General features: G+C 34.9%; 4 protein-coding genes across 16 annotated transcripts in view; 3 read left to right on the top strand and 1 right to left on the bottom strand.

The window, feature by feature from the left end:
• Positions 1 to 20,278, top strand: part of LOC144965993 (peroxisomal carnitine O-octanoyltransferase-like) — a 47,554-nt gene extending 27,276 nt beyond the window's left edge. For 6 of the 7 annotated variants that reach the window (XM_078901965.1, XM_078901963.1, XM_078901966.1 and 3 more), the window contains 6 exons: positions 12,500 to 12,630; positions 13,561 to 13,684; positions 15,194 to 15,272; positions 15,581 to 15,674; positions 16,012 to 16,131; positions 18,811 to 19,208. In XM_078901965.1, coding sequence (XP_078758091.1) covers positions 12,500 to 12,630; positions 13,561 to 13,684; positions 15,194 to 15,272; positions 15,581 to 15,674; positions 16,012 to 16,131; positions 18,811 to 18,949 — 687 coding nt within the window. In that variant the 3' untranslated portion in view covers positions 18,950 to 19,208. Of the gene's footprint in view, positions 1 to 12,499; positions 12,631 to 13,560; positions 13,685 to 15,193; positions 15,273 to 15,580; positions 15,675 to 16,011; positions 16,132 to 18,810 lie in introns of all 7 variants that reach the window. The other variant, XM_078901964.1, reaches the window with a different exon arrangement.
• A 7,267-nt stretch (positions 20,279 to 27,545) lies between these two features.
• On the bottom strand, positions 27,546 to 39,624 carry LOC144965992 (dynactin subunit 3-like). 2 transcript variants are annotated; one of them, XM_078901960.1, is made up of 8 exons: positions 39,487 to 39,624; positions 34,966 to 34,986; positions 33,785 to 33,869; positions 32,107 to 32,193; positions 30,756 to 30,839; positions 30,425 to 30,483; positions 30,138 to 30,197; positions 27,546 to 28,848 (listed from the first exon to the last, which is right to left on the bottom strand). In XM_078901960.1, the coding sequence occupies exons 1-8, from the start codon at positions 39,583 to 39,585 to the stop codon at positions 28,774 to 28,776; spliced, it is 570 nt and encodes a 189-aa protein (XP_078758086.1). In that variant the 5' UTR covers positions 39,586 to 39,624; the 3' UTR covers positions 27,546 to 28,773. The 2 variants fall into 2 exon arrangements, with proteins under 2 accessions (XP_078758086.1, XP_078758087.1); XM_078901961.1 differs by lacking the exon at positions 34,966 to 34,986 and having other exon boundaries at positions 39,487 to 39,620.
• Positions 39,625 to 39,648: 24 nt separating this feature from the next.
• LOC144965991 (NAD-capped RNA hydrolase NUDT12-like) lies at positions 39,649 to 58,204 on the top strand. The gene is made up of 10 exons (XM_078901958.1): positions 39,649 to 40,020; positions 40,378 to 40,484; positions 45,280 to 45,382; positions 46,537 to 46,821; positions 47,633 to 47,783; positions 49,928 to 50,043; positions 50,497 to 50,585; positions 52,292 to 52,435; positions 53,470 to 53,621; positions 55,301 to 58,204. Exons 1-10 carry the CDS (start codon positions 39,884 to 39,886, stop codon positions 55,460 to 55,462), a joined length of 1,446 nt encoding a protein of 481 aa, XP_078758084.1. The 5' UTR covers positions 39,649 to 39,883; the 3' UTR covers positions 55,463 to 58,204.
• A 7,538-nt stretch (positions 58,205 to 65,742) lies between these two features.
• Positions 65,743 to 72,089, top strand: part of LOC144965989 (uncharacterized) — a 12,820-nt gene continuing 6,473 nt past the window's right edge. Inside the window, exon 1 of one of the 6 annotated variants that reach the window (XM_078901956.1) lies at positions 65,743 to 65,808. The gene's annotated coding sequence lies outside the window, so the exon portion shown is untranslated. Of the gene's footprint in view, positions 67,546 to 68,202; positions 71,300 to 72,089 lie in introns of those variants that run through there. The other 5 variants (XM_078901954.1, XM_078901955.1, XM_078901953.1 and 2 more) reach the window with 5 other exon arrangements.

The raw sequence follows: 72,089 nt of genomic DNA, 5'->3' as shown, positions 1-72,089 counted from the left end.
TGTAGATATTATATCTACACCATTAAGACGCCGGAGCTTTTAACTTTGATTGTATAATCTTCAAGGATCAAACCCAAGCCCGCTGTCAAAGGACTAAACAATAACCTCTTACCAATTGCCTGGAAGTGGAATTTTACGAGTCCGATCCTGTTATCAGAGGAATAGATCATCCAAGCCCATCAACTGCCTGGAAACGTAAACTTACGAACCTGACAAATTATCATAAGTTACGTAAAATATTCATATCTCTATTTGTAACTGCCACGATCACTGTTTATCTCTTTTAATTAAATTTCATCATTATTTTTATTTCATTGTAAACAAATCGTTAATTGTTTTTTCATTTATAGTAACTAGTAAATTCTGGGGCCTCATTCTACATATATCTTTATACATAGTCGAGTAGCTCTTTACTCACTTGAGACCATGACATTTTGGAGGGGACACATATAAAGAATTGAATTTATTTAGTTACATATATCTATTTCATCTAACTTTAAAGTTTAAATTGTAAAACTCTTAATTGCCCCACTTGATCATATTTTAATTGAACTCCCTATTTACAGGATTATTTTTTTTTTCTTTTTCATTTCTTCATTTAAATGGAATAGCAATTTATCCATTCATTCTTTCATTCAAATTGAATAGCATTTTATTGATTCATTCCTTCATTCATTTATTCATTTATAAATTATTCATTCATTCATTGTTCATTCATTTATTCATTCATTCATTCATTCATCCATTCATTCGTTTATTCACTCATTTATCCAATCATTCATACATTTATTCCTCCCTTCATTCTTTCATTCATACATTATCCATTCATTCATTCATCTATTCACTCAGTTTTTCATTCATTCATTCATTCCTTGTCCACTTTGTTATTATATCACTCATTTCATTTTGTTGTTTGCCTCATTCATGAATTGTTTTCAATCTGTTTACATTCCATAACGATTCATTCACCTATCATCCAATCACTCAGTGTTGTGAACACATTTTGTAACTATTGTAAATCTTACGATATTTTATTGTTTTGTATTTCAGACATCACTGTTAAACACTCTTCAATGCCTAATTACAATTGTTGAACAACCATTGAACAAGAGAGAGGTCCCAGCCACGAACTGAGTTGGTAAATATATCCTTCATTATTCTCTTTTACATGAGTTGGGCATCACATAGTAACTATAGACATCGTGATTTGTTTTGCATAGTGATTTGTTTTAAATGCATTTTTGGCATATTACTGTTACCGAAAACCACTTATATATTATGTTCTGAAAAGTGAGTCTTTAAAAACTAAATAATAATAAAAGGAGTCTACTAGCCGTCGTGTTATATTTAGTGATAGATAACTTGGGATTATTTTGGCATCCTATTATTGTTATCACACTCTAGTATATTAGCGTCATTGCGAATAATTGTACACAAACTAACGACGAGTCACACACATTGGTGATACATTTTTCGTAGTAACATAGTTTAGAGTACACGCGATTGACACATTGTTATGGACTCAAGTCATAACTCCGCATTGTATTGACACATTGCTTTATAAGATATAACGATAAAAGGCATCAAATTCAACATACATAATAAGTTGAAATAAGAGAGAGAGATTTCTAAAAATAGAACAGTTCATTCCAGTAAGTGTAAATAAATAAAACAGTCAGTAACAGTATCCTGTCAATATAATATATATAAAATATCGTAACTAATTTATTGCAACATGGAAGCATATAAAAGATACTTAAGTCTCGCAAAGGACTTAGAAATACCCCAGGAAAGAATATTTTCATGGTGCGAAGAGAAAGTAAAAGAAGAAAAAGAACATGAAGAAAGAATACGTAGAGAAGAACGAGAAGAAAGAGTCCAAGAACGGGAACTAAAAAGACAAATAGCTTTAGCAGAAGAAGAAACCAAAAGGACCCAAATGATGCTGGAAATTGAAAAAACAAAAACCGGTCATGAAAGAAAACATAATAATAGTGATGAATTTTTCGTGAAACTTCCACGCATGCCAACATACGATGAACGCTCAGACTGTCTAGAATCCTTCTTACACCGATTCGAAGTTCAGGCTAAAGGTTATCGTTGGCCAGAAAGCAAATGGGCCACAGCCTTGATTAACTGCTTATCCGGAGAACCGCTAAAAGTTTTCTATACCTTAACAACTGAAGATGCAGATGACTATGGTAAAATTAAAGACGCTCTACTAAAAAGATTTAGATTAACGGAAGATGGTTACCAGGAAAGGTTTCACACTGCAAAACCGGAAAGTGGAGAAGACTTTAATACATTCGTGAACCGAATTACCCAATTTCTAAATCGGTGGCTTGAGTTGGCAAACGTAAAACAAGACGACTTTGCAGGCCTTTACTATCTCACGCTGAAGAATCGAATCTATCAAGCTTGCAACCCAGATTTAGTCGCATTCTTTAAAGAGAGAAAGCCAGAAAACTTGGACAAATTAAAAATCTACGCAGAAAACTTTAACAGCGCATATCCATTGACACCCCTTAGCAGAACATTGAAGGAACCATACTACGCTGCCGCTGCTCAGAGTCCAGGTACACCTAAAGTTCAGTACTCAAATAGAACGAGCCGATCAATCACTCGGAACACGCAAGTGAAACAGGATGATCATAGTAACAAACCATGGAACAAACAGTTCAATAGAGACCATAGCCGATCCTATCAAAACAAAACAAGAAATAGCACTGACAATAATACTGAGTATAAGAAAACCAACAAACCTATAATTAAATGTCAATATTGTGGAATGAAAGGCCACACAGCAGACAAATGTTACAAAATCGTGGGATATCCAAAAGAAACTGCAAATGCATCACTCCAAACAAGTGTAAACAATCAGACACGAATAATGTCAGGAGAAAATATAAATGTGTATTGCGTGAAAGGTATGTCACTTTTAACACAAACTCACAAATCAGGATCGCTATTTTTTTGTGAAGGCAAAGCTAATGGAACTGATTGCAAAATATTGAGAGACACAGGATGCAGTACAGTAGGAATAAAAGCATCTTTGATCAATGACGAAGACAAAACTGGAAAAACGGTACAATGCATCACATTCAGTGGCACAGTCGAAACCTTTGAAACAGCTAACGTGTACATAGAAACCCCATACTATACAGGAATAGTGGAATGCTGTATACTTCCCAACCCCGTCGCTGATGTTATTGTTGGCAATATAAAAGGTCTTAAAGACAACCCAAAAGATGTAAAAGAATGGTCATTAACCCAAGAAACAGCTTGTCTAGCAGAAACAAGAAAGATGACTAAGACAACAGAGAAGCCAATGACTATTTCTCTTGAACCACAACAATTTGACAGGAACACGTTCATTGAAGAACAGAAAAAGGACCCGACTTTAACATCATATTTCAATATCGCAAACAAAGGGACGAAATCAAAAGTTGAATACATCATTGAAAAAGATATTCTGTTCAGGTTACATAGGAAAAGAAACAAAATAGCTAAACAACTGGTCACGCCGAGTATTTACAGAAACAAAATCCTTGGAATAGCGCACGATTCAATAACTTCTGGACATCTTGGGAGCTCTTCCACATTGAAGAGAATATCCGAGAATTTCACATGGCCTGGAATTACTAAAGACGTCCGAGAATATGTGAAATCTTGTGACACATGCCAAAGAAGAGTCGCAAAAGGCAGAATACCGAGATTGCCATTAGAGACAACCCCAGTTATTGAAAAAGTTTTTCAAAAAGTTGCAATTGACATTATAGGCCCTTTAACAAAATCAGATAGAAACCATACACACATTTTAACACTAGTCGATTACGCAACCAGGTGGCCAGAAGCGATAGCATTGAAATCAACTACATCGGATCACATAGCTGAAGCATTGATGACAATTTTTACTAGAATAGGCATACCAAATGAGATACTGTCGGACAATGGACCCCAATTCACATCACATATGATGCATGAAACCATGAAACTCATGGGAATCCAACACTCATTCACAACTCCCTACCACCCCCAAGCAAATGGTCTTTGTGAAAGATTTAATGGCACTCTAAAGAATATAATAATAATAATACATGACATTTATAACGCGCATTTTCATCACTGGGTGATGCTCAATGCGCGAAACAATAATACAGTGACATTATTATACAAATGAAACATTATACAAACTACATCAACATAATATTATCATTATACAACAATGTAATAACTAAACATAAAGTCATTAATACAAGATATGTTATAATACATCCACATGCTATGTCAAATACGGAAATAATATAAAATAATGATATAATAACATAAACTAAATTAACATTCATATTGGGGTCAAATTACAAAGATGCATTAATCAAGATGTGTTTTAACAAAGAGATGGTGTTTTAACTTTGATTTAAATATTGATAAGGACTGCGCTTCTCTTATTCTTTTAGGAAGAGAGTTCCAGATGGAAGGTCCGACGTGACTGAACGATCTGCCGCCGTAAAATTTATATTTATATTTATTTGTAACAATTAATTTTGTAGAATCTAGTGCAGAACGTAGACTCCTCGTTGGCTTATACGTTTCTAAAAATTCAGTAATATACAATGGTGCTTGATCATTAAGGCACTTATAGCACAATACTGCTAGTTTAAATTCGATTCTCACTTTAACTGGTAACCAATGCAGCTCATACAAAAGTGGCAACGAGTAGGATGTTATCTTCTTTCTTAAAATCAATTTAGCAGCCGCATTCTGGATACTTTGAAGGCGTGATATTTTATCGTTGCTTACATTCGAGATTAACGAATTACAGTAATCTATTTTAGATAGTATGAAAGATGTTATTAGTTTGCATGTTACTTCTCTTGTTAGGAAAGGTCTAACTGAAGCAATTCTTTTTAATCCTATTGTCAAACTTCTACATAGAGAATCAAACTGTGCCTGCATAGTCATATGTTGATCTAGCATTACCCCGAGGTTTTTCACACACGTTGAGAGGTTAATTGTGCACCCATTTATATTTAGAGTAAACTTCAGAAAATCATCTTTCAAAACACTTTTTCTACCACACACCATCACCTCTGTCTTTTCATTATTCAGCTTTAACTTGTTAATTTCCATCCAGCATTTAACATCTCTAATACAGTCTTCAACACGGGTAATCAATGATGGGATATTACTAGGGATATCGCTTACATAGATCTGAGTGTCATCAGCATAGAAATGATACATTAATTTATTTTTAACAAAAATATCCGAAAGAGGTTGAGTATAAAGAGTAAAAATAACAGGACCAAGGACAGACCCCTGCGGAACGCCGTAATTTAGAGGAAATGTTTCTGATACTGCGCCATCGATCAGAACCGACTGAGATCTTGATGTTAGGTATGATTTAAACCAACTAAGCGCAGTGTCTCTTATTCCAAAAGTAATTTCTAATCGTTTAATAAGTATCTCGTGATCAATGGTGTCAAATGCAGCCGAAAGGTCCAACATAGTCAATAAACAGACATGATTTTTGTCAATACTTTTAAGAATATCAGTGCATACTTTTAAAAGGGCAGTTTCAGTGCTATGATGTGATTTATAGGCAGATTGGAAATTTTCACTTAAATTATTTAGATGGATATGATACAAAAGTCTTTTTAACACAATGCGTTCAAGCACTTTGGATAGATATGGAAGGTTGGAGACAGGTCTGTAATTTTTCAGTTCGTTTACATTTAGATCGGACTTCTTTAATAGTGGTTTAACAATGGCACGTTTAAACGAGTCGGGGACACTACCTGAGACCAACGAATTATTTATAAGTTCAGTTATTGTTGGTAACAGTTCTTCAATACAAGCCTTAAGAATACTAGTTGGGATGGGGTCTACTAAGTCACAATATTTTGATGGGCTATCTAAAATGGCTGACTTCACTTCATCCTCAGTGGCTGGATCGAAAACATGTAGTGGCGTTCCATGGAATGGTCCAAAGCTCGGTGACGATGATGATGATGTATTGTCTAAGTTTTCCCTAATGGATTTTATCTTGCCGTGGAAATAGTTGGCAAAATTTTGAGCTAGTTCGGTGTTATTTCTAGACGCTGGAAGGGGTGTGGATTTCTTACTGCCAAGAAGGTCGTTTACGGTGAAAAACAGTTCTTTGCAAGATGTAATGCTTTGAAATTTTTCGTTGTAGTGGGCCTTTTTTGCGCATGTGATGGCGTTATAAAGAGCCGACTTAGCTGCTTTGTAGATATCCTTAAATACCGTTAGACCACTCTTTCGCCATTTCCTTTCAGCCTGTCTCTTTTTTCTCTTTAATTCCTTTATCTCGGAATTGAACCATCGCGAGTGTGGTCGATTCGATACGACCCGACGTTGTGGCGGTGCCTCACGGTCAATAATAGATCGCAATACTTTGTTGAAGTCGTTTATATTTTTAACCTCATTTATGACGTCACGAATGCTATCTTGTAAACCACTGATATCAATTTGTCTATAATTCCTTGTTGTTATGTTTCGTTTCGGGAGATCAACTTTCTTTAATGCGATATCCACAAATAAAACTTTGTGATCGGATATCGCTAGGTCAACAACTTCGGTCTTTCTTATTCTATTACTTGACACAGGGGAGATGACCCAATCAATGATGTTGCCGGCCTGGTGTGTTGTCTCGGTGATGTGCTGGTGTAAATCGTTGTCGTGTAGGATTTTCTTGATTTTGGAGACTGTCGGAGAAGTGGAATTAAAATGTATGTTGAAATCTCCAATAAAAATATATGGTGAACTTTTAAGGTTGAAGTCTAAGATATCATTTTGAAATTCAGCTACAAACTTAGTATTGGATGTATTCGGCGGTCGATAGATAGTAATGATGGAGAAAGTGGCAGAGTCGGATTGGAAGGAAAGGCATGCAGATTCGTAGTTTTCTCTTGTAAGAGGAGTGAAAGTGGTGTTGGTGATAGCAAGACTATAAATAAAGGCAATACCACCCCCTTTTCTCCCAGGTCGTGGTAGCGATTTCCAGGTATGCGTATTGGGACAGGCGGTGGTAATGTAGTGGTCATCCTGTTTATCCTGAAGCCAGGTTTCCGTAATGCACAATATATCAATATGACGATCTATAATTAGGTCATGGATCTCGTGACATTTGTTTTTTATGGATCTTGCGTTTATGTGGACGAGACAGAGGGGTGGCCTGTTGTTGATGATGGTTAAAAGATTGCGCGGTCTTTTTGACGCTTTTTTAAATTTCGCTGTATGTCTACGTGCGTTTGAGTAAACAGGAATGTTATAAGACGGGCTGAGTTCTTTTTTAGTGATTTCGGTTAGTGGTGGTGATGGTGATGATGATGATGGTAGCGACATAGGTGAGGGAATAGTGGTAAGAGGGCGGCTTGTTGAGTTGGTCCTGTTGGTACTGTTGGCGGTGATGGTGTGGATGGTAGTGGTGGTGGTGGTGGTGTGTGTGTCGATACATGGTGTGGATAGCGTTGGTGATGGTAGTGACGACGGGAGTGGTTGACTTGGTGAATGGGATTTCTTCTTCTTCTTACCTCCCCTGGTTCCCCTCTTGTATTTCTTCACAAAATTATCACAAGCACATTTTGGGTTTCTGATACCTAGCTTTGAAATGTGTGTGATTAGTGCATTAGAAATAGTCTTATGGTGCGATATTGTATCAATGCACAGTAACTGAGCTTTGGTGTATTTTATAAAACAGTTTGTATTCATAGGGTGTTGGAGAAATAGCGATCCGTGTAGTGGATGTGGTTTTTCTAGGCGAGGGTTGGTGAGTTGCTGTCAGTTTGAATGATATCACGCGGCGTCATTGTTATGGATACTCGTATGATGAGGTGGTTGGGGGAGGTGGGGGGTGTGCAAGTTTGGTTATCACAATAAATCTAGATACGTTTAAATAGCTAACACGATGTTATCCACAATGAAAAAGAATTTATATTATTATAACTTCCAAAATCAAGTCCAAAATTTCGTAGAAATATTTTCAATCAATGCAGCAACATATCACATAACTGTACACTAATTTATAGAACTGAAGTCACATTATAAACAACACAAAAAGAACAATTTTACAGAGCAGGAGTAAATGCAGCCTGTCGGCGCAGAACACACCAGATTAATATATGTTAAGAAAAGTGTCAGCAGAAAAACCAGATGATTGGGACAGATACTTACCAGCAATCCTATTTGCATATAGAGAAATACCCCAAGAATCTACAGGCTACTCCCCATTTGAGTTGATGTATGGACGATCACCTCGCGGCCCGATCAATGTAGTAGCCGATATTTGTAAAGGAAATGAGGAGGACAATAACGAAATTATGTTTGCTTACGAATATGTAAGAAACCTGAAAGACAGAATAGAGGATACATGTAAGCTAGCACAGGAATCCGTCACTAAAAAAGCAGAGAAATACAAGGAATACTCCGATAGAAAAAGCAAGTCAAGAAAATTTGAGATTGGTGACAAAGTACTAATACTCTTACCCGATGACTCGAGTAAACTTTTAGCTACATGGAAAGGACCATTCAATGTATTAGCAGTACGATCTGGTGTTAATTACGAGATTCAAATTAACAACACAACAAAGACATTCCATGCAAACATGCTAAAAAAATATTTCGATAGAGACAGATTATCACAACCAATATTTAACCATGTTGAAGCTGCAAATGTAGGATTAATCATCGAAACTCACAGCGATGATGTCGAACTACAACACACCCCACAACACGGTAACTCTAAAAATAGTACAATTAATGACGTCACAATCAATCCTCAACTAAACGAATGTCAGAAACGAGAAATCAGGTCATTATTAGAAAAGTACCAGTCAGTCTTTACAGACGCACCCGGACATACAACATTAGTGGAACACGACATAAAGTTAACCACATCTACCCCTATCAACGTGAAAAACTATCCTATTCCATTTCACGCACGAGAACAAGTTGAAAAGGAAGTTAAGGATATGCTAGATACAGGAATAGTTAGATATTCTTCAAGCCCATACTCATCACCAATAGTAGTAGTGAAAAAAAAAGACGGATCGATAAGGCTATGTATCGACTTTCGCAAATTAAATGAAGCAACAGTGTTTGATGCAGAACCAATACCAAATCAAGAGAATTTATTTGCTGCCTTATCTCAAGCAAAATACATGACAAAATGTGATCTTTCTAGAGGTTACTGGCAGATTCCACTGAAAGAATCATGTAAGAAATACACAGCATTTCAATCACCATTAGGATTGTTAGAATTTAACTATATGCCATTTGGATTATCGACAGCCGCATCGACATTCCAAAGAATGATGCGTATGTTATTAAAAGACATCCCGTCTACACTCTCATACTTCGACGACGCATGTATTTTCTCAAACTCATGGACTGATCACATGACAACCTTAGAATTAGTGCTTGAAGCATTAAAACGTAATTCTTTAACAACAAAACCGTCAAAAACAAGCATTGCATTTACGAAATTGATTTTCTAGGTCATACCGTTGGTCATGGGACACAGACACCCGAGACAGAAAAACAAACAAAAATCGCACAATTGCAACCACCTAAGACAAAAAAAGAAGTACGCAAAGTACTTGGGCTCCTAAATTTTTACAGGAAATACATTTACAACTTCGCGCACATCGCGACACCGCTAACAAATCTGACAAAGAATGGGTCACCGAACAAAATTGTTTGGACAGAAGCGTGTCAGAATAGCTTTAACCAATTAAAGGCATTACTCTGTTCAGAACCAATTCTTAAATTACCCGACATATCAAAAGAATTTGTTGTAAGAACTGACGCGTCTGATAAGGGCATCGCAGGTGTACTATTACAGGAGCATGAGGGAACTCTAATGCCTTGCTTATATGCAAGCAGAAAATTATTGGACAGAGAATCACGATACTCTGTAATAGAGCGTGAAGGCCTGGCCATCGTCTTTGCTTTAAAGACATTCAGCAGATATCTACTGCTAAAAGAGTTTGTGGTCGAAACGGACCATAAACCACTCACGTACATAAGAAATAACAAAATGAATAATAGTAGAGTACTAAGGTGGAGTCTATTTTTGCAAAATTACACTTTCAGTATCTCTCACATACCAGGCTGTGAAAATATTCACGCCGACCTACTTTCTCGATTAGTGTAATCACGTGAGAAGGGTATAACTTAACCTCCCATGCATACTGTTAGTTACCTCGCAAATTATGCCAAATCAGAACACACAAATTCGATAATTTTATTTGTAAACATGATGACCCAACTTAATGTAACATTGAGTATTGTTTGGATATATATACCATACCCATTCATGATTTGGGAAATCTTCTCTTTATCTATTATTGTTATGAATTTTCACTCATTTATGATTAATAATTGAAATGTCAATATTTCATTTACATTTTCATTCATTTCATTTAGTAAATTACCTTCATATCATCGACTTAAATCATGCTTCATTGCCATCATTATTGTTTATCACAATGATTTGTAATCACATTGCCATCATATTGTTTATCACAATGATTTGTAATCACATTGCCATCATGTTGTTCATCACAATGATTTGTAATCACAATCTTTCATTGTTATTGTCACCCATTCATATACCTACGTTAATATAAACATTTCCATGTCTAGTTAATAAATAATTTAATGGTAGCACAAATCATAACAATGGATTAATGTTAGAGTATCATGATAGTAAATTTACTTCCGTTTGTAAAATCTATCTTTCCCATAATGGTTAAAGAATATATTTTAAACGTGGGTGGGGGGTGTCACAGTAAAGGTTGTTCACAATTATCTTATTAAATTTTATTTTATTAAGAACTGAATTCATCTCACTCCAGTTATATTTCGGTAGGCTTAGATAAACTTTACCTTCTAATATTAGATCGTCTTTCCTTTTATAGCCTTCCCTCGAATTAATTTCTAATTAGTGAATACTTTTCATTCTACATTCTGTCATGTAGCCATTTATTATAAAAGCTGATAGGTCTAACATTCGACACTCACTTTCTCTCCACAATCTATGCCGGCCGGCCAGTCACTCTATTCCTATATATATATTGTAAGATTTTTATCTTTTGGGACTTTGTAGATATTATATCTACACCATTAAGACGCCGGAGCTTTTAACTTTGATTGTATAATCTTCAAGGATCAAACCCAAGCCCGCTGTCAAAGGACTAAACAATAACCTCTTACCAATTGCCTGGAAGTGGAATTTTACGAGTCCGATCCTGTTATCAGAGGAATAGATCATCCAAGCCCATCAACTGCCTGGAAACGTAAACTTACGAACCTGACAAATTATCATAAGTTACGTAAAATATTCATATCTCTATTTGTAACTGCCACGATCACTGTTTATCTCTTTTAATTAAATTTCATCATTATTTTTATTTCATTGTAAACAAATCGTTAATTGTTTTTTCATTTATAGTAACTAGTAAATTCTGGGGCCTCATTCTACATATATCTTTATACATAGTCGAGTAGCTCTTTACTCACTTGAGACCATGACAGGTTGCTCTTGGTTTCTCTTTCTGAAGTCTCATTTAACTAATCTTCTTATCTTTAACTTTAGATCTAAATTTTTTGCCTATCATCTATTTAATGGTAAAACTATAATCAAAGTAATAATTTTTTAAAAACACCAATAAATTGGACATGAGGCCTCATCTATAAATTAATCTGTTTATTTGGAACTGCATTAGAAATTTATATTCAGTACTAGAATCAATTGAATAACTCCAATTTAAAATTTGAAACCTAATATCAGTTACCATGACAGCGTGGCTCAGCGGTATGGTCTTTGGTTCATACCTGAAAGGTACTGAGTTTGATCAACTGTCGTTGCACTGTGTGGCCTTGAGCAAGTCACCTCGCCCTAGCTCAATTTGCAGCGCTACACTGTGGCTGACGCCTGGGTTATTCCAGTCTTCCCTCGCAATAAACCCTAGAGACAAATTTCCCCTTTGGGATGAATGAAGGGAATTTTATTAATTTTAATTTAATTTAATTTATATTTATTTATTCGAAATATTTTATCATTGAAAATAAACTATAGATTGAAAAATGTCACCTTCACAAGTCAACAATACTTTGTTCTTTTCTGTCCCCTCATTCACTATATTGTGCAACTATGTGGTCTAGTGGTATGAAACTCACCTTTGGATCGGAAGGTCCTGGGTTTGAGTCCCACTCTGAGTGGCACATAGTTGAGTCCTTGGAAAAGGCTCTTTACTCATATTCTCTCACCATGTAAAATGAGTACCTGACTGTTAACAGGGTTGTTTCTGTCTGAAAAAAATAATGTAATATCGCCTAACAGGCATCATGTCTTGTCTTACATGTTGCTGTTGTCTAGCACCCCTTGTAAAGTGCTTTGAGCATGTTTTGTGGATATTGCATGATATAAAAGCTCAAGTTTTTTAATTCTTTAGTTTTATTGATATAATATTCACAGCAAAGGTGTGCGCATTGTGAAGTATTCAAATACAGAGGCTATGGAAAATCTTACTGCAAACAAATGAAACTTCACCCCGATGCTTACTGTCAATTGGCTATCCATTTAGCATACAACACTATGCATGGGAGGTGAGTCAAATGACAATTGAGAAAGATGTAGGTATTGGTATTGAGTGGAGTTTTAATCACCCAAATGATCCTGCAGGCTTAATGCCCATCTCGCCTAACACTTCTATTTCACATGATATAACTCTAATTACCAGCTTAAACGAGAGGCTTAGCCTTAATGCCCAATCAAAGTGATATTTACGTCTGTCATGCATGTCTATCAAAGAAGAGATGACTTAGATCATCATGGATATTATAAGACGGCTTTGCTCAAATTCAACCCATCCATTTAATAATGTCACATGACAGTGAATGATAGTATAACAAAAATTGCAAAAATGCCTTGGGTCGGGTCTGTAAGTAAAGTCCATTGATGGCTATTATAAGAGTGTTATTGGAAAAAGATTTCTCACCAGGTGACTTGTACTGTCTGAAATAGACATTTGATTTCAGGTGGCCTGCTTGCGAGATACAATTTTTGGAATGCACTCAATGTAAAACCGTTGATAACTGTGATATGTTTAATTTTTATTTTTGATTTGTGATAAAGCACATATAAGTTAAGGCTCTATTCACCTAATTAGATGCCCATTTTGCCCAAATCCTTGTTTTTATACTTTCTAACCAATATGCATTCGAGTCTTCACCACTGCTCTAAAAAAAATCAGTCTGCATTAAAAAGTTTTTCATAAGTTGCTTTAATGTAAGGCTAGATGCATAGATAAGTTTTTATAATAGCATAGCCAGAATGAATATAAATTCATAATTCTCTCTCCTCACCAGGACAAGCATTTTTGGAATGAGATTTGTATAATTTTCATATATTGATAGTTTTTGCAATATCACTTGTTTTACAGTCTAAGTTATTTGTTATTTTTTTAGGACTTAATCCTGACAATTTTATGAATTTGATCTTTTAAAAAAATCATATCTATACTTTATTTACAAAAGAATGGCACCTGCTTATGAAACGGCACCAATCAAGCAGTTTTATCATGGGAGAACTGAAACTCTTAGATCGTGTACTATGGAGGCCAAGGAGTGGTGTCAAAGTATGGGAGACAAATCATGTTCAGTAAGTTGCTCGTTTTGTTTGTATTTTTAAAACGTATTTAAATTTAATACTCTCATATCCTGAAATCAAGGCTCATACTGTATGGCTCTTATTTTTATGGCACAGTCTCCTTGAATTTTATCAAATAAAGTTTTATCCAATTACTTTTTTTCTTTTATATAAATTACTTTTTAAAATAATAATCTATTAGAGCTACAAAGCTAATTGAGCTGGTTTATCACCGTTTTTGGAGTTGCAATTGGTTGCCACCATTTGAATTGATGTAGCATATATTCCTTGTCCTCGCCGGACTCTGTAAAAACGAGGAATAACAGGACGAGGAATGTGTACTGCACTGTAATTGTTTGGTTCACACATTATGTCAAACATTTTTCAAGCTTCCTTTATTGGTAGCAAGTACTTGCAGGAAACAACAAGCAACTGTTAGTGTTTGTTTTCATGGTTCAGAAAATGAGATATTGTGGGTGGGATCCTTTGTCCTCCCATGGTGGGCAGGAGGTTACATATCTTGTATCCCGTTATATCTGTTCTCTGAATTGATTTGTCTTTGTCTTGGAATGAGATTTCATGGTTTTGTCCTGGTCTTCAGCTGAGGGGTAAACAGTCAATGTCAAGTATTAATTTTGGGAGATGATATTTTTTCCTTGTAAAAGATCTCTCTGTTATGTATTCTGTTTTTGATATATTCTGTAAATATTTGGATATACTCATCTTGGTGGGATCCTGTGCTTGTGTCTGGATGAAACTTTTAGGTGGTCTCAGACTAAGTAGCGGGTGGTTGGATGGGAGCATCACCCTTGAATCATATACCTATGATGTTCGCATGGGTGTACGATCCGATAGTGATGTCGTTTCTTCTTCTCTTTACTAGCCTATCCCGCTTCTTTGGTTTGTGATTGTATTTTTGACAGGGGATATTTTTTTTCCTGTAAATCCTCTGCCTGTTTGTTCTTGGTTATTTATAATTTAGCTTATGATATCTTTAGGTTATGCTTTTGATTGACATTTGTACTATTTTTGTTAGATTGCTTGTTTTTTTGTTTCAGCGGTCTCTCATATAACCTCAATTGTGTTGGAAGAGACCTAAAGCAACAAACAAAAAAAATCAGACTAAGTACACTGATTGTTGTGCTTTTGGAATCTACATTTGTTCCCTTTTTAAGCCATTCGTATTTGTCTTACTTTCAATTCCCATTTCCTTCCTGATATAATCTTAATGTGTTGCAAGCGCCATAATACCTTAGAAACAAACAAAACAAAGTGAGAAATTTCAGCTCTTTGAATATTTACTCATGAATGTGTAATGATCTCGTCATTGCCAAATATAAATCCGAATGGTTGCAAGCACCCTGCATAATTGGAAGACAAATGTGATATCAAGGATCTTAACATCAATTCTCTCAGACTCTCAGTCAAAACAGGGGCTTCTGAAATATTGTAAATCCTTACCTTAAGCTGGGAATGTTTTTATTCTATCCGCTCACAAAATTTTACACCCATTTCCTACAGAACACCAGGAGGTACGACTTGTTTGTTAAAGCTGTCACTAAGCATAATGCAAAGATGGCTGATGCTTCTGATTTGAAAGGTAGTTAATTTTTTTGTTCTTTGCATCTTCCTTGTAAGTAATAGAACATTTTACCTCACATCTTCATGAGAGTATTTTGAATGTTTCAGTACCCGTTATCCCTTTTGAGGTCAATGATATCTTACAAAAAGTATCAAGTGTTTTAATTTTTTTTCTTCTAATTCATGAAAGAAAGAAAACTATTTTAAAGACAATCCAAAAAACTACCTACCGAGACAGAGTCTATAAAATACCAAGTAAATAACAAACTGTATGTGTGTGAACAAGAATAGTGGGAACTGATTTCTGTTATTTAATCTTTGTTTCAGCCTGTGATCGCCACCTGATGGGTTTGTACTTAATTGCCAAAGAAGAGAATATGCCAGTGCCCATGTTGTTCCAGGATCCATCTTTCGTAAAGAGGTAAGACAATTTATTGCACTCAGGGTATCTTGTGTGTGTAGCATTCATTTCTTATAATGGTTTCGTTTAGTTTTTACGCTATTGCAGTTATAATTTTTTAAAAATTTGTTTGTTTATTATTTATTATTAGGAAAATCAAACATTCAATTTGCATTTTTATTTTTATCATCATCTATGTGGCAACTTATTTATAATTTTGAAGTGAAACTAGAAAAGAAGGAAGTAATTATTATGATGGGGCTATAAAAATGAGAATATCAATACCAATATAAACTTAATTATATATGAAAATGATGTGAAAAATCAATGAAATTATAACTTCACCATTTTTTAACAGTGGAGGTGGTGGAAATTTCCTACTGTCTACAAGCACGATTGGGTATTCAACAATTGTAGGCGGTGTGCTCCCTATGTGTGAAAACTGTTATGGTTGCTTCTATCGCATAAATGAAAACATGTAAGTTATTTGCATTATATCTGTCTTCTTATTTTTGTGAATAAATTACAAGCCCTGATGTTATTTGTGATTCGTTTTGCTTCTATTTTGAAAATATACTTTGTCATGTGCTGAATGAAAGAGAGTTTCCCATAGACTTGACTGATGTACATTCAGTGTTCATAGTCATATATTATTAAATACTTCCAATGGTTGCTTTCAATTGCTAAAAATGCTTTCTTTCCTTATCTTGGAATGAAACTATCTGGTTTTGCTGAGGCCCTGTTGGGGATTTTTTTACTGAAAGGAAAAAAGGGCGTGACCAGATGTATATATCATTACTTTTTATGTAATAGTTTAAGCAACTAGTGTCTAGGTGGGTCATAGAAGAAACTTTTGCTCTTGGATCAATTTCTTTTTTTTTTATGATGTTACAAGCATAAGCAAAACTTTAAAATGAAAGGAAACGAGTCATATTCTTCTTTATACATTACAAATCACATAGATGTCTTGTTTTGTTTTTAATATAAGCTCTATTACAATATGTATGTTTATAACTGCCTGTAGCACAACATTTAGGGGCGATTTGTTTGTAGCCGCATTTAAATTTAAGGCAGGGGTAAATTCTAGCTGTCTCTTCAGTCCTTTTGTGTCTGTTTTGCCATACAATGACAACATGCCTTTTAAACATTTTTTCAAGGAAACTTTTGCTATTTTTCTGACTTGACCTACTTTGACATAACTCTCTTTGCTCCTTGTGGAATACAGGGCCTCTACGAGTGTCCACCATCTGCTTCTGTCCTTAGTAGACAACCAGGTGAGGCCTGCTATCTTCAGTAAGTGCCTCCACTGTTTCAGACGCCCAACCTTTCGTGCCCCTTGGAGGTTCCTATTGAGGGACTGGTGGGTGATTTTGTTCCCTGGTCTTCTCAGATGTGACTGACCCATTTCCATTTCTTCCTCATTTGGGTACTGATGGGTTCTTGGTTTGACATTTCCATGATTCTGTGTTTGAAATATGATCTTGCCATCTGATTTTCAAAATTGTGTGGAGGCATCTGTATATGAAGATCTAAATTTTGTGAGTAAGTAGGTTTCCGATCCATACAGATGAACAGGTTTCATATTGCAACCCAAATATTCTAAGTTTAGTTGCATTAGTAGAGATAGCTGTTGCTTTCCAATTAGGCGACAAGGCGGCAAAAGGCTTTCCATATTCTGGCTTTGATATTTTATGTAGTTGGTTGACAATTTCAGTTCTTTTAGGCCTCAGGTGGTATTTTATCTCTTCCACATTTAAGTTGCTTTATTTCTCTTCTTGTTTTCATTTTGGTAATATCTCCTGTGCTAATATGTCAAGCATGTTTCCTTGATTTTTGTTGGGAAAGTTTTGAGGTGTGGCTCTATTTAAGATTTCTTGGAAGTGCTCTTTCCATCTTTCAAATTTGCTTTCAGTAGAAGTTAAGTTTACCTGACTTGTCTCTAATAGGCTTGTTTGGGAAGTTGCTTTTGCCATTAAGCAGTCTTGTTGTGTACAGTGATTTTAGGTCTCCTTTTTGAGCTGCTTCATCCACCTGTTCAGCAATTTCATTTATTTTATGTGAACTTTTATGAGCTCTCAGTAATTTTTGACTTCTTTGGCAATATTATTATATTCCACCTTCGCTACTTGCTTTTGATTCCTTGCTTGGATAATTGCGTTTCCTTGTTTTTTGTTCCCCTACTTTTTCCCGAGCTTCTTCTTTTATCCATGGTTTTTATTAACTGATGGCTTTTCAAGAACACCTTTACATGAACTAACAAGAACATTAAAAAAATTATCCATGAGTTCTCAACATTTTCAGATATCATATAATCGTCTGTCTGAAGAATGCTATATAATAATGTTTTGTAAGAATATTATAAAGGTTTCTCTTGTCTCTTCTGATTGAAACATTCTGATGTCAAACTTCATTCTTGTATTTCTTTCTGTTTTTCTTGATGTGAATCTCAATGTAAGTTCAGCGGTTACTAAATGATGGTCAGATCCAACATCAGCTCCTCGTTTTGCTCTCACATCCTGTGAAGAATTTTTTCAGTGTTGTCTGATACCTACATGGTCTATCTGGTTTTCTGTCAGATGGGTGGGGGATACCCATGTAACTTTGTGGCAGTCTTTATGTGGGAAGAGCATTCCTCATATTTCTAGCTTGTTGAAGGACCATTTCTTTCTCCCTCCCATTGTTCATACTGCCAACTTTGGCATTTATGTCACCCATAAGAAACAGCATGACTCGTTTGGGCACTTTGTCAACAGTTGTCTGGAGATGGTTGTAGAATCTTTCTTTGTTATTTTCTGCAGCATTGTTCGTTTGGTGCATAGCATATGATGATATTAACTTTCTAGAATTTTGATTCAAACGATCTGATGAGGAAACATGAAAACAAACTGATTGATGAAAACCAGTATCAATCTAGCCTCATATCAACAATTTAATGTGATAGATATAACTGTCATTCTTACAACAATATGCTGCTTGCCTTAGCTTTGATTTGTGAAAATAGTATTCAGATTTTTGATTAATAGAACGTTAGTGTTCGCAGCTTATCCATGAACTAAGGCCATCATATGTGCAATGTAAGTGATGTAATTTCAACTTTTAAATGAATCCGTTTTTTAAAGGTTTTAACTGGAATTAAAATTTTATTAATTTTTTTCAGGTTGACATTTTTTATCTCTACATGGAATGCTGACAAAATGACGAGTAGTCAAGGATTTGCAAAGGCATTGGGGAAGAGTCTTGATAGAATGCAAGATGTGATAAACCAAGCAACTATTGCAGCCAAAGCAAGATTATAATCGTTAATGATATTGTACTTTGTTTTTATCATGACAAATAAACGGATTGGGGCAAGGATGCTATTTTAAGTTATAAACACTTTTAAAAATTAATTTGCAAATTTTTATGTTGTTTAAGAGAAGTATTCTTCCAAATTCATGGACATTGTAATCAATATCAACAAATGAGGATTGTTTTCTGGATTGTAACATCTCTAGTAATTAACATACTATATATCCACAACAGTATTACCTTATTGTGTTAAAAGTGAAAAAAAAAGTGGGTTTAGGAAGGGTCTCTATCAACCTTCGCACACCCTTTTATTACCCTGAATTAAATGTTTTGTCTTAGGGTTTATGTCTTTGGTCCGGAATTAGAGCATTTAGTTATACATAGGCCCTGCCTGTAGTCTTTCGTTGATAGGGTGACGGCTAGAAAATCGTCCATATAGTGTTTAATTATTGGCAATAATTAGTTACATTGGGATTCACATTAGGTGATCTCAGAACCAGTGGGAATTTATATTCATCAATATACTGAAAACTTCCATATTTTGATTTTGTACTGTTTAATACAATTAGCATTAGCATCAGTAACGACAACCTGCATTCAAAAATACAACTGACATAATGAGAAAATTACCTCAGTCCAGTTGACCTTGTGTCCAAGGCTCACTGTGTTATGCTTATTGTTGCCATTTTAGTGTATCTGTGTGACAGGGATCCTCTGCCTGTGGGTGGACACACAGTCTTTTTTTTTACTCTTGGGTTCTTCATCTGAAATCTGTTTGATCTCCCTCTTGTCTTATTTTATTTTTAGTGCTTATGAATGCAAATAAGCTTTATGTGCAGCTATGTGGTCTAATGGTATGACACTCGCCTTCAGATCAGACAATCCTGCATTCAAGTTCCGCTTTGATCGGTGCATAGTTCAGTCCTAGGAAAAGGTTCTCTATTTACATTCTCTCACCGTACCCCGGAATAAAATGAGTACCTGGCCATTAACAGCATTGTCTTTGTCCGAAGAAAAATTGTATTATAGCCTAACAGGCATCATGTTCTGTCCTATGTTTTAAGTGTTGCTGTTGGCTAGGAACCCCTAGTCAAGCACTTTGAGCACGTTAAGTGATCTTGCGCTACATAGAAATTTGATTTTTTTTTTTTTTCATTATGTCTATACACTTACCGTCAAATGGGGTAACTTTGCCTCTTATGTGTTTTGACCAAATGAAGTATTTTAAGTTTTGTTGCAGTTCTACAATAAGGCTTAGAATACTCTTCAAATCCACAGAGGCAAGGCATCAACCCACTTTTATGTGGAAAGTGTTATAGAAATGTATAATATTATTATTATTTATTATTATTATTTAATATTATTTGTAAAAACAATCTGTTGTCATTGCACAAGAGAACCTTTATACTTGGGGAAATAATTAAACCATCTTGATGACAAATTGCAGGCGTAGAGGGAGGTCGGAGGATAGTTTATTTCTCAACTCAAACGCCTTATCAGTGCAATCATCATTGAGATGGCGCCTTATTGTCTCTATTTTCAAATATCAATGTCACTTTAAAAGGCATCGATCAATATTGCTGACAAGAATTTGGAAAACTTGTGTTCATACTTTTAAAAAACCCAAAACGATTTGTAATAAGTATTTGATAAAATCAGTATTAATGACTGTAACCATATCTGGGTGGGGTTCCTGACCTTCCATAGTGGGCAGGGAGGCACTTACTGTGTCTTGTATCCCCCTATATCTGTTTTCCAACATGCTTTCTGTCTTTGTCTTGGAATGAGATTACTTGGTTTTTTCCTGGACCTGGCTTGATACCCTGCCTTGGAGGAAAACAGTCAAATGTATAGTTAGAGTTTCTTTATGGTGATTATACCTTTTTAAAATGAAGTAATGTGATTTATTTATTTTCAGTACATAATTAATTTATTGAATACCAAAGACTTTAAATTCTGGATGGGGTTCCTGACTTCCCATAGTGGACAGGGAGGTACTTCTGTGTCTTCTATCCCCCTATATCTGTTTTCCAACTTGCTGTCTTTGTCTTGGAATGAGATTACTTGGTTTTGTCCTGGCCCTGGCCGGATCCCCTTGCTAGAGGGAAACAGTCAAATGTATAGATTTGTGAGATGATATTTTTTTCCTTGTAAATCATCTCTCTGTTATGCACTGTATTATGTTTTGTTTATGTATTATATATGATCCGATAGTGATGTCGTTTCTTCTTCTCTTTACTAGCCTATCCTGCTTCTTTGGTTTGTGATTGTATTTTTGACAGGGGATATTTTTTTTTTCTGTAAATCTTCTGCCTGTTTGTTCTTGGTTATTTATAATTTAGCTTATGATATCTTTAGGTTATGATTTTGATTTACATTTGTACTATTTTTGTTAGATTGCTTGTTTTTTTGTTTCAGCGGTCTCTCATATAACCTCAATTGTGTTGGAAGAGACCTAAAGCAACAAACAAACAAAAAATATATGATTTGTAAACATTTGAGTGTATTCCTCTTAGTAGGGACCTGTGTTTGGGTCTGGATGAGACTTTTAGGTGATCTCAAACTAAGTACACTGATAGTGTGCTCTTGGAATTTACAGCTGTTCCCTATTTGAACCAATTCCCCTTTGTCTGCCTAATCTTGGATGCTTTAATTGTAATTCTAAAACTTTTTACTATCCCATGTTCTTCCTTTTTACTGGCGCTGATATAACCTTAATTTGTTTCAAGCGCTGTAAAACCCTTAAAAACAAACAAACAAACAAAAGACTTATAATTAAAGATTTTAAAAAAAATTGTTTTATTGGCTTAACCGATTTTGTTTTCATTTCCATATTGATACTTACGCAATCAATATTGATTATGTGGAATTTGGTTAAATAAAAATGATTGTTCAGTATTTTCCAAACTACTTCCTTTTGAGAATTATCAAGGAGTTAAAAAAATTCCAAAACTTCCAATTTTTATGCACAAACAAATATTAGAAAATAATACACCATAACTAAACAGTGCCACACATATTCCTTGTCCTTACTTGGAAAAAACCAAGGAACCCATGAAAACGAGGATTACATGAAATTTGTACAAAGAAAAAGTGATATTTGTAAATTTCAGATATTAAGATTAGTATAAGGAATCTGTGAAAAACGAGGACTGCCTGCACTGTACGTTGTAGTTGTAAAGAGCACTATTGATTAAATTGATTGAGGAATTGCTCACAAATGTGTTTGGTGGAACCAACTTTAATTAATTAACATTGATTGCTGTACGGTTTATATAATTGATAAATTGTATCTATGCAGAAAAGTTACACAGAGCATTTAGAGCATTTTAGAACCTATTAGCACTTAAACGATATGGTCCGATACGATAGTTTGGCAAAGACTAAATTTCTAGACTGAAACAAGAGGTCAAACTGCATACTGACTGATGGTTTCTTGGTCACACACATGCACACACACACACACACACACACACACACACAAAGGGGAGGAAGTGACAGTGACAGTCACAATTTACTGAAATGTGTTACTAGCATTTTCTATTTACTTCAATATTGCCTCCCTTCAAATACAGTATGCATGTATATACCGAGACTCGTCTACAACATGTTTTTTTTTTCTAGTCCCACTATCCTCGTATCTGAGCTCCAGTGTATTATATTTAATTGTAAATCATCTGTTGTATATTTGTCATTGTTTCTTTTAAACGTTTTTTAAGTATGTATCCCTTTTGGCGGACTGTGTGGGGTTCTTGACCTCCCATAGTGGGCAGGGAGGCACTTTCTGTATCATCTATCCCCTATATCTGTTTTCCAACATGCTTTTTGTCTTTGTCTTGGAATGATTTCTTGTTTTTTGTCCAGGCCCTGGCCGGATACCCTGCTGGGAGGGAAAAAGTCAAATGTATAGTTAGTTTTGGGAGATGATATTTTTTTTCCTTGTAAATCATCTCTCTGTTACGCACTGTATAAGTACTTTGATAGTGTCTGGGTGGGGATCCTGACCTCCCATAGCGGGCAGGGAGGTACACACTGTGTCTTCTATCCCCTTATATCTGTTTTCCAACATGCTTTCTGTCTTTGTCTTGGAATGAGATTACTTAGTTTTTTTCCTGGCCCTGGTCGGAGTCCTGGCTGGGAGGGAAACAGTCAAATGCATAGTTATTGTTTTGGGAGATGATATTTTTTTCCTTGTAAATCATCTCTCTGTTATGTATTAGTATATTTGTTTTTTTTAAAATGTATAATGTAAGCATTTGAGTGTGTTCCTCTTTGTTGGATTTTGTTCTTGTGTCCGGATGAGACTTATAGGTGATCTCAAACTAAGTACATTGGTGATATGCTCTTGGAATCTACATCTGATCCCTATTTGTTCCCAGTTCCCCTATGTCTTACTTTCTCTTGGATGCTTCAATTGTAATTCTAGAACGTTTTACTACTATCCCATTTTCTTCCTTTTTACCGGCGCTGATATAACCTAAATGTGTTGCAAGTGCCGTAAAACCCTTAATAACAATAACAAATATAACTTTGATAGTGTGCTCCCATTTGACTGGCGCTGATATGACCTTAAAGCGCTGTAAAACCCTTAAAAACAAACAAACCTTTTGGCGGAGTGGATGGGGCCTTTTGTCCTCCCAAAGTGGACGGGGAGGCACTTACTGTGTCTTCTATCCCCCTATATCTGTTTCCAACTTGCATTCTGTTTTTGTCTTGGAATGAGATAACTTGTTTTTTTCCTTGCTGTGATGGAATACTTGGCTGGGAAAGAAACAGTCAAATGTTTAGTTATGGTTTTTGAAGATGATATTTTGTTCCTTGTAAATCATCTCTGTTATGTGCTGTTATATTTCTAGTTTTGAATAGTATGATTTGTAAACATTTGAGTGTGTTCCTCTAATTGGGGACCTGTGTGTGTGTCTGACATGTTTCCTATTTGAACCATTCCCTTTACCTGTCTTCCTTTTCTGGTATGCTTTTAATTGTAAATCGTTAACTTTTTTACTATCCCATTTATGGCGATGAAATTATTTGTATCGCACGTGCCGTAAGATCCTTAAAAACAAATAAACCTTTTGGCAGAGACTCTATTGCAGTGTCAGTAAAGGACTTTTGGGTGGTTTCAGTTTCGATTTCTGTTGAACTTGTCTCCTTTTTCTTACTTTCCTCTAAGGTGCTTCATCTAAATCTTTCATCACTCTATTTTCTTTTTTTTAAAACTGGTGCTGAAATAAACCAATAGTGTCGTAAGCCCTATAACACTACTGGAAAGAAACGAGTTCTGTGTGTTTTTCATCATGTACTTATATTTCCCTAATATGCAAGTTTAATACTTTTGCATCATCATCACTGCCAGTACATTCCCACATTATTATATTTAATACTTAATTGCCCTAATCAAACGAAAACATTTACCTATATTTCATTTCCATTGAAATATAAACTTTTTTTTTCAATTTAATTTTTTTGTCAGAGTATTTCTGTGTGCCAATCATGGACAAGAGCTCGAGATGTATCATTTTTCTTAAGAGTCACATTCTAAATTATATTATAAAAATGTTTAGTTCTCTGTATCATATGTTGTATATGTATTACGCAGATCAAATGTAAACGAAATATTTATTGTATTGTACAATTTCAATTTCTAAAAGTGATTTCACTTACTTTTTATAGTTTGGGGTTTTATTTTTTTTTAATTTGAAAACAAAATTTGTTGACTGGTTTTAATACTTTATATATTGTAATTTTTATTCTCTTAATTCTGATCATTGTGATGTCTTAAATAAACTGATTTGAAAAAAATCCACTTTTAAGATTTTGAACTCACTTTATGACATGAGCTTTTACAACTTATATATTTATATTCCATGTTCATGGTAAATAATTGACTGCCATTGTTGGTTGGTAAAACCTATATTATTCCACCCCTCTCCCTAAATAGTAACGTGTAATGATATCAAATTTACAATAATAATTTGTGACATCAGATTATTAAACGTTAAATTTCACAAAAATTAGATTTTTTGAAAAAAGAAGTATCATTTAAATATTTTTGAAAACGTCTTTTACTGAGACTGAGAGATGACAGTCGGAATTGATTGAGGAGTAGAATAAAAGATTTCTTACATTCTTGTGTTTTGAAATTCAAACTTTGTTTCCAATGCGCACTCGCAAGCTCTTGCAACAGTTGGGAATATGTCTGGAATTTTAAAAAAGCAAGTGTAAGAATCGTTTATTCTCATATCTCTATATCTGTTGTCCACTCTGATCGCTTGTCTCTGTCCTGGAGTAAACTCTTTTAAGATTAAAGGAATTCTCCCAAGGGAGAGGGAATGAAAATGAAAATGTTGCTGCTTGAAGCTCGAAGTAAATAATAGCAATGGGGAAATGAAATGAATGCTTCAATCTCTGGGCGGGGTTCCTGACCTCCTTTAGTGGGCAGGGACGAACTGTGTCTACTATCCTCCTATTTCTGTTTTCCAACTTGCTTTCTGTCTTTGTCTTGGATGGAAATAACTTGGTTTTGTCCTGACCGTGGCCGGAGTCCTTGGCTGAGAGGGAAACAGTTGAATGTATAGTTAAATTTATGGGAGATGATACTTTTTTTTCTTGTAAATCATTTCTGTTATGTACTGTAAATTTTTTAATTTTATGAACATATGATTTGTAAACATTTGAGTGTGTTCCTCTTAGTGGGTTCAAGTGCTGGTGTCTGGATGAGATTTTTAGGTGATTCTCAAATGAGTACACTGATAGTTTGCTCTTGGAATCTACATCTGTTCCCTATTTGAACCAATTCCCCTTTGTCTTCCTTTTTCCTCAAGTCCGTTTTTACTATCCAATTTCCTACCTTTTTACTGGCGCTGATATGATCTAAATGTGTTGCAAGCGCCGTAAAACCCTTAAAAACAAAACAAAAAAATCAAAACCTTCAATTTATTAAATGAAGATAGATAGGGAGAGGGAATGTTGGTCATTTCCTCCATTGTCCGCCTGTTGATAAGAGGTGATATTTTCCCCTGTAAATCATCTCTGCTTTTGTAAGGTTCTTTCTACCACAAGTCATATTCCTCTTCACACCTCGCCACCATTCCCAATGACTTCCATAGTGGGCAGGGAGGTACCTTCTGTGTCTTCTATACCCCTATATCTGTTTTCCAACATGCTTTCTGTCTTTGTCTTGGAATGAGATTACTTGGTTTTGTCTTGGCCCTGGCCGGAGTCCTAGCTGGGAGGGAAACAGTCAAATGCATAGTTATTGTTTTGGGAGATGTTATTTTTTTCCTTGTAAACCATCTCTCTGTTATGTATTATTATAATTGTTATTTTCAATGTATAATGTAAGCATTTGAGTGTATTCCTCTTTGTTGGATTTTGTGCTTGTGTCCGGATGAGACATAGGTGATCTCAAACTAAGTACATTGGTGGTATGCTCTTGGAATCTACATCTGATCCCTATTTGTTCCTAGTTCCCCTACGTCTTACTTTTTCTTGGGTGCTTTAATTGTAATTCTATAACTTTTTACTATCCCATTTTCTTCCTTTTTACTGGCGCTGATATAACCTAAATGTGTTGCAAGCGCCGTAAAACCTTTAAAAACAAAAAACAAACCATTCCCAATGATACATTATAATAATAACAATAATAAATGTACATTTATATAGCGCTTATGCTGAAGCTTCAAAGCGCTTCACATTTACTATCAGTAAAAAACATTACATCCTGCAGATTCGGACTTACGAACAAAAGCTCACATCATCCAATTACACACACACATGCACATATCCATATACACACTGTACATAAATATATATTACTCACACACACACGGACGTATGCCCTTTGCAATAATTCCTGGGATAACCTAATTTAAATACTTCCCAAAGAGATAGGTTTTCAGTTTATTTTTTAATTTATCAACGCTGCTTTCAAGTCTGACTGACAGTGGGAGTGTATTCCAGGTGATAGGGCCTACTTAACTGAATGATCTATTGTCAAAACGTTTGATTAGTTTTTGGAATTTGAAGGTGATACTTTGAGGACCTGAGATTTCGAGTGGGGTTGTAGGGGACAATCAAGTCTTGAATATAAGCAGGGCTACGTGAATTGATGACATCAAAACAAAGTAGAGAAATTTTGTAAATAGAAGACAGTAAGTACCTTCCTGTCCACTATAGGAGGTCAGGAACCCCACCCAGGGAAACAGCGATTACATTTACAAACAAAACATCGCAGGAGCACACAGACACACACAAAAAAGACAAAATTGTTCAATTGAGATGTGACTGTGAGTGCCACTGCCACAGAGTCACGCCATCGGTTGCCATACACTCATAATGCCCTCACCCCTACTCATACTCATATGCCCCGATTGTAAGTGTACCATAATGTGAAAAGTGTCTACTAACACCAATGCCGATGTGTAATAAAGCTGAGAGCAGATGAAATATTTTTTAATGCCAGTCTCATCTCCACTTGGCATGCTCTTCACAGTTTCAATTACTTCGTAGCCAAGGTGTGAGGTTATGCATTTTGTTGAATGTAGTAGTATCAAATGGGGGGAAAAAACATGGGAATTTAAAAAGAAAAAACCCAAACAAATATTTTTGTTCTGAACTGTATTTTCTATTATTTATTCATTGTTATCTCTGCTATTAAATGTGAAATACATAAAGTAAAAAACAAATAAGCAATGCAATGAACCAAGAGTTTCATTCTCGCCAAAATAAAGGGGGGTGGGGGGAAGATCTTGTGATAAGATGACATTACTATTGACACCAGACAGTATAAGTCAGAAATGAAAGAACAACTGCACAACTACAATCTGAAATTTATTTCAAGAGTAAAAAAAAAAGGTGGATTTGTCTGTCTTGACTCTACAGTGATTGTTTAATTTAATGTGCCTCTGTGCCTGACATTTTCCTCACTCATTATGTTGATTTGAAAAGAAATATTTCTATTCCATAACCATATTTCAAAAAATAACTTGAAAGTAATTTAAAAAATAAAGCCTATCAATATCAACCTATTTGGTGACACACAATATTTTCCTTATTACTTTCATTGTTATTTACTATTAACCCACCATAAAAATATAGCAGATTTGTAAAAGCTAGAACTGCTGAAACATTGAGTTGCTCATTTTCAATGAATATCAATTGTCAGATAAAGTATTTTGAGAACTGAATCATCTGCTTAAAATTAATTCCTGATCTCTATGCAAATTTTCCAGCCTTGCCACAGGCAGCGGTTAATTTGGTGAATATCTTTTATTATTCAGAGATTGACAGCGTATCAATGATGGTTATAAACTTGTTAGTTATTCTAATAATCTCAAACTAAACCATGACCAAAGATTTGCTGGAGTGCTGCTTTGGTGAAATGAGAGTATTCGTCATAAAAGACACTGTTTGAATGGATATTATGTAAAAAATTACTACAATCATGATTAAAAGAGCATTCTATTATAATATGAATAAATTGATTGGAATCATATATATTGCACCAGGTTGCAAAATGAAAAAAAAAGGGGGAAATAAAAAGTAAAATATTCCCAGATCACCATTTTATAAGTTCATTTGTGATACAAAATCAGTTATTCACCAATATTGAAAGGTAAAACAGAAACTGCATTATACTCTTGGGAACTTTGTAGTTCAATCAAAGTATTATTCAAATTCATCAAATCAATTTGTGGTAAAAATTGCCCTTCAAAATAGCTTTACCCACAAATCTCTTCTGTCCACAAATGAACAAGACGGGTCGTGACTACTTTTTAAAAAAGATTAATAGAACAAATTATTAACTTGATATATGTTTTATTTTTTCCCTCTATTTTTTGGATTTCTTTTCCAAGTTTGAAAGAGCCGTGTCCCATAAAATAAACTGTTTTGACATCAATGATACCTGAATAAAAAAGTTAAGGATGCATGTAAAAGAAATGTAGAATTAAAAACAATCAAAAATAAACAAAACAAATAATAGGCACAATTTTAAAAATAAAATACCCTAAGGCCACACACTTTAGAACACATAAAGAGATAACTTAATAAGTTTTGTTATTACGTAATACCTAAAACCTACCAAATGACGTTCTTTTTTCTGATACAAATTTGCTGTGAGACTAAGACTTTTTAAAATTCTTTTCCAAAGTAAATACTATTAAATCAGTAAACAGTAACTATTAGATTTAGTCACTGAGCAACTAACTACACAAGAGAAAAGCAACTCAGTTAAATTGAATAATATTTTAATTTCTTAATTCAATTCAAAGCCGACATTTATGGCTTGCTCCCTCTCTCTTGGGGTTTCAATAGCTCAGTTGGTAAAGCACTCGCTTCACACGCAATGGGACCAAGACCAAGATGAGTGCAGTCGAGAGTTTTTCTAACCCCCCTGTCCACCCTGCAGTGACTGAGTAGTTGAGTCTGTTAGATCTGGTGAAAAGTACTTTGCGATCGACTAAAATTTTTTAAAAATAATAATTTTGAGCTCAAAGCGCTTTACAAAGGGTCCCTGACCAACAGCAACACGAGATAAAGAACGAAACATGATGCCTGTTAGGTGATAAAACAATTTTTTTCTGACAGAGGCAATGCTGTTAACGACCAGGTACTCATCATACACCTGAGTTCAGTGAGAGAATGTGAGTAAGAGTCTTTTCCAAGGACTCAACTATGCGCTGAGCAAGGCTCGAACTCAGGACTTCCGATCCGAAAGCGAGTGTCATACCACAAGACCACATAGCTGCACGACTAGTGTCCAGTCCTCCTCCACCCCCTCTCTCCATATTATGTATCTATACATTTATATATATATATCTATATATATATATTATACAGTTACACGTATACTGATGCACAAAAGTTCTGCCACCCCTGACATAAAAACTGAATAGTGTCTTTGATTGCTGTTCAAAGTTAATCAAACAGCACACATCACCCCGAACATGTCATCTAATGCAGTGAGAAGTGTAAGCACATGGGTCTTGCTCTTAATTTATGGACCGTCATTTCCAATGGTCAGTTTCCTCCTGTCCCATTTTAAGTACATTCGATTTACTAGAGTTAATCACTACTCCCAAGAGGCAATCTTGTTGTTTGGTAAATTTTCAATACTTATTACTATTATTATCACGATTATCATCATTATTACAGTTACCTTTATTACCTCACTGGTAGAAAAGAAAAGGATACAACATTGTTATAAGCTTCAATGAGTTTCTGTGACTCTTCAGTCAAAGTGGCAGCTTCATCCTGTGGCAATGGAGAAAAGAATAAGATGTCATGACAAAAGAAATATATATGTTTGCTCTCTATTAATTACATATTGACATGGTAACGGATATATGATTTTCAAATTATTATTTTTTTTTTAAAATGTAGAATAACAAAGTTTACATTTCTAATAATATATCCACGCGCACACAACACAACATACACAAACATCGAAATGTTGTTTTTTTAAAATCACAATCCCATACCTGTTGAGTTATATGTAATTTGCTGAGCGTGTTCAGTTTTTCAGCTTGCAGAACAACTCCTGAAATATCAATTCAAATAAATGTGTTGGATTATCATTATCACAAGTTCAGGATACCTCAATTCATGTCAGCATCATCATAAAAAATCATATTAATATAAGCAGAATGTAAAAAGTAAACATATTTCAATAAAATTAGCACAGTTATGACGATTGTATACACTGAAATGGAAAGCACATATCATTCTTTACCCAAAGAAAACTTAAATTAAATCAGACAAAATTTTAAAAGTCTTAATGGACCGCTTATAAAGGTCTTTATCATTGTATACCTTTGATGTGTTCACTGTTCATATGTTTCTCATTTTCCTTCAATGTCTCGTAGAGAGCAGCTTGATTTCTCAGAAGATCAGCCCCTGTATTATAAATGTCAAATCCATAAATTATTTTTTTGATAACACAAAAAACAAACAGGATGTTAAATATCAAAACTCATAAATCAGTTGCAGAAAGACATACCATCCAATACACAACAATTCTAAGGTGACTGCATGTTTCGAGACCTAAAATGATTTAATTTTTCTTTGGTCGACCTACATTATCATCATCAAGTTGGGCCAGATCTGAGACAGACAAATCTCTCAAATCTGCCATCTGATGATCTCAGAAAGTTGATGTTTGTTCCATTTATCTTTCCAGTTTGTGTCCGGAGACAATGACATAGCCTGTCTGTTGTCTACCTTTGCTTCTTTTCATCAGTTTTCTCCAACAGGACTTCTTTCTCATATTGCCCTTTCTTTATAGAGATGACAGAGTAATCTGAATGTTCTTTCTCTTATTGTTCTACCGAGAAAGCATCTTATGTCTACTTGATCTAATACTTCCTAGTTTGTCACTCCTGTTCTACATAATAATATGCAAAAAAAACAACCGAAGAACAAAACAAAAAAAACGATATCTTTGCAAAATTCATAATTTGGTTGAACTTTGACAGCCTGTCATTGTCATTTTTTCTTTATAAGACGCTTTATTTTTAATATTAAACAGTTATTCTAATATTATCAAAACCAAAAAAAAATATACTTGGGTAAATTTTCTGTGATGATCAATTTACTTAACAGCAAGACAACTAACACGAGAAAAAACTGCAATACACATTTTACAAAATACTTTTAAAATGGCTAGAATGACAAAATAATAATAATAATGACAACAACAATACTGCTACTACTATTACTACTACTTCTACTACGACTACTACTACTTCTACTACGACTACTACTACTTCTACTACTGCTAATAATAATAATAATTTAAAAAATAATATTAATAATAATAATACCACTACTACTACTACTACTACTACTACTACTACTATTAATAATAATAATAATAATAATAATAATAATAATAATAATAATAATAATAACAATAATAATAACAAATGAAGAAGCAGAAAAAGAAGAAGAAGAAGAAGAAGAAGAAGAAGAAGAAGAAGAAGAAGAAGAAGAAGAAGAAGAAAAAGAAGAAGAAAAAGAAAAAGAAGAAGAAAAAAAAAAGAATTAAAAGAAGAAAAAGAAGAAGAAAAAAAGAATTAGAAGAGAAAGAAGAAAAAGAAAAAAGGGAAGAAGAGTGTGAAAATAAAAAGAAAATATTTGGAGCAAACTATTTTCAGACACAAACCTGCAATGATAGAGTCTGCTTTAGCAGCATCTGACAACATCTGTTTGTCTGTGTAGGAATGATCTAAGTAAGTGTTCAATTCGGGTACTGCTCAGACAGAAAAATAAGAGAAGAATGTGCAAATTAAAGCAGGTTTATTTCACTGCACACAAATATAGCAAATCTGTCTTTGTCATACATTTAGCAGCCTTGTCTATCCCTTTTACTAATAGATTTAGCTCTCACAGTAAATGCATCACAAATCAATCATTAATTTAGTTGAAAACCTTACGAATACAGTACAACCTCAATTTAATGACATCGTCAGGACCTGAACAAAAAATGTCGTTATAGAGGGGTTGTCATTACAGAGGGGTTGTCAAAAAAAAAAAAGGGGGGGGGGGGGTTGGGGGTGGGCTTGAAATTCCAATTTCCCTCTGTAGTTTATCCGGGCTTGGGATCAGCAAGTATGTAATTGCATACACTGCCACATTCATTTTTGTTGTTGTTTGTTTGCTTTGATTTATTGTTATTATCATTATTATTATTATTATTATTATTATTATTATCATCTTAATATTTATTCACCAAGGTGACTTTCATGTAAACGTATAGTGAAGAAGTTATCGATCACTGTCTTTGTTTGGAGGAGACTATCGCACACACCATACCATCAGTCCATTGTATGGCCTATCAAGAGTATTCATTGCTTGAAAAGCAAGCGTTCTTGTTGGCGTGAGTACGGGATATTATTGGTCAAAGAGTAAGCGTTTTCATTGGCTACGTGTCATACAAGTATGGGACATCATTGGCTGGAAATCAAGCTTTTTCATTAGCAGAACAGCTAGCAGTTTCATCAGACCAGGAATTTCAATGTCCCTATTCGGGGTTTTTGCTTAAATGTATGTCGCTATACAATTTTTAAAATTTCTAACAATATATAGGAAAAAAATTGGGACCTGCCACCTTGACGCTATTGAGGGAATGTCGCTATAATAATTGTTTTAATAGAGAGGTTGCACTGTAATTTGAAAGAAATTCTCAAATCCTGTGCTACTTTACAAGTTAAATCACCCCCACCCCTCCATTAAGTGAACAATACGTGTAAATTTTATTATAAATACTTTGTGATGCACTCTTTTTGCATTCAAATATGTCACCACTGCATGATAAATACAAACTTGTTAAACCGCCATGGCACACAGGATCATGAAGTATTAATCTGCATAGTGTATCAACAGTATTTTAGTATTAATCCCATCACTCCAAGCACATCATATAGTAAGCAAAGATGGCAACAATGTTAAATTTTACTAAAAAGCAAAAAACATATTTCTTAACAGAAGAATTCATAATTCTTCAGCTTGAGCAAAATAGTGTCTTCCAAACACATTTTTTACCTTGCTCAATTAAACTTCCAATTATAAGGGTAAGAGGATAATATTGCACCATTGAAACAAATTTTACATTATATAACCTTACCAAATAAATTTGATCATATCAATAAGACATGTTGTTTGAAATCTTTTTTTTTTTTTTAATCTACCCGTTAGTTTTATTTTAAGCAAAATATAATAACTTGCTAGCCAGGTCATCATCAATAAATACGTTATCTTGATTCTGAAGTATTTTGAATGACAAGTGGTTGTAGGTAGCCTTGCAAGGTTTATTAATAAAATATGCATCCAGACAAACTTACTCTTTTGATATAGCAATACAGCTTTCTTCTTGCTTGCAAGGGATGTGTTGATTTTGTTGTGGACATCCTGAAGGCTATCTAAGCACTGAAATATAAATAGCGTATATGACTGAATAAAAATTAGCACATATTATTGAAAATTGTCACAGCATTAATACTCAAAAAACATGCATGGTGGGAGATAAAACAAAAGCATGCTACTGCTATTCACAATGCCGGGACAGGTTACAACATCTGTTCTCCTAAATAAAATCTCTATGACACTCGGCTTAAATAATTCTCAAGCTGGGTACACCTTACATTTTCTTTAGCATAAATTTTGTCAGATATGCCAAATTATCTAAGTAGATGATTCAATTGTCCTTAATATTTTTTTTTCAATAAAAATTCAATAGGATTCTTAAATTAAAGATTGGCTTCATTAAATATAGTCAAACATTGTATAAACAAGCAAAACTAGATATCAGGGTAACTAATGCAAGATACTTATAAACAAACACCCTAATTTTTGTTTCGTTTTTAATTTTCTTCCCATTCTAATTAGTGTCATGATCTTAGGAGACTACTTTGGAGGGTCCTTCAAAATGAAAGATGCATGTTGAAAAATGAAAGGCTATTTTCATGGTGCTACAAAAAAAAAAAAAAAAAAAAAATAATAATAATAATAAAATAAAATAAAATTTATGAACCAAGAAAATATTGAAAATATTAATTATGAATAAATAAAGACTGCATTGATGCAAGTTGTCAGGTCATTAATTAACTCCTTGCAGAATTAATGCAGAGAAGAATTTATAGAGGATTGATATTTTAATTTAATTTTAAAATGTGACAATGAAAATGTTATTGTAAATCTCAATAAGTTTTCAGATGTTCTTTTTGGGGGAAAAAATAGGAGTGGTATTCGCAGACTGATGATTGGAGAAAAAAACATTGCTGTGTAGTCATCCTGTAATGTGCTTTGGCAACTAAAAGTAAAACAAAAGAAAAATATTCAGTAAAGCCTACATCTTTAACTGTGAAATATGGAAGTAAGCACAGGTAGTCTCTATCTGAAATGTTATACTTGTGAAAAAAATGTGTCTCTTAGAGCTTATCATTAATATGACCATCAACTTATTTTCAAAGACTTAATTCTTCTTTAAATTAATAATATATTGAAGCTGAATTAATACACTCACCCCTTTTTTCAATTTTTCTCCCTGAAAGATAAAAAGAAGCATGCTGTCAAGATTCAAGAGTCAAAAGAGGAATCTAATAAAGGTATATGTGACTCACCACATCAAACTGGTATCTATTACATTGGGAATGAAGCAGATGCCGAAAATTCTTTTTAAAAAATAAATAAAAAACAGAAAAAGGGGAATGAAAGTAAAAATGATCAGAAATATGAAATTTTGAGTTTATGCAATATCTTGAACTATAACACATTCTACTCAACAACACACACAAACCAAGATTCATATTTTTGACTAAGAGTTCAAGTGTCAGCATCACTATCAACCTGACATTAACACTTTCAAGACGAGGTTCCAATAGAATTTATCATATCCGATCATTTTCATTGGGTGAACATAGTAACAATGCGACCCAGCTTCATTGAAGCTGTTACTGCTTTCTTTGTGAGAATCATTAGGTTTGCAGGTGCAACCGTATATCTAAAGAAATTGTGACTTGAAAGAATGAGTTTCATCATCAAAGGGTTAATAAATACATCAGAGATTAGGACTGCATACATCCACATTCATGTGTCATCATCTGCCCTGAATGGTTACAGGGGCACACAAACAATGAAGGAGAGGGAAATGATGTAAAAGACATGCATCGTACACACCAAATTCAATACTCCCACCCCCATCTTCCAACTAAAATTTGATGAAGTTTGACTTCATAAATTTATTTTAATTTTAATCAAATGTCTCTATCTTCCTAAACTCAACATTAAACACTTAAAAAATTTTCTCTCTCTCAAAAATATTCATTTTAGGAAACGACATATTCTCGAACATGGTTTCGATTCGAACTCATTCGAATGTCCTGAATTATTTCCTTATTATTCTTGTTATCATTCCATCCCTTCCTCGAACTATTTTTACATCAAACATGGTTTTCTCAAACTAATTTCACCCAGTCAATGTAAAAAATATGAATTAGTTAAAGGTTTTATTTAATCGCCCTGTGACTTCGACCACAGATGAATTAGAATGGGAATTATGTATGTGTGTATCATTGTATCTATAAACCCTGCAGGTGTGTGTATACAGTAAGATACATACATAGACACACACAGCCACTCACACACTCCATCGCCATTTCGCATTGATCAACACTCTCTGCTCATTCTTATCACTTTGCCATTCATTCTAATTCCAATGCCACGCGTAGCTGGCTACAACAGTAAATAATTGTTTTGATACAGCAACTCCCCTCCCCCCCTACACACACACACCAAACCCTAGTAACATGTATAGTTATCTCCCTGAGTCTGTTCTCATAAAAGGAGTTGATGCCGACAAATCGCCATTAAAATTCAGGGTCCCCTGCAGTACACACTGAATACACAGCATTAGGCGATGTCTTTAAAAAGCATAACATAAACTATTATATGTACGCTTCAGTTCAGTTAAACCCCAAGATACTGATTGTTTATTGAGAAAAATGGAGAAATGTATTGAAGAGGTGATATGTGGATGACTTGCAATAAACTTAAAATGAATGAAGAGAAAACGGAGGTTCTTTTATAAACCCTAGAATTGATTATAAAATTGTAATGCTATGTTTTAACTCTAAAAACGATTGCTCACCTTTTTATCTGAAGGATTTTATTAATGATTATATCCCATCTTGTAATTTAAGATCATGTGATCAGCATCTTTTGCGCACCACAAAAACGGGGAGCACAAAATTAAAAGATATAACCTTATATTGCACAGCTCCAACAATGTGGAATTATCTGCTATTCAATCTATGCTCTAGCTGTACTGATTCTGAAGCAGTTTTTAAAAGAAAATTAATACGTCATCACCTTCTGTTATATTTAGATGGTATGTAGAAAGAACCAATTGAGGATTTCTTTATTTTTCTTCTTTTATTTTTTAAATTAAAGTTGAAAAAGAATGAATAAGCATTGAAAAAAAATGAATAAGCAATCTTCATAATATACCAAAGGTTTAATTACATTACTTTTGTAGTATCACCTAATAGAACAAATTTACACTAATTTATATATCTTACAATAATTCTGTATTCTTATCTTTTAAATGTTGTTGATAATACATCATATATATTGCATGCTATATATATTGTGTGCCTAGAGCTATATTGTATGGGACATATGCTATCTAAATATACATATATATTACATTATTATTATTATTATTATTATTATTATTATTATTATTATTAACACATTAAAAATGTAAATAAATATAAAGTTCCCTTTATTCATCCTCAAGCGGAAATTGGTCTTAGGGTCTATTCCAAGGGGAGACTGGGATAACCCAGATGTCAACCTAAGTGCAGCACCGCACATTGAGCTAGGGAGAGGTGGCTTGCTTAAGGCCACATAATGCAGTGGATATTCAAACTAGGTAACTTTCGGGTACAAAGCAAATACCATCACACTGCTCCCCCCTCCCCCCAGTCAAGTCGTTATGGCAAGACACAGTTTCCTCGAACTTTTTTGCATGTCCTCAGGACTTTAAGGATACTGTGCTGGAGTGTACATCCCATGAAATTACTCAATTCAGGACAACTTCATTTCAATGAGAAGCACAATAAATTGAATGCTAGGAGGTGAGAAAGGATTGGATTAAAAAAACACAAATAAAAGTGAAAGGGAAGATTTTAAAAATATTTATGAGAGACATAAGCATTCAGTCAATTCATTTCTTTGGTTGGTTCCATGACTATGAAAGTTATTCCACCTGAATACCTTTTCTCTCTAGTCCCTGTTTTTCTCTTTAAAATATTTTTTTTCTTTTAAGTTTGTCTCCCAGATCACCCGATCATTTTGAAAGTATTCCCATTTTCTCTCCTCTGTCAGGATCATTATCCAAACAGTATATATATCATTACTTTATGTCCCAAACCTCCAATATGTTAATAATATATAATCTGAAATTTGATTGAAATCAATGGAGGCACAGTATGTCAAAAATACTAATTTGATATAAATTACGTCATTTTAAAACGTTTGTAATTTTTTGAGAGAGATGAGGCAACTAGAGGCTAGGGAGACCAAGATTTTGGTCCTCCTAGCCCTAGCCAAAATCAACCAATATGGCTTGGGAGACCAAAATCATGGTCTTCCTAGCCAAACTGGCCCGTTTTGGCTAGGGCCCCGGGAGACCAAGATTTTAGCTTCCCAGCGTAAAACAGTATATTTTCTTTTATGGAACTGTTTCTTTATATTGAAGAGGCGAGGTTTTTTTTCTTCTATTCATTTATAATTATAACTTGTTTGGCTGTTCTTGCTTTTTTTTTTTTTTAGGGGGGGGGGGGGGGGGGGGGTTCCTTGTGTGACTAGATAGATTTAGATATGTCTATTCAAAAATGTCATCACAATTGAAGGCAGCAAAGTATGTTTAATTTTGGCCACCAGTGACTAACCCTCTTTTCTCCATGCCTCTAAAAGTAAGGTATCATATTAAATTATTTTTAAAGGACTATCTGTCTGCATAAAAATAATTATTAATTTTTATTTTTGAAAAAACAATGGCTGTCATTATCCCCAGACACATATTTGAAACTCCGCTCTTTTAAACAATTATCCACATTCCAGAAAATGGAATGTTTCCAAATGCACATAGAAATAAGGAAAGTTCATAAAATATCTATAAAAACATAAAATTAACCAACATTAAATCAGTTGTTACTACATATACACAATATGCGTCGACTTCGAAATGGGTATCATGGCCGAATGGTATAGTCGTCTGCCCAAGAAGTTTTACCAGAAACGACGTTGCGGGTTCAAATCCTGGTTCCGCCACTTTTTTATATTTTTAAATTCCGTCTTCTTTTTACCGAACGTCGCAAGGGATAAATGTCCCATCCATCCTCCCCCCACCTCTTTTTTTTTTTTAACTCTCTCTCTCTCTCTCTCTCTCTCTCTCTCTCTCTCTCTCTCTCTCTCTCTCTCTCTCCTCTCTCTCTCTCTCGGTACCTTTCTAGTTTCTAGCAAATTGTCATATTCGTCCCCACTCCGATCTCAAAAAGTGTCTAAAAAGAATAAATAATTAAAAAGCAAACAAACAGAAATATTCAGAGAGCGACCAAATGGTCAGATGGAGGAGAAAAAAACAAACAATATTATTTTTTTAAAATAAAAACAATTTTAAGAGATTCATGCTCAGAAACGGAACAAAAGGCCAAACAAAAAGGAGAAAAGAATAGAATCGCACACAAAAAAAAAAGAGGTGGGGGGGGGGGGGGGGGGGGGATGGATGGGACATTTAATCCCTTGCAACGTTCTGTATAAAGAAGATGGAATTTAAAAAAAAAAAATTTAAAAGTGGCGGAACCAGGATTCGACAGGTGTCTGAAGATAACGAAAAACAATTCAATTCAGTAAAAAATGGCATCGCCGATCTCATCGTCGTAAATCAAAATGCGATCGTTGGTCTAACCAATATCAATTCAACCCCATTAATAATTAATATATCCTGGAGATAAGTTGCAGGAGCCTTATAATTACATACCTTCTTGTAATCTGCATCTTTTTCCGCATTTCCAAAAACAAGTGCCTCGAGAGCTGACAATCTTTGCTCAAACGTCTCCAATTCACTCCCATCAGCCATGTTGATGAGTGATGCAAATGATGGAAGACGGAAGCAACGAGAGGCAAAGAGGTCATGATCTTTGAACTCAAATGAACTATGACACCAAACACTGGGCAATGGGCAGGGCAGTGGTTGCTGTGAGAAATTAGTGAATTGGAAGCTTAAATTACTCTCATAATTTCCTGAAGTTTATCAAGACTTGAATTAGCTGTGTTGATTAAAAAGAATAAACAAATAAAGAGATAATGATTATTTAATTATATCAATTACTGCAATCGTGAAACTCACCAGGACTGTCAGATTTTAATCGAGATTTATGATCCCCAGATTGCATTACAAAATTGCAGCTCTTTTTCTCAAACAAAGTCATGCTGTGATTTCCATAAATTTTGTAAGATCATTGAGTTATCAAACAACACGATCCCAAACCAAGACATCAACAATCAGAATCAGGTAGATCGACTGTAAAATCTATTTTGAAAATTCTCTTTTCAACAACAACAATAAGAAACAAAAATAATTTTAAAAGTAAAAAGATAGAGAATAATAAAAATAAATAAATAATCATATTTTGTATTATAAATTATAGAGAGTTATAGTTATAACGTCATTAAAATGTAAATCCTTGCATCAGAATTTGTTTTCAGTGAGGTTCAGCTCACATTTTTGCGACCAAGAATTAGAGGCAAGAAATTTGTCGTTTGACATTTTATGATATATAATGTGATAAGCACAATCTCAGTTCAAAAGTAACCATTGAATTTGAATCCTTTTTACTTAATAATCATAAAGTAATTGGTTTTTTTTCAGGAGAATGGGCGATCCAGCTGAAGAGAACAAAGGAATTGAACAGTTCAATAAGCGGTTCTTGGACTGTGCTGCTACTGGTGATTTAAACACATTAAATGCATTAATAGGTAGGGTTCAGAGAGATAAATATATGTATATCACCATTTTTTCTCTCATGTTCATGATTAGGATTATATTCTTATTCTTTGACAAATTCACGATTACATCATTTTAATTTGCAACTCTGTCGTAAAGTAACTCATTTGTTGCTGATAAGTGAGATAATGATGGAGTTGTTTTCTTTATTTCTCCTCCATAACATAGAAGACCTTCATTCTTAATTTTTTTAAAAATTAGCCACCAACAGTTTATAGTTGTCCTTCAGAACAATAAGGTCCACTGACCCAGAGTTTACCAAGGGTTTCAATAGCGTTAAACATGCTATAGCAACTGCTTACTACCTTTTACTACAGGATATTGCATAGCAGTTACCACCAGATCTTACAGACCCAGCTACACAACCATTGCTGGCAGTACAAGGGGTTCAAAAATTTCAAGACTGCTCAAAGGATTGATAGTAGTCTCTTTGATTGTTGATATGATATGATATATGATATGATATAAGTCCAGATTTATGTAGGCTTTTACAGCCTTTTATCTGCTCTTGTGCATTCGTGAATTTATTTAATTCACGTCTCTCAAAACTGGGCATGCCAGTTAGTGGAAGGAGGTGTCTGAATTTAACTTTACAAACAGTATTTTTCTGTTTCACAATGAGCATCAAGACAGCACTTCAATGCCTGCAATGAAGGGGCTTCGACAACTGTTGCAGGCAGGCGGTTCCATTTGTCGACTACCCGAACTGAGAAAAAGTTCTGCCTAAGGTTTAGAGAACACCTTTCCTTGGAGAGTTTGAATCTGTGTCCTCTGGTGGTGGTGGTGGAATCAAGTTTGAGAAGGCTCATGCTTACAGAGTATAGACGATGTGTGTATTTGAACACTTCGATAAGGTCTCCTCTGTCTCTCCTATACTGCATGCTCGGTATTCGTATCTTTTTCAGTCTTTCTGTGTATTCTAGATCTTTGAATCCAGGAATAACCCTAGAACACTTTCTATGAGGTCTTTGTCTTTCTGCAGTCGTGGTGCCCATGCTACATTGCCAAATTCCAAGTGGGGATGTACAAGTGCAGTGAACAATTGTCTCCTGTTATCTCTATCAAGATGAGTGAACGACCTCCTAATGAGGCCCACGATTCTGTTTGCTTTATTTACTTGGGTTTCTATGTGCTTAGAGAACTTCAGTTCCTGATCTACTAACACACCTCAATCTTTTTCCTCTTCAGTAGGCTGAAGTATGACAGTCTTGCTAGAGTCATGTTTTCTCATTATGTACTGATGGTGCAGGTTTCTATATCCCAAGTGCAAGACATGGCACTTGTCTGCATTAAACCTAAGCTGCCATGTATCAGCCCACTGTACCAAGCTGTCAAGATCACTTTGGAGCTGAGTTATAAATTCTTCCTTGTCTACTCTAGAGAACACCTTAGTGTCATCTGCATACATTTGGCACAGAGAGTCCACAACGTCTGGAAGATCATTAATAAATATTACAAACAAAACTGGACCAAGCAGCTTCCCTGCGGAACACCACTCGATACTGGTGCCCAGTCCGAAAAACTGCCGTTCACCCTAACACGCTGTCTTCTCCCAATCAGGAAATCTGAGATCCAAGCCAGCAAACATGAACTGATGCCATATGATCCAAGTTTCTTAATAAGGCGTTGATGTGGAACACTGTCAAATGCTTTGGCGAAATCAAGGTACACAGCATCAACAGGTATGCTACTGTCCAAATACCTAGTCCAAGAGTCAAGAGCAGCTAACAAATTAATGTACATGAGCGTTTTGATATAAAACTGTGTTGATACTCTGACAGCAACTTTTGTTCCATTAAGTATTTGACTAATTTGTCCCTAATCAAGGATTCCATTATTTTTCAAATCACACACGTTAACGACACTGGACAATAGTTACTTGCTTTGCTCTTCTCACCCTTTTTAAAAAGTGAAGTTACATTTGCATCCTTCCAGATGCTGGGCAGCTTCCCTTCACTAAGTGACTTGTTGAACAACTCTGCTAAAGGTTCTGCTAGCTGTTCTGCCAGTTGTTTTAGTACACATGGGTATATCCCATCAGGTCCAGAGGATTTCGAGGAGCCTAAGTTTTTAAGCTTATTCCACACATCTTTACAAGTGACTATTATGTCACTAAGAGATGAGTCAACTTCAGGTTTTTCATAATCAGGAATATCCCCCACTCTCTCGTTTGTGAATACACTACAGAAAAATGTATTGAGGAGGTTTGCCTTATCTTTGTCGGCTGAAACAAGTTTACCATCACTGTCCTTGAAGTCGGCTAGGCCTTCTTGCACTTTCATCTTACTCTTAGCGTAGGAGAAGAATGCCTTTGGATTATTTTTCGCATCTTGCGCTATAGACTTTTCATAGTCTAGACTGCTTTCCAGCACGCCACATTTGCTTGGTTCCTGGCTCTTGTGTAGGCTAGCCAGTCTTTTTGGTCTAGTGTTCCCAAGTATTTCTTGTATGTCTGTTTCTTATTACGTAACTTAGACATAGCCTTCTCACTCCACCAAACAGGTGTCTTGCATTTGCCTGCAGGCTCTGATCCACTTTTAGGAATACATTCCTCAGTTGCAGTTTCTACAGTCTTTTTTGATGCAGTTCCATGTATCATTTGCATCCTTATCCTGAAATTTGGCAAGTAAATTGCTGTCATTCACACACTTTCTCAGTTTATCAAAGTCAGCTTTTTTGTAGTTATACCATCTTTCTTTCTTTACTTCAATTGTTGTGCTACACACAAAGTTAAAAGCTAAAACATGATGATGACTTTTGCCAAGGGGAGCGCTATGAGTCAAATTTTTCACCATGCTCTCTTCAGATGATAATACTAGGTCTATAAGTGTTGGTTTCTGATCCCCCCGAAAATGCGTTGGCGACTTAACATGCTGATAGAGGAAATACATATGCCCTATCCTTAGTAAGGTCCAGCATAGTCTGATACAACTTATTGGTGTTCTCTGGGGAACTAGTTGGAGACCAATACACACATCCAGCTAGTAATTTTTCTCCGTCCCTCACTTTCACTTCGCTCCAAACACTCTCGTTAACTAACTTTTGGTCAGGTATCAGGGTGATTTCTTGTGCTCCTATCTCCTCTTTCATCTTGTTAATTGAGTGCCCTACCAATTGAGCTATTGAAACCCCCTTCCTTGACAACTAAAATGGTTATAGCTAAGAGTATAATTGTTGGCAGTTTTATTAGGTGAAAGACTCAATTTATATTCTGTTCAACAAAAGTTAAGGGCCACTTCTTATTTTTACAGTATCCAAAAAATACAAAGATAGTAAAGTTGTTAACACTGCAAGAAACTAGGTCCACTTAACAATGCAATGATTTGAGCTGGTGTTTAGAACAAGTAAAGTAAAAGATTATTTGCAATATATGCTTGATGTGACACACCTCTGTTTTTCAAAATTTTTGGATGGTGATTTTTTCAAATTTAATGTCGATTCAGACCACCATCGGCATTGATGCAGACTATATCATCTCTGCCTTATTGACGTGATAAGTCTGTCCACATTGATTTTAGGGAATCGCCTGCCATTCTTGCTGCAAGCAGGTGAAAATCTGGTCCACATATCCTGACAGTGGGTGGTTGTCTTGAACACGACGACCAAGCATATCTGGAAGAAGCTAGATTGGGAGAATCTGATGGCCATTCCATGTTGGTGACCTGTTGAGCATCCAGGTACTCTTTGACCACTCTTGTAAAATGAGCCCTGGTGTTGTCATCCTGAAAAACAGCATCAGATCCAATATGTAATGTTGGGATGACACATTTGTAGAACCGCTGGACATTGATATCTGAGGTTTTTCTCTTCAAGATACCTTCATATTGTCTGCAAACTGACATTAAAATTGGTGGCAACTCTTAGTCTTAGCTGTTGTTGCATAACACATGCTGATGCTGTTCTATCCCGTAAAGCAGAAAAAAAAAAAATAACCTGTCATCTCTTTGGTTAGTGATTCTTGGTCTGCCTGAGCACTTCCTATCATTTGCATCTCCTGTTGCTGCAAAACAATCTCAAAGTTTCCGAATGACTTTGAAGAAGTCCTCAAGACTGCACTGCTCAGACATAGTCTTGGAAGCACAAAATGCTTCAATTTGTGCTTCCAAGACTATGTCTGAGCAGTGCAGTCTTGAGGACTTCTTCAAAGGAAATATGAAGGAAATGAATGAAGACACCATTTACTGTGCACCACTTCAATGAGACCCAAGTTGTGTAATAAAGGTGCTTTTTTTATCAAACGTACCAAGCAGTTGTTGTTTTCACAGTAATCAATAATTTCTCAACATTTACAAAGTTTTTGACCAATCCCAGATAGCCTGTGGGTGGGTATGGAAGTGAATTATTTTTATGCATTGAAAGCCTATCAACAATCTAATAGTGATATGTCATCCCAAATACTAATTTTTGAATAACCCGCCTTTAAGAAATCTAACTAAAACACCAAGTGGACCTTAACTTTGTTTAGCAGTATATATTGCTTACTTATGGGATTATGAAAGAATTGAGACACAAAGGAAAAGTGAAATTTGTAGTTTAACTTTGTTTAAAAATTAGCTAGAGTTGTTTTTGTTTTAAAATCTGATCCTTGACTTTCTCTCAAATAGTCTGTTCTCTTTGTGAATGTAATACAAAATGAAGAAACTGAGAATGTATCTATTTTATCCCCCTCCCCCCCCCCCCCCCCCCCCCCCCCCCCCATTCAGGTGCTTTATTTTTTTAAAAATTGTGTCAAAATCTTATCCATGTTTTTCCTTTTTATTCTGTCAGGTGCTGTAGATGTGGACTTCAAGAGTGATAGAGGATGGACAGCGTTAATGTTTGCAGCTCGGAATGGACACACTTCTGTAATATCACTTTTGATAGAAAAGAAGTATGCACAGTTTGTCACAGCTTAAACTCATAAGAATGAAAAGACTTTGCAAGTCCACAGTTGTGCCATTTTCAATGCACTTCAAATTGCTTCATTTATTCCCCTCGGCAATTGGTTAAATAATGTGAAATGGAATGTAGGCTTCAATTTAATATACAAAAAAAACGGATAAAATGGACGTTTTGGGTTTCCCCTTTATCAACAAAACAGGATGACTGAAACACTACAAATGAATGAGATAATGTGGTAGTGGCGTTGTTTCAGCCAGCTTTGTTCAATTATTTTCATGCATTCTGTCACAGGTTGCATCTACGAAGGATAATTAGAAAGCTCTGATGGTAATTCTTTATCTCAAAATTTGAATGCCCACACACCTTCAAAATACTCTCCCTTTTGATGGATACTAAGAACAGACTGAAACACTCGAAGCAACACACATACACATTGTTCACGGCAAGCATCCGTAGAGACAGCGCAGCCATATTCTTTCACTTACTTATCCTCTTCATGCCAGTCAAAGTATAACAATTTGAGGAAGAAAAAAAATCAGTATAAACTGAAATAGGAAATTCAATGCTGCCTTCGTGGTAACGTCAGATGTGTGGGACTGTTCATGTATTGGATGAATACATATTTTGATAGTTTATACCATCTTTTATAGCTTAATCGTAGCTTTCCTATTATATGTATAACTAACTTTTATGGCTAAGCTGCTACAGGTCAATTATCACGACTTGTCCCTCTTGATGTTATATGAGGTTGTTACTAATCTGGACACCATAACTTCTTAGGAATAATATTTTTCGTGACACTATATAAGATTTTACATCATCTTATTAATAGAATAAGATTATTCTCAGATCTATACTGGTTGATCTTTTTCACTTTGTGTGCATTTAATGGAATTTTCTTTAAAGGTTTACAATGCTAAAAAAAGGGGGGGGGGGGGGGTCAATTTTGTCATGAATGAAACTTTTCTTTTCTATCATTGTTTGTATTTGCTTTACTTACTATGTTTTTGTTTTTGTTTTTTGTTGTTTTTTTTTTTTCTTTGGAGAAGGGGGGGGGGGGGAGAGGGGGAATTGTAAAATAGAATAATTGAAAAAAAAAAAAAGGATTTATCAATATTTTTTATCAAAATCTCTTCCTTTCAGTTGTGATATTAATGCAATGAATGCTTCTGGTCAAACTGCTTTGGACATTGCCCACTTTTGGAATCACACAGAAGCAGCTAAGCTATTGTCCAGACAAAGAAAAGATGTTGCATTTGAACAGATTCACAACTATTACTCCCTTAACCCACTATACCGTGCATCAGACATCAGAAAAGATAAAGATGCACTGTTGAAGGCACAGTCCAACGAGTCAACTAAATTCATCATATTTTCCAATCGTCTTCCCTTTTTGATAAATGGTGGTGGTTCCAAGACCAAATTCAAGTAATAATTCTTTGGCACCAGATTTTTGAATTTTTTAATTTATATTTTTTAAAAAGAAGTTTGTTGCATTAATCTATCTTAACACTGTCATTATATGTATAATAACTCACTTTTAACCTCTATCCCGCATATAATTTGATAATGATAAAATTTTGTCATTATTTTTTCAAATAAATTTGTTGTGTTATTATTTTATCAGTCATTTTATGATCACAATGTAGACCTATAAAATCATCTGCCCTGTGAGCTGAAGTCAATCCTTTTGGAGTGAAAAGAAATGAACAATAACAAAATTGTTTTTTACCTACTTGGATGATTGGAGGACCAACTTGAGTCTTTAGCTTGCAACTCTTTGTGGCAGAGTTTTTTTTTTTTAATCCTCACTAGATTAGTGTGGTATAGAAGTATGGTCTTTGCTTTGTATCCCGGAGGTACTGCGCTGTGTGACCTTGAGCAAGTCACCTCATCCTAGGTTGTATTTTCTATGCACATCAACTAATTTCTATGTTATTCCTGTCTTCCCATGGAATAGATTAAAAAGAAGAAAATCCCCTTGAGGATAAATGAAGAGAATATATTTTTTTAATTTGTGTCATTTTATTATGATAAGGATATCAGTATTATTTGCATGAATGTCAAGTGCTTTATCAATTGAATTATCAGTCCTCTAACATGATGAAGACTCATAAGTAAAATACAAAATCCAACTCGAGAATCGGGAAATATTTTGTGTGGTTTTGTAAATTATGTTTTTTGTTATTTCCTATTTTTTATTATGAGTTTGAAAATTTTCCCTCATTATTTTCTACAGGTTTGCAACCTTTACATGCAGTCAGTTGCCCGACTCTTGCTTTGACGACAATGCTACCATTGTATTTCTTGGTTTTGAAACTTGGGACCCAGATTCTAGTGCCTGGTTTGCCGTTGAAATTGGTAATGAAACCATTTCTTCTTTGAAAGAGGTAAGAAATAAATAGAGGAGAAAAGGGCTTACAATAAAGGAAAAATTTTTCTTCCTTTATTATTCTTTTAAAAATTTTGGAATGATTAGGACGTTTTAATTACATTCTCATAATTGTTTGAGAAAAGGCAAAAGGAAATTCTATTGCATATTTTGAATTATCAGCTCTTACATCTTAAAAGATCCCACTAAAAGAATGCCTGCATTCCATAACGCCAGGAAATACTGGGTTTCCTCAAATCGCCTCTTAATAGGACATGGCAGAACTGCATCAAATTAGTGCAGATGGAAACTTGGGAACAGTGATGCCTCCCTGAAATGTCAGGCAGCTCCAGAGACCAGCAATCACATCATCCTCCACTGTCCAGTATCTAAACTTGAAGGTGGCTATGAAACAGTCCTTAGGGCGGAGGAAGACTTTCAAAGCTGAGTTGACGAAATGAATTTGGAGATGTAGCCATACGCGACTACTATCACTAGCTCTTACATAGAACCAGACAGGTTTTCCTATCCTGCACATGATAAACAGGTCAACCAGTCTTTTTCAGCTGGCATCCGAATAAGATTATTATCTGCATGATATTTTGAATGAAGATTGGTTTTTTTTTTCATAATTATATCCGTTCAGAATTGAAAATAAAATTTTTGAATTGTCTTCAATTGAAATTATATATAGTCTTGATTTCTATGTTAAGTGGGAGCACAGCCCATATAAAAATCCCCCATAAACAGGTGGTATCCTTTTCTTTATGGATTTGAATATTTTGTAAGTGGGTATTTATCAAAACTGATGAATAACACCTGGCGTTGCAGAGTAGCTATTCGTCAGTACTGGGCGCTGGGCTGGTTGATTCTTTATTTAAATCTTTTGACTGCTTTATTTTTTTTTTCTACCGGCACTGAAATCACCTACTGGTGACACTAGCATCAAGGTCTTTGGCATAAACAAAGGAGTGAGAGAGACAGCACATCCTATTTATTGATAATTTAATTATTATTGATTGTTGATTATTCTACCAGAGCATATTTGGCAAAACTGAGTAAACATAAAACTTGGTATAAAGTCCACAAAACTTACTTTCGATTCAACTTGTTCTTAGTCATAAAATTTAAAGCTTAAGAAATAAAATTCAATTTTTGACAGACTTTAAGACAACAAAAAGAAAATAAGAATATGGCTTTTTCTATTCATTAATTTATGTAATAAAATAGCTCAACCATTCATACCAATACGCCATTAAAATTTTGATAACACCAAGAAACACCATTTCAGTCCATCCCCTGGTTTAATTATTAACAAATATATGCGTTGAGCCGATATTTCACTGAATTTCATTCACTGCAACTAAAGATAATCAATCAGGGACATCCTAGTACAAAGATTGAGTTGATATGAACTGAAATGTGCCTAATGTTGCAGGAATTGCTTTTAAAACTTCACTCTGAACAATATTTGTTCGATTCCCAACAACAACACTATGGTGGCCAATTTGAAATGGCCCAATAATTTGTCGACAACAAAGAGGGCATCGTTATAATAAGAAAATGATTTAAAATGTCTTTAGATGTGATTTATAATACAGTGAAAATGCTTGAGTTTATCTTTCCAGTAGTTCTAGTTTTTTGTTCTTTTATATATATATATATATATATATATATATATATATATATATATATATATATATATATATATATATTTATATATGAGAGAGAGAGAGAGAGAGAGAGAGAGAGAGAGAGAGAGAGAGAGAGAGAGAGAGAGAGAGAGAGAGAGAGAGAGAGAGAGAGAGAGAGAGAGAGAGAGAGAGAGAGAGAGAGAGAGAGAGAGAGAGAGAGAGAGAGAGAGTGTGTGTGTGTGTGTGTAAGTATGATGGAAATGAACAGATTTACACAATTTAGGTCTGAGGTTCGGTCCCCAGTTGAGGCTGGTTGATTTTTAGTGATCATTTTTTCTTGTATTTTTCTTTCTGCTTTGCTGGTACTGTCATACACACTTTTTGAGATTTTTATCTTCCACCATGCATGCTCCCAAATTTGTTTCTTTGATTCTCTAATTCTAATTTTTTGAGTGGCTACCAGCATATATTTTTTTAGATTTTAAAAGGAATCGGGAAAGCTTATCAATTTTTTTCCCCCAAATTCCAGCATTATCCAAATGGTGATTTTTTGACGCCTTTTCCTGTAACCATGCAAATGGAACCAACTCATGCTGGCATATTTGCTGAGGCCCATTCGATCCTTTGTTGGTTAGACCGTTACAAGTAAGGGCAAATGATGAAGTAATCCGAATTTCTCATTACGTTTTTCTTCCTCCTCTTTTTCTCACGGTCTCTTCTTGTTCTTCTTGTTCTTCTTCTTGTTCTTGTTCTTCTTGTTCTTGTTCTTGTTCTTCTTCTTCTTCTTCTTCTTCTTCTTCTTCTCTCTCTCTCTCTCTCTCTCTCTCTCTCTCACTCTCTGTCTCTCCATCTCTCTCTGACGTACTACTTGTAGTTTATACAAACATCCATTGATCTTGATGGACTATTTATGTTTAGACATATTTAAGTTAAAGTGTATTACTGAAAATTTATTTATTTATGAGTAACACAGTTGAATCATAGTTTACTCTGAAACAGTGCCTTACAGTACTGATTAACAGGCTATTGCTGGCTTGCCCTTTGTATAGAATGTTTGTTATTGCTAAAATTAATTTGACCAAGCCATCTTTCCTACAGATTTTGCCCCACTTGTGGAAGCAGAAACAAAGTTGTCGAAGGTGGATACAAACAGGTCTGCACGGATAAGGAATGCTCAAGCCATAAAGGTAGGATACAATTTAAACAAATATTTTCTTCAACATTTAAAATGTATCATGAAAATAAGACTTTCTAAAAAAATGTTTTTATTAACCTAATTTTCAAAACCCCTCAAATGCATTCAAACAATCTACACATTTATATTGTTAGCTTGAAAAAACATTGTGATGATAGATATTAGGCTATAACAATATCATTATTTATATGCAATAAAAGGTTAATTTCTTTCGTTAGGTGTATCAGTGGTATAACATGGTTCCATACAAGAATAGGTTAGAACAGAAACTAAAATTTTGTAATCATGGAAACAGTGTCTATACATGAATTTAATGAAAACGATTTTTAAAAGTCTTACACTGTTCGCTGCCATTGGCACAAAACGAAGAAAAAGAATGTTTATTATATTAAAAGATATTCATCTTTTGTGAAGACAGGACTTTCTTCTGCTTTTTCATTTGAATTAATAGATTCAGCTAAAGTATTGCAATGGATGCAAATTAAATGAGAAATCATAGGGTGTATTCTTTATAAGTAGTACATTTCTTTCATATTCATCTAAAGAAAAATATGTATGACACAGATTAGAGCATTACAGGTCTAAATACTGAGCACTCTCCTTAAAAGAGTTTCAATAATCCAATTATTCCGATGTATTTAAGACATCAACATTGACCAATTTTATAGGTCTGAAGATTAGACATTCTTAGAATTGATTTCCTGACACAAGAATTGTGCTCTGGTTCAAAATTTTCTATTACTTGTGGATTCGACTGTTTTCTATACAACTTAAAAATAATATCTGTTTGGAATGTTTTGTGGAGGGTAGCCAGGAAGTCGGGAGCTCAAGAAACAGTAGGGAATTTGATCACTTTCTTCCGTGGTCAGGAAAAGTAGTCCTATAGAGCCATGAGGCTCTCTAATCTGTCAACGATAACGTTCAAATAAATAACATGCTTTCTGGCATTACCACTACCACAGCACTACACACATGTCTCTGCTGTCTGTGACCAAAAAGAACTTGGCATGTCGCATCATTGTCCCCAGTTTTCCCACCACCACTGCAACCACCACCACATCATCCTCATCATTACTACCACCACCATATCATCATCACTACTACCACCAACTTATCATCATCATCATCATCATCATTACTTCCATCACTATTGCAATCACCAGGACATCCTCATAATACTACCATCATTTCTGCAATCCTCTCCACCACATTATTATCATTACACCAACCACCCAACCACTGCAACAAGCATCACATCATTATCCTAACTACCACCCTACTGCAACCGCCACCAACACATCATCATCATTATCATCATCATTATCATCACTACCACCTCAGCCACAACCTTCTGAACCACATCATCTTCATTATCACACTACTACAACCTCCTCCACCACATATTCATTACCCCAACTACTGCAACATTATCATCATCATCATCATCATCATCATCATCATCATTATCAACACTTCTGCCCAACTACTACCATCATCCTAAATATCTCCTCACCAGCTATACATCTTATATGACATCTGAAAAAATTTTGGGAATTTGTTTGTCTTTCCTTCTATCGTGGAGTTTATTGGTCTGGATATATGTTTGGAATATTTTTATTTTGAAGGTGAGGGAACCCTGTTTGTGACAATGAACTTTTATTAATGTATAGTAAAATTCTGTTCTCATTCAACTTTCAGGAGTTCATAACACTTGTTACCCTAGAGTGGATCCATCACTTATTATGCTGGTCGTATCCCCTGACCAGAAAAGATGTCTGTTAGGCCGAGGAAAGAGACATCCGGCCAAGATGTATTCATGTTTAGCTGGATTCATGGAACCAGGTACAACAATTTATTTATTATATTTTATCCTTGTATTTATTTTAAAAATTAGATGTAGAAAAAAAATTCACCATATACCAATTATGCCTTACTTACTTACTTTCTTTACTTTCTGTGTCATCTCACAAGAGGTCGACTGTGAAGGTGTGTCACAAATTCTATGTTTTGATTGGTTCAAAATCTACTGGTTAATTGTCCCAAGAACTAGATTTTCTCTTAGTAATGTCTTTTTCTTATGGAATGCACTCTCCCCAGATGTAAAACCAATTAGGGATAGTCAGTCTTTCAAAAAAACACCTTCAGTCAGAACTTTTTTTCCAGAGTGTATTAATAGTTTCATATACGTACACAATAGATAGTATGCAGATGACGTCACTCAGGCCTTTGTTATTGTTTTTGCCATCCGCGTTTGTGAGTTGTTCTCACTAAACTGTATTAACCAGACTATAAAAGTTCATGGTTACACAGAGTTTGTGTGTTGGTCCGTTATACTTCCGGATGGCAATGTTGTGAACTCCTTGGCCAAGTGCATTCTATCTATACACCAATTTTATACCAGTTTTGATCTTAAGTTCAGACTGACAATTTCCATTGTATAACTAAATTATTTTTTTTTCTCCAAATTTTATTATAATTGCTCAATCAAATGTATTTCGTTAGAATTAGTTATTAATGTTAGTGAGGAATAGTGGTGTATGTGTGTGTATGTCCGTATGTGTGTCCGTATGTGAGTGTAAATGTATCTGTGTATGAGTTTGTGTGCATGTTTGTGTGTTTGTTTCTTCATATATGTTCTCAAAATTGTCAAGGGATGAATGTTTGAATGACAATTAATACTGTAAAGCGCCGCTGAGCACTTATCTGAAAGTTGAGCACTATATAAGTAACTTATTATTATTATTATTATTATTATTATTATTATTATTATTATTATTATTATTATTATTATTATTATTGTTTTATTAAAACATTTTTTAATAGAAAAACTCTTAATGCTAGGTTTATTTGTTTTTCTTTTACTTTTTTTTTCTCAGGAGAGTGTATAGAAGATACCTGTCGTAGGGAAGTAGAAGAGGAAAGTGGTGTCAAAATTGGACGAGTGGACTACCATTCTAGTCAACCATGGCCTTTTCCTGCAACACTGATGTTGGGATGTGTGGCACATGCTCGCACAGACAAAATTACAGTAGGTTTTGTTTTGTTTTTGTTTTTTAAATTGAAATATACAAAACTGACTATCAAGAAACCTAGTTATAATATGTCATCTTTTCAAGATTTCATTTTCAACTAGTTTATTGTGTTGCTGGTTACAGGATCACTTTCACTTTCCCCATCCAAATGGTAGCTCCAGTTGTTCTTTAAACTGGGAGACGGACAGCATAAAAAGTGATTACGGTACTGATAAAAAAGATTAAGGCTCAATACTTCTCACTCAAAGTTTCTAAAGGATTAAGTAAAAATCTTGTCATGTATCCATAGTCCAAATAATTTTTCAACCTTTTGGTAAGCTGACTGTGTGTATATCATCCACAGTGTATCGGTCTCACTGAGAAGATTGTGAATGTTATTCATAATTTGTCTGTCCTAACACAAGAAAATATGGGCACATGTGTATTAATGTCGTCATATTTTAAAAACCTTTAGCAAAATCAGTTTTTGTTTGTGTTTTTGAAATACCCTCCAGCATGTTTTTTTTCAAACACATAGTTTCCTTGAACTCTTTCGAATGTCCCAAATTTTTTCCTTATTATTCTTTATCATTCCATTCCTTCCTTGAACTAATTTTTACTTTGAACACAGCCTCCTCAAACTGATTTCATCCAGCCAATGTAAATAATATAAAAAATTAATTAATGAAAGGGTTTTTTAATGTGTCCAGTGATTTCGACCAGAGATTATTTACTGTGACATTGACAATTATGTTGTAGTGTATTCTGTGTATCTATCTACACTGCAGGCATATGTATACAGTATGATACACACCCAAGTACATAAAGTCACTCACACACTCCATCACCGGATCTCGTAAACGACATCTCTCTACTTTTTCTTATCACTTTGCCATTTGTTTGTAAATTGAGCTAGGGAGAGGTAGCTTGCTGAAGGCCACATAACTCGGTGCATTTTTGAATTAGTAATTTTTTGGGTACGAAGCAAAGACCATACCGCTGAGCTACACTGTCCCCCCCCTCAGCATCAAATCGTAGTGGCAAGGCACGGTTTCCTCTAACCTTTTTACATGTCCTGAGGACTTTGAAATAGCCATGCTGAAGTGTATGTCAGTGATGTCCTTTCCGGCAAAAGCTGGTATCTGGTCAGTACTGATAAGTTGATTTTTAAAAAGGTGAAAGTATTGGTTGTTTAAAGGCAATAATTAGAGGGAAAAAATGTTATGCATCCTTTTCTGTGATTTAAGGGTGATACTATTTGATGAAGAGAAGCTTGACACGAAATACTATCATATACTATGGTCTTCATGAGTAAAACTCTCAGGCTTTTTAAAACTTTAGTAAAGGGCACTCCTGTATGTGTAGAGGTTTTACTTAAAAGCTCATAATAATGTACCACATATATCTTATACTATAATATAATATGGTCTTTATGATTAAAGCTTTCAGGCTTTTAAAAAAGAAATTAACAATGGGCATTCCTGGATGTGTACAGTCAAGAGTTTTACTTGATAGCTCATGTCGGAAATCACAGAAATCTCAAACACTTTCCTATTCCCTTCTTAAATTGCCTGATTTCTTTGTATAAGCAATATGGTTGTATATCTTGAAAAACAAATTTAATTAATAGAATTTTGTGATTTTGACACAATATTGTCACTTGGTATGCTCACCTGGCATTTAATTCTATTTGTAGATTGATAAGGAAGAGCTTGAGGATGCAAGGTGGTTCTCCCGTGCAGAGGTATCCCAGATGTTAGCAAAGCAACACCCGGATGGCATATTCGTACCACCTGCTGAAGCTATAGCTCATCAACTGATCAAATCATGGATATCCTCAAGTTCTTCTAATCTTTGATAATTGGTTAACATTAGTTGACGATGGATATCCTGAAGTATCATACCTCTTAATTGTCTTTAAAATGGTCTCATTTAACTTTTTGAAGTCTTCATAATAATATTACTTCAATTAAGTGAATTAGTAACTCTCGATAGGTCAGATATCTAGGGCAATAATGAAACCTTAATGTGCACAGTGATGTTTTGATTACGTTAAGATATCTCATACACATAATATTTAAGAGACAAAACAAAAAAATAACCAAAAAAAAAACAACTAGGTATTCACCACAATAATATCAAAGTTGGACTGATGTTAAGAACAACTGACTTTTCAAATGAAAATAATAAAGTGAAATAGGCTCTTATTGTTTTCCCCCTATTCCAACATATAAATAAGACCATAAATATCCATCATTGCCCCCATTGAACACAGCACTGCCTGATATCACTTAACCACCACTGACCTCAGACAGGTATCTGACACTCACAGGGAGGTTAATTGACCCTTGAGAGTTCCATCCACTTCTTTTGCTGTGGTTCCATATGAGCTTACACTGATTCCACTCAGTGTAGTAAACATGTGTTCTGTTTGGTCGGTAACAAAGCGATCTCATTAGGAAAAAAAAGCATTTTTTATTGGTTAAGAGATGACGATGATTGGGTATCAGGCATTAGTACCATCTGCCGATTTTTATTATAATGATGTCACTAAACAGGGCTTTTACTAAAATGTATGTCACTATTTTGGGGTTTTTATTACTTATAACATATAACAAAAAAATCAGGACCAGAGGTCAATGTCACTATCCAGGGGTTGTCAATATTCAGGGGTGTCGTTATCCAGAGGTTGCACTGTAATAAAAAAACGAAGGGACAACATTAAATTAAATTACATAACGTGTGTATAAAAAACAAGAAAAAATACATCAAAAAATAACATGTAAGCAAATAAAAGACTAATATTATATACAGTTCTTTTAAAAAAAATTTTCACTAGGAATATGCGATAATCGTGGCTGCAGTTTGTGGACCAAAAATGCCCAAAATCGCAATTGTGACAGAAGCAGATGTCAGCTCAGTGTGGAATTACTCTTTGTTGTTTTAATTTTGATTGTCAATTTTTTTTAAAAGTGACTTTGCATTGGAAAACATGTTTTGTTTTTTAAAAATAATTGATCACAGATTTTATTCATTCATCTTTTCCTTACCAAGAAAAAAAAGAAGTGTTCTGTTTATTTAGGACGAGACCTGATGCTCCATTATTTCATACTAATTACTATGAATAGGAAATATGTGTGTAATGAATTGTTTAAAAAAAATATATATATACAGTAGAATTACTTTAAACCGAAATTTTGGGGACCTTCTAAACCATTTCGGTTTAAAGACATTTTGGTTTAAAGCAAGTTCCCGTTTTGCAATGTTTTTCAAGGGTAGTAACTATTTAAGGAATTTGTTCATTTAATCGTATCATGGGTTTCCCGTTAAATGGAGTTGTTGAATAAATGCTGTCTTCGTAACCATAAATTTTTTTTTTTTTTTTTTTTTTTGGTGTGTGTTTTAAAAATATTTTTGGGGGTTTTCGTTTTCAATTCAAAATTGTTGAAAGAGTTGAGTTCGGGATGTCGTGTATTTTACATATCTCCGTCTTGATCAACTTTTTTTTTTCATAGACTTCACATAGTATTTTGATTTTAAACTCAAACGTGTAAGCACAGTGCTTTCTTTTAGTAAAATGCAAAGCTTAAATAAGATCGAAAGTTCTTGTGCGATAATTGATAATGAATGATGTGCAGCTACTCAGAGGTGAAGTGAAATGGAAATGAAAAGGCGTGTCAATGCTAAGCTGTCTACTACACATCTCTCTTTTGTTGAAAAGCCATTGGGTTCAAAGGCCTAATTACATAGAACCTCCCCCCCCCTCACACACCCATTTAAACAAAGTGGAAATAAAATGGCATGTCAATGGTAAGTTGTCTACCACCCCCCCCCCCCTCCTTATCGTCGTGTTGAAAATCCAGTCAGTTCCAAAGCATCAACACACGAGCGAGAACATCTCGCTTGCGTGATTCTACACCCCAACTCCCCCTCTTTCCTCATTTTTCGCCTGCCAGTCAACCGCTGTCTTCCTTTGTCTGTGCGATTGTGGTGTGAATGCCCTGGGTGTTGGCCAAGCCCAAGTGCAGTGATTGAAGTGTTTGCCTCCCCCCCCCCCCCCCCACCCCACCCCTCACCCTCATCTTATACTTACGCTCTGTTTAATATCGCCGGGCATTATTACGTGTGGCCACCTTCCCGAATTTTTGAAGACAAATAGAGAGAGAAAAAGGGAAGGTGCTCTCAGGTTGTTTCGGTTTAAAGAAAGTCCTGCTTAGAAGTATTTCGGTTCATCGTAAGTATTAATACAAAGATAATGAAGAAACTCGTACAATTTATTAAATTCTTTGCGGTTTAAGGTATTTTTCGGTTTAGCTTCTTTCGGTTTAAAGTAATTTTACTGTATATTGTTTAGGGAATTACACAAATGTATTTCAAAATTTGCCTTATTGAACTGTCCTCTGAGAAACTGCCATAAAGAGGATATTATTCACCCTTCACATTTACGTGGAAACGTATTGTTATAGATCTTGTTCTCCACATTTAAAAAAAATTCTTATAGATTCTTCAGTTTTATTCCTTACATAAGGTGATAATATCTAACACGTCATTTTAAGAATAAACAGATTGAAATAAAGCAATATTTTTTATTAAGAAATGATACTGTGTGTGCATTTATTATTGTTCATTAGTCATTTTGCAAATTAGGCTATTGGTCATCCTTGTTTTCAAGGAGTCTCAATAAAAGGAGAAGATGGCAGTGGTTTGGGTATATCTGTCTTGGACCTGATGAAACACTGACAAAGAAGGCTTTGTGATGGACACCTCATAGAAATAGGAAGCGAGGTCGTTCCAAGAGACCTGGAGACGCACCATAGACCTAAAGCAGATAGATGCTGACAGGACCAGGTGGAGATCCCTTGTAATGGCCCCAATGGCCAGCAGGCCCGGAGAGGATTGAGTGAGTGAGTTATCCTTGTTGGTGGAGGACTAGTTTGTATGGTTAATGTCTTTCCTATGGTCTGAAGCTCTTAAGGGTTTCAATCTTGTATCTCTTTTATCCACTGTTACTGGGTGGGGTTCCCGACCTCCCATAGTGGGCAGGGAGGTAGGTACTTGCTGTGTCTTCAATCCCCCTGGGTCTGTTTTTTAATTGCTTTCTGTCTTTGTCTAGGAATGAGATTACTTGGTTTTGTTCTGACCCTGGCCGGAGTCCTTCTGTCATGGCAGTTTTTTGCATTGCTTGCGGCTGCAAAAATCGCAAAATATCACTGATCTGCAATTTTTTTGCAAAGAAAAAAAACAACAAAATAATAATTTTTTTTAAAGGCAAAAAAAATAAAATTTCTTTTAATTTGATATCGCATGTAGAATGTGAACGATAATTAATCAAGAGAAGTTTCTTTTTTACTATCCCATTTTCTTCTTTTTTACTGACGCTGATATGACCTTACATTTGTTGCAAGCATGTGAAACCCTTAAAAACAATCAAATACCTTTCTATTTCATTAACTAATTATGGGTTTTTAGGATAATTAACCGCAATTTTTTTCAAAGTTCGCTATTTTTAGCTTGCAAAATTTGGGATTTTTTTGCGCAAAATAACCGCTATGTCAGGTCCTCCTTGGCTGGGAAGGAAACAATCGAATGTATAGTTATAGTTTTTGGAGATATTTTTTTTCTTTGTAAATCTTCTCTCTGTTATGTGGTATTGTTATTTTTTATTTTTAGCATATTATGATTTGTAACCATTCGAGTATATTCCTCTTAGTGGGATCTTGTGCTAGTGTCAAGGTGAAACTTTTAGGTGATCTCAAACTAAGTACTTTGATAGTGTGTTCTTGGAATCTACATCTGTTTCCTATTTAAACCACTCCCTTTTGTCTGACGTTTTGTGTGCATTCAATTTTAAATCTATAATTTTTTGATGATCACATTTTTTCCTTTTTTGCTGGCAGTGAAATGATCTATATGTTTTGCAAGCGTCATAAAACCCTTAAATAACAACAAACAAAATGCTGCCCAAGAGTTTTTACAATATGGGAACTCTTCGAGACAGTTGTCGTTCAATACATACTTAACACACATTGAAAGACTTAAGATCAAAATAGGAAATTCCAACCCAGAATTTACATATGTTATCAAAATGGGTAATCTACAGTGATGGTATCAAATATATTGGACAAAAGCATAGAAATGTATCGAAAAAAAGAATAAATTATCAGCAAAATTTGCATCCCACAAGTCAATGTCAACAAAACAACTGAAAGTGAAGATGACAAATTTAAAGAGAGACAAAACACAAAATTAGCTCATTTTTAAGATGTAATTTTCTTGAGCATCGCAAACATCTCCCAAATATCGAGTAAATATAATTATCTGAAATAGAAAATTCCGACCCAGAATTAACTTGACCAAAAAGGATAATCTATGTTGATGACATTGACTATAATGTACAAAGCACTGAAAAAGAACAAAGCTCCTTAAAAACAAACCGCTATTCACACCATTATCAAAATATGTTCAAATTTATACTCTAGTTTGTTCTGCTTGCCGAACACTGTGCATGTAAAACCAGTTTCCTCCAATCTTATCACACTTCACTTTTTGCAAAATCATGGGTTTGATCTTAAAGTTATGGTGGAATTGCATTTATCACTGGATCGGTTCTTCAGTTACTCAAACAGAAAAAAAAATAAATCAGAATAACATCTCATGTATCTTGTTGCACGCATTCCATTAAACCAAAAGTCCATTTACGTTGGGGAACTAGTCAAGTCATAATTGATTTGTTTTAACGCAATCATTAATTAATCTAAATCCAGAGACTGAGATGAGAGGTTTAACGCATTCTCTCAAAAGATATATGAACAAAAATCATATTATACCGTGATATTGGCAATAAAAATCTCGTGTAAAAACAATGGTTATGATGATGATGATGAAGAGGAGGAGGATGGTGGTGGTGATGATGCTGATGATGATCGGAAGGAGAGAGGAGATGTGTAACAACGTTTCATTTGGTATCACAATGTTACAGCTTTTAATTTCTTTCCAATTTAATTATCCCCATATCAAAAAAGAATTTTTAAATTTTTAATGGATTGATTAATGTCTTCAAAAAATGTCTTCAATGGCTTGGATTTGCAAAAGGCCCCAATTGCTCTTCCACCAAAAAAATATTGATATCGATTGTGTATTGATGAACAGTTTCAAGTGGCTTGCTTTTCCACCATCTTATCACCTATGGAAAGCATGTGTATTTGACGGTGGTAGTAAACTTCCTGGATCAGTAAAACAATTTAATGGATGATATCACTTTGTCCAGAAAAAATGATGCAATCACGGAAGAACAAGGAAAGATTTTTTTTAAAAAGAAAAAAAGAAAATAGCAAGATACATGGACCGGTTGAGTGATACGTGGTTTATTATTTTCTTTGGCTTTAATTTTCACATGCAGCCTCCTAATACACAGAATTCTAGCAAATCCAATTACAAGTATGTATTATATTTGATAGTTAAGGAATTGATTCTCAAAATAATATTATGGGATAGTGAAATCTGAATTCCTTTCTTAAAGTATTGCTATTGTACCTAATGACTACTATTACCACCTACTACTACTATTACTACTACTACTACTACTACTACTACTACTACTACTACTACTACTACTACTACTACTACTACTACTACTACTAACTACTACTACTACTACTACTACTACTACTACTACTACTACTACTACTAATACTACTACTACTACTACTACTACTACTACTACTACTACTACTACTACTACTACTACTACTACAACTAATAATAATAATAATAATAATAATAATGCCTTTGCCTTTGTAGCAAATGAGAAAATTTATGAAAATATTTATTTTTAATCATAAAATATTGGAAATAATTTGAAAATAAGATTTAATTAATTGATTTTTTTGGTTGGTTTGTTTTAAAGATAAAGCAAAAACCTGGTTATTGTCTTTTACTTTCACACTCTGGTAAGTCTTTTATTTTATTTTTCTAAAATTAAACAATGTACAAGTTTAAGATAAATATCAATCTGTTTAATTGACTTATTGACTTTTATTGTTTTGTTTTTGTTTCTGTCTTTTATAATAGATTTTTGTTACGTTAAGTTAAATCATTGACAAAATGAATATAATTTGAATATCTAGAGTGAAGCTTTTAAAAACTATGTACATATGTTGAGACTAAAATAGAACGATAAAGAACATTTAACTATTTTAGACGGTGGTAACATTTAAAAAATCTGAAGACAAAGAGATTACATACATTCAGAATCTTAGAATGCTTTTTTGTCATCTGTGTTAATTGAATTATAATTGAAGCCAGTTTAGTCTTCGAATATTTAAAATGGTCCAGAGAGCTTAATATTAATATGCTTGATGTTTTGTAAAACAAAAGCAAAATTATTTTTTTTCAGAGGCAGGGACAGAAATGGAGATAAAATAATTGTTACAACAGTATGGTTTTGAAGAGCAAGAACTTACAATGTGATGCACAGTAGGGAGATCGCTGGGTATTAAGACTTGCAGAAACCATTTGAAACTGGCTGCAAAAATACTGAAACTTACCTAATTTACAGAAAAAGTATAAGACTGATACTTGATGAGGTACCTATTTCACTGAAACTTGATGCGTTATTGTTGAGTGAGCTCTATGACCATTTTACAGGAAGCCATGAATTTTATTTCCAAGAGGTCGATTTGTTTATCTCTATTTTTGTCAGTTGGTTGGCTAGACAATCAGCATAAATTTATTTTTTTGTGGAATTTTCTGTAAAAACTACGTCAATTGTTGGGATGGATGGCCAGGTAATTTGGAAATTGACCATACATTTGAGATGCATGATTCAGACCTTCTCAGAATTTTGTATATTCATGCGGAGTTCGGTAAGTTGGTTGCTTGGTTAGCTAGATAAACAGCAGTGGAAGTTGGTGTAAGTGTAATTTTGTAAGTCTGATGGTAGACTGGTTTGTTGGCTGGTGGCTAATAGTTCTTGGTTGTACATTGTAAAGGTTTTTTTTCCACTCGGTTTTGGCAAGTTTAATACCCAAGATGTAGTTGCTTACCATTTGGTGTTAGTGCGTATCAGTTTGAGGTGTATCCCACATCCAACTATTCGTTCCTGGACACATACCAAAAACACACTAGGTATAACCAAAAAAAAACAAACCTCTTGGCTACTGCATTTTAAATATTAACACCTAGTAAAGGTCATCTGGATCTTAATTTTTTGTGCCTGACATATTCTGCTACTGACGCGAAAATTTTGAATCACACTTTCCAACACAAATAGTAAAAAAAAAAATTGAGCTTTTATATAGCGCAATATCCACTAAACATGCTTAAAGCGCTCAGCAACACTTAAAATGTAGGATGGAACATGATGCCTGTAAGGCGATATTACAATTTTTCTGGACAGAGGCAACGCTGTTGGCCAGGTACTAATTTTACACCTGAGTACGATGAGAGAATGTGAGTAAAAGGCCTTTTCCAAGGACTCAACTATGCGCTGAGCAAGGCTCGAACCCAGGACCTTCCGATCCGAAAGGAGTGCCATACCATTAAACCACATAGCCTCACAAAAGGAGTCTTTCAGAACCATAAGGCCAATGAAGCGAGAGGTTATCCCGGCTTCTGTCGTCTTAAATGGATAGCAGCATTTGCTTTTTACCCTATCGCATATTACTTTACCACCAAATCTTACAGACCCACCTACTCATTCGCTGTTGTGTGGACAGAGAGGCGAGGGGGGGGGGGGGGAAGGGGGATTTGACTCCACCTGGGATAGATACCAGTCTCTCTGCATTGAAGCAACTGCTCTACCAAATGAGCTTTCGTTATTACTTTTTGTATTACAGCATGGTGTGGATATGCCAGTATTTGCGACATTAAGAAAATTGATCGGATAAGTGATAAAGCCAGGAGTTATACTCCCCAATTTCCAATGTGAAAGAACTGTTCAAGAGATTTTGTCTAAGTAAAATGGAGAAAGTTATTAAGGATGGCGATCACCCCCTTCACAAATATATTAAGTTCTCCATGAGGAGCCTTCGCCTCATATATATAAAAACAAAGACAACACGTCACCTTAATTAATTTTTGCCAAATGGTGATCGAATTTTTAACGTGCAACTGTGATTTAAATTAAACACTATTTTTTAAATAGACACACAAACGTTCGGACTAGAGGCCAGAGGTATGGTCTATCTCAATTTATCAAATTAATATATAAAGAAAACAAATCAATTATCTTGAGATCTATTGTATGGGACAAACTTTTTTTAATATGTTTAAATTTGTGTTGTCTATTATATATATTTTGCGGTGGCATGTTTCAAACCTGGATGATCCGATGATCATTGTATTTGTAAGTATTTGTCCTTTTATGTGGATGTACAAAGTTATGAATATTGTCCAGTCTGAGTGGAAGCGTAATAATTGATCTGCAATGTGCTCTTGTCGGGGATATTCAAATATCATGCCAGGTGGTCTTTAAAAACAGAGTAACATGAGCTGATTTTCTGTGGCCCTTAATGGTTTCCATAGGGTTGTCCCAACGCATTTGTGACACACCATTGCTCTCTGGATCTACAATTTGTCTCAAATCTTGAAGTCAGTCCCTGAATTGTTTTTCTAGTTTGCTTTTAACTTTCAATAATATCGTATAAAGAAAGATATAGTGCAATATATGGTTGTAACTAGAGCTGCTCAAAACCACACGTTCAATATTTCATACCCCAGCCAACTTAATTTCATTGATACAAATGTCTTTGAGTTTGTTTTCATAGACATGCAAGCTTTCACTTATTTTGAGATGATGGACTCACTAGTATGTGGCTTTCTATTTTGTTAATCGAGAACCAACAGATAGAAGATATGTCGTGATTTTCTAAATTTCATAATCTTTAATTTTCACCCATTAAATTTGTCTGGAATGATATCATTAAAATGTTTTGTAATAAGACCAAGGCCAGTCCAACTGAAAACGATTTCTTCTCGAGCAGTTGGCTGATTTTATAATAGATTGTGAAATTGTTGTAAGGAAGGGTGGACATGCTTCATTAGTTGCATTGTGGCAGTATTGCTGCAGCCCGCATTGCAACATTGGTGGGTGAGACAATGCAAAATGATTTAATGATATTACAATATTTAATTTCAGTTGTCGACAAAAGCAACGATTTCTTGCCAACTATTTTCTGTTCACTTTTGTTAAAGTGTTTGACTGCTTTAGACATTTTTTGATTTATCACTTCAAGTTTATGGTTTTTAGTATTCTAGCGCGATCTTTTTGTTCTTTGCTCAGATTTTGCATAGTTACAGTGTAATGTTCAATCACCATAGTATATATAAACCTGAATAAAATTCATTCATAGGTTGTTCATGTACATGCTCTCAAAGCAAATGTTGTATTTTATATGACTTGCAGTATATTTGTCCTATTAAGCTGTGAATTTATCATTGTGTCAATATACATTTTGGAGGGATAGAGGGTGAGAGAACCAGGATGATTTGTTGATGAGTTATTTCAACACAAGTACTAAACCCAAAAGTAGTGGTTATGAAGAGGATGAAAATAAAGAGAAAAACATGCAAATATGTTTCGGTAGTAGACTTCTGTGATTAGGTCTTCATTAGATAGCAGTATGGTCTAAGTTTGGTCATAAATACATTGAAAATAAAATTGCTCAGTAGTTTATCACTCCTGTTTAATCTGCCATAGAGTGAGCATCTTGCGGATATAAAGGTCTCCAATTTATAGGCTTATCAGTGCACGGAGAATATACATTTTAAAAGCTTATGTTTAATTTATTGATAAGCTAGATATAGAAACGCAGATTTTATTATTTTCACATTAAAGATATTAAATGAGGGAAATTACGGATGAAATAACATTTCATCCATTTTATGCCCATGAAATTATTATTTTTTTCAAATCTGTCTCAAATCAGTTTAAATCATGAAATTTTATTCTCCCATAGAACAGTGAGAAAAAAAATTGCATTTCTTATTTTGATTTAATGTTTTTTAAAAAAGGAAACAAAATACATTTTTCTAATTGATATGATTGAAAATGTAATATATGGAGTAATATGAAGCTGTTCACCACTTATATACCATTTAACATTTCAAAAGGGACTCAACTCTTAATAACTTCATTACCTAGACTAAAAGCGTTTTTATTTTCGCTCATTTCTGCAATGTGACTTCAAATCCACTGATGCCAATGTTGCAAATATTGACATTTAGACATTTTATTTATTGATTGATGTTTTATTGTTGTTGCTTTCTTTTCTGTCAAGAAATTGACTGTGTGAGGGAGAGTATATATAGCTTATGAAGAGATCCCACTCACTCGACCTGAACCTTTCTCTTGACTTGAACTTGAGTCGGTCTTGATGAAAAATCAGAAAATAAAACAACCAGTCAGGTCAGGTAACCAAAGCTGGCTTAGGCTTACTATTACCGACCCCAAAAGGGGGAGGCCTTCCGAAAGCTCATCGTGCTAAGGGAAGTAACCCAAATATTCTCTGAACTAATCCTGAGACAAAATAATCCTATCTAGAAAACAAACACCCTATCATCATCACCTTTACCGTAAGACTACACGTCTAAGTAAGACTTATAACTATTCTAGATAACCACTACTAGAGCTAATATAAAAAAAAAATCCTCCGACCTCGAGCTAACCCTAATAGAAAAAAAAAAATCCTAGGACTGCCTTGCACAACCTTTCAATACTTTATAAATATATCAAAATGGCGGCCGAGAATCAAAACAATGGTCAAATTAGGAAATTTTAAACTTTCACAAATCTATCAAGGTTTGTTCTAGAGTTTTTAAAATGCATCGATATGATGACAAATTGAATAAATAAACGCCTAACAAAAGGTCCAGGGTGAAAATACAAATTGAAAGAAATGCTAGCACGAGGAGCTTTAGGAAGGTCTCCCCCAAAAGGTATGGACCATGGACTTTGAGGAAAACTAATCTTCCCATTGAAACTTTTATTACGATTAAAACAAAAGTTATGAATGGTACCTTCGCCTTCTATAAAAAAAAAATAGAAATAGACGTCTATCTAGTAGAAGATAGAATAAAAGCACTTTTCTTGCCATTTTCATTTTTTTGTTGACTCCAGCTAGAATTAATATTTATTATGATTGTGGTTGTGATGATCTATTTCTCTTACTCGTAATTTGAATAATAGACATAATAATAAGACATAAGCAACGATCTAGATGCTATACCGTCTATCTATAATTATAATTTAGATTTCCGCTCGTGACCTCAACAATGCCAATTTCAATGTAAAATGGCCGCTGGTTACAGTCACCACAGGGTATCATGATAGTGATAGATAGGGGGAAAAGTTAATGTTGTGCGGGGGAAAAACTGAGTGTATTTTACTTGGAGTAACATGTTGGACCTTCTGTAAGAATAGCAACTGAATCACTGAATTGGATCAGATAAAATTGATTAAACTGAATGATCTGGTAAAATATACCTACCTCATTTTACTTTCTATTCAGTTCGTTCATAACAAAATCGAAAATTATTCGCACAAAAACATCTCCAGTTTTCTATTTAAAAAAATAATTTCTGGAAGGAAGTGAGAAATGTAAAATCTAATTGGTCCATAATAAACATAGGGTTTTTCATGTACCTACAACCAAACAAAAAAAACAGATATTCTTTGAGCATTGGAAAAAAAAAAATATCAGAAAGAGTAAGGTCTTAGCTGCTTGTGGGATATGGGAGGGTCTTAAGCCCTAAATGATCTAAAGCTGATTGTATTTTACAACTTGTGTGAGGACAAGCTTTGATATGCTTGAAAATGCTGGCTTTGCCACCTCTCACTTTCTTTAAGTAAGCTTCTCTAATGTTTTTACATTTCCAATTGAGTTGATCGTTTGCCCTTAGAGAAATTTCATGTGGACAACGACTTCCCAATCCCAGAAATTGGTTAGCTTTCCTTTTTCTTTTTTTTTTTCTTTTTTTTTTTTTTGTGGAGTTAGAACTTTTTTGGGGATGCTAAGGATTCATTTTTAATTCAGAAAAGTGAGTGGAGCAGGCACTTATGTTGGTAACAACAAGATATGAAGTGAATAGAAAAGTGCCAGAAGACAATAGAGAATAAAAATTTTAGAGAGGGATCTAGTAATGACTTTGAGTTTGAAACGAATATTTTGTGTTCGTGGATAGCTCACACGGTAGAGCCACGCTCTCACCTGCCAGGCGGAGTTGTCGTACCAATAAGGTCGCAGGTTCAAACCCCACCACCGCCGCGAAAAATTTTTATTCTCTATTGTCTTCTGGCACTTTTCTATTCACTTCATATCTTGTTGTTACCAACATAAGTGCCTGCTCCACTCACTTTTCTGAATTAAAAATTCACCCCATACACCGGAGCATACTCAATGTCTCAATCGTTTCTATGTTATATGTTTGTGTTGAGAATATTGGCTATTAAGCTTAACTGCTGGTCAAAATTATTCGCGATGGTGGTGTACGAACGAATCGGCGGTCTCAAGAAGTGGGTGAGAGAGGGATCTAGTAATGACTTTGAGTTTGAAACGAATATTTTGTGTTCGTGGATAGCTCACACGGTAGAGCCACGCTCTCACCTGCCAGGCGGAGTTGTCGTACCAATAAGGTCGCAGGTTCAAACCCCACCACCGCCGCGAAAATTTTTTATTCTCTATTGTCTTCTGGCACTTTTCTATTCACTTCATATCTTTAAGGATTCATTCCTTCGTTAACATTTCCCTTACAAATCAGTCCTTGCTCTACCAATTTTTTCCCCTACTTCTCTGAAAGAGAGTTTCAGAAAGGAAACCATTATGGAACTGTAGAGATGCCAAAACTCTGGTTTCACCTGGAAAAAAATCTGGTCTGGAGTAAAAAATTCAGGGCTATGGGCAACTTCCCTTCAAATTCTGGTGAGGATTATGGGTCCAAGAAAAGCCTCCTCTAACTCCAGTGTCAGCACAACCACCATGGCATCCTCTTCACTGCCACTACCACTCCACTCCCACTTTCATCATCATCATCATCAATACCACCACTACTGCAACCACCACCATATCATCACTACAACTACAGTAGACTCCGGATAAGACAATTCCTAGGGGAACAGAAAATGAAATCGTCTTAACCAAAAATCAACTTAACCGGAGTGTAACCAAATTAGTAAAAAATGCGTGTGAACAAAGCAAGCCAAATCTAGAATAAGTATAGCCCTTCATGTCATGCTTTCCGCTGATGTTGCTTGGTCGCATCGATTTGACCAGAGAAGCAATGGTCATGCTTCTTGTAAATTATCGAGACTGAATTGGCTAGTATGCCAATTTACTCTGCGATGATTTTCTGTCGCATGCCAGACTTTTCAACTGCATCGATCAGCTCGATCTTTCTTTTATTCAGCGAAAGGGTTATCAACCTTCTGTTTGCCATTGTAGTTGTAGACTTGATTTGAATTCTTGCTAAAATTGATACTTATCAAGAGGGTCATTAGATAGGATGGCCTGGGATTAGAAAAAAAAAAAATTTAAAAATCTTGACGTGAGGTTGTGACGATGTAAAATGTGAGGCGGATAAATACTGCTTAGATACATTGAGCACGGACGTCAGGCAAAGCACCTACTTACATTGCTGTGCGCCAATCATTCTCAGTATTCTTAGCTAATAAAAATTCTTACTGGTAACTTTTTTTAACCAATGGAAATAATTGTTTATTTGATTTGTGATTTTATTGTGGTCATGAGTGATAAGAACATTGACTTAAGCGATATTGACTTATGTGGAGTGTTTTGTTATTTTTTACTAATGCTATATAAGAAGAAGGGGGAGGGACCAAGAAAAAAAATTGAATTGGGTAAAAATCGACATCCAGCAGACCTGCCTACTACTTCGAAAATTTCATAGAACTACAATTTTTTTTGTCCTACTTCACAATATTGTATAAAGATCTTTAATTCAGTCAACTTCTTGAAAACGAAGTTTTGTTGTCAGAGTTAGTATATAAAGGAGTTAAAAGCATTAATTTAGTGTATTTAAACAAAGATGAGTAATTTTTAAGGGTAGTTATGCCTACTATATTATTACCCCTGAAAACTACGAATTTTTCCAAATTCAAGGAGGCAGGTCTGATCCAGAGTGCTCTGTATCATCAACACATTATCATTACCACCATACAATCATCACTACCCCCACTATTACATCCACCATCATTATATCATTACTACAACTACCACAACCACATTAACATTACTACCGCTACTACTACAACCAACATCACCACACCATCATCACTACCGCCAATACAACAATTACCACATTAAATACTACCAGCTCAACCACAACTACCACTACCACTACTACTACAACCATCAGCACCATCACATCATCATCACTACCACCAATAATATTTACTACAATGACCACCACATCATCATCCCTACCACTCCTACAACAACCACCAATTCACATTATCATTGCTACCACTACTACAACTAACTCCATGACATCATCACTACCACTTCTACTACAACCACCACCTAAACATAATCACTATCACTACTTCAACAAGCACCACCACATCATCATCACTACCACCAATACTACATCCACTACCATCTCATTTTTCATTACTACAACCACCACCATCACATCATCATCACTACCACTACTACTAAACCACAACCACTATATCATCACGAGCATTATTACCACAGCCACCGCCCCCATTACATTGTCACTATCATCGCTAGCACTACCACTAATACCACAACTTCCAACACATCATCGTCACTACAACTACTACAACCACCACCATATTATCATCACTACCATAACCACTTAAACCACCACCCACACATCATCATCACTGCCACTACTACAGCTACCACCACCACATCATCATCACAACAACTACCACTACAACCACCATCATCATGTCATCATTACTACTACTACTACCTCTACCACCACCACTACAACCACCACCTCCAACACATCATCACTACCACTACATCAACATCCATAATCACGACATCATCATCCCTACCAATACTACTACAATCTCCACCACCACATCATCATCACTACCACAACTAGAACCACAACTCACACATCTTACCTTACCTTACCCGGGTTCCATCTCTTTCCAGAGGTCGGATGTCATGGCCTTCCATCCTTCACGGTCCATTGCAGCCTCGTTACAGTCTGCCATGCGCCGTCCTGTAGCTTCCTTTATGCCATCTGTCCAGGATTTCCTTTGTCTTCCTCTGCCTCTCTTTCCTTCAATTCTTCCCTCCATTATCCTTTTTTCGAGACTATCATGTCTTCGCATATGTCCAAAATATGACAGCTTTTTGTGCTTCACAGTCAAAAGAAGTTCTTTTTGTTTTTGGCCCATTAGGTCGAGGACTTCGATGTTTGTTTTTCTTGCTGTCCAAGGTATTTTCAGCATTCTCCTGTACGTCCACATCTCAAAAGCTTCAATACGTTGTTCTGTCTGTGCGGTTAGTGTCCACGTTTCACAACCATAAAAGAAAATGGACCACACATAGCATTTGGTGCATCTCATTCATGTTCTGATGGAGATATTTGTGTTGGTGAGGATTGGCTTTAGTTTCATGAACGCATTTTTGGCCAGCATTATTCGTCTCCTGATCTCTTTGTCAGACTTTGCATCGGATGTTACCAACTGCCCCAAGTACGTGAACTCCCTTACTTGTTCCACTGGACACATCACCATCATTAATAACACTACTACAGCCACTACCACCTCATCATCATCATCACCATCATTAATAACACTACTACAGCCACTACCACCTCATCATCATTATCACCACCATTACAACTACAACCACCACTGCCATATCATAATCATTACCATTACTGCTATAATAATCACCAACACATCAATAAGATTTCTACTACAATTACCATCACATCGTCTTTACCACCACACATCATCACTACCACCATTTCTACAACCACCACCATTAGATTTTGGAGTGTTATTTAAATTGAAAATAAAAAGGATTTTGGGATGGTATTTGACATTTTGTTGTATAGTTTTAAATAGAAAAGTTTTGGATCCTGAAATTCCTGTTTCAACCTTGAAATTCCTTCGATTGGTGCCTGATATTTCTGTGAGCCAAATTTTAAGTTGGTGTCTCTTGAAATGGTGAAGAAGTGAAAAGTGATATGTGGTCTTGGTGTCAAGACAAGAATGCTGGGTTTTTCTCTGAAAGCATTTAAATTTTAGTCAGATGGTAAAGGCTCTGCATCAATCTGAAGGCTTCTATCTAGATAAATGACGTATGTCTCTGGGAAAGTGTAAGCTTTCATTTGGTACATGTTTGAGTGTTTATCTCAATTTTGACAATGTCATGGCTTTTTGTATGCCCTCATAAGATTACTTTAAAAACTCATTGATATTCTTTGTATTTTATTGCAAACTCCAATATAAATAAAAATGACGAGATGTTGATTTA

The sequence above is a fragment of the Berghia stephanieae genome, chromosome 2 (assembly GCF_034508935.2).
Source record: "Berghia stephanieae isolate SIO BIC M18660-M18661 chromosome 2, UCSD_Bste_1.3, whole genome shotgun sequence".
Taxonomy (NCBI): Eukaryota; Metazoa; Mollusca; class Gastropoda; order Nudibranchia; family Aeolidiidae; genus Berghia; species Berghia stephanieae.
This window is presented reverse-complemented; position numbering and strand designations above follow the sequence as displayed.

Excerpts from the sequence above, each read along its gene's own strand:
- LOC144965992 (XM_078901960.1), bottom strand. The coding sequence starts at position 39,585 with ATGGCTGATGGGAGTGAATTGGAGACGTTTGAGCAAAGATTGTCAGCT. Across the intron at positions 33,870-34,965 it reads GAGAAAAATTGAAAAAAGGG|TGCTTAGATAGCCTTCAGGA; the intron begins GTGAGTGTATTA and ends TTTATATTTCAG. Across the intron at positions 30,840-32,106 it reads AGCAGACTCTATCATTGCAG|GGGCTGATCTTCTGAGAAAT; the intron begins GTTTGTGTCTGA and ends TTTATAATACAG.
- LOC144965991 (XM_078901958.1), top strand. The coding sequence starts at position 39,884 with ATGATCCCCAGATTGCATTACAAAATTGCAGCTCTTTTTCTCAAACAA. Across the intron at positions 46,822-47,632 it reads GGTTCCAAGACCAAATTCAA|GTTTGCAACCTTTACATGCA; the intron begins GTAATAATTCTT and ends TATTTTCTACAG. Across the intron at positions 52,436-53,469 it reads AGCTGGATTCATGGAACCAG|GAGAGTGTATAGAAGATACC; the intron begins GTACAACAATTT and ends TTTTTTTCTCAG.